This window comes from Amblyomma maculatum, chromosome 1, assembly GCF_055883805.1.
Source record: "Amblyomma maculatum isolate TAMU_Amacu chromosome 1, ASM5588380v1, whole genome shotgun sequence".
Taxonomy (NCBI): Eukaryota; Metazoa; Arthropoda; class Arachnida; order Ixodida; family Ixodidae; genus Amblyomma; species Amblyomma maculatum.
Window position 1 is genome coordinate 444,259,155 of NC_139344.1, and position 72,089 is coordinate 444,331,243.

The following is a 72,089-nucleotide window of genomic DNA, read 5'->3' on the forward strand; positions in this document are numbered from 1 at the left end:
GTCTCCGAGATTGGTGCATGGCAGCGTGTGTTTAGATATTCATAAACCGTAGCGTAGCTCATGTACAAGTGATTTTTATTAATGAAGGAAGTCCACAGAAACACATACTGAGAAATACGCAAAACGTTGCTTTCAGCACAAACTATTTTTAATTTGCTTCATGTATAAGAGATACTCAATGCCGAAATTTAATAAAATTATGTGCAATAATTTAAACAATAGGAATTGTGGATTTGGCCCTTGGCAATATGAAAATCTGTAATTGAACCTTCGCTGACAGAAATGAATTATTTTCAGGTTGGTTTCTAGTGCATTTTTGTGAAAATAATACCTCGATGTGATCATACTGTGAATATAGCTGATGAAGAGATAGAATATTCATTGTCGCACAATTAGCACTGATCTGCGCTAGGTTGAGCAGATAAATGCTTAGTGGGCTTCTGTTTTAAGCAAAGATGTGAGACTCTTTCCTGTTGATAGAAATTAGTTGGAATGTATTTGTTGAAGATCTATTTTATTTCAGTGCACCATTGTTTTGCCGGGAATTGGTAGGTACACATAGAATGCAAAGCGAGAACACAGCGGCAGGTATTGTCGTTTCTTGCCAGTTCCAGCTATTTGCTTATGTTTTTAAATGCAGAACGCTGCAGCCAACACACCTAGCTAAATGCAGTCTTTTATAAGTTTTTTGCTGTCTTATGCACAATTGCGTCGTGTGCTGCAGGGCTGCAGATTTTTGTCTGATCTAAATTTTTTTAGGCTGCCTTTCTTTAAAAGATGAACAAGCATGGCAAGCAGCGACCATAATACTTGAGGCATTTGTCAACAGTGGCAGAATTCATCTCTCTATTCTCTACAGCAATATTGCAGCACGCAGCAGTCGATATCTTGTAAATAGGGTAAGTGCGCTTGGAAACACAGACATCAGAAACAAGTGGACAGGAGGCTTGCAGATTCATAACTGGTTTTTACAAAGTAAAGATGGCGCATATAGTGTGCGCAAATCCATGTGCTCAACACTACAGTTTTGTTTGATGTACATATGTCATTTTTCCGTTGGTAAAATACAGTTGGGAGTCTGTGTGCGTCCTGTCCACTTCTGTCTGTTGTCTGTGTTTTCTAGTAGAGTTACTCTATTTCAATGATGAGCATCACTGCATGCAGAAATGCCATCCGAAGATTTATGCTGTTCATCTGTTAACGCTCATTGCCGCCGAGATTTTTTTACGCAAGATGCAGCAAGATTTATCGCGACTGATTGCAGCAGTGAATGACTACTACCACGGCGTTCGAAAATGTCCTTGTAGCTCTCGGCGCTATGTCATGATGTTTTCTTGCCCGCATTTAGTTAGGCACAGTGGGGAGCCATATGCATTTTATGGCTCGATAACCACTGGGCATGTTTGTTGCTGTGATTTCCTGGCTAGTTGTTGAGTCTTTTGTGGGCGCAACTCCGCCAATAAGCAGTTCATTTGGAAGCTCTTCCAGTCATCTAGCTGATTGCGTACGGCGTGTAGATATTGAATCTTGCGGACGTGCCTTTCGCTCCTTAATATGGTGCAAGCCATACAGACACTGCTTCTGGATTTTGCGGTTCCATCTTCCCTACCTTCCAAGGACTGTCTAACGAAGATGGAGAACACTGTCTTGGCCTTTTTGATTGTTTGAGAATATTTGAGGCAAGTTTACTTCGTACTTCAGGGACTTGCATGTACCTGGTACGAAAATCATGAAGTCTTTTCCAAGGACTGATATGTTTTCAAGAATGTATACTTTGGTAGGCTTTCTTGACTATGATAAGAGAAGAAAGAGTTCAATCTCTCCATCCAAAATTCAACACCTCAACACGCCCTCTCTGTCTTATATCGAAGAGGAAAAGCATCTCTTCTACCATGCTGGTACAGGGATGTCAAGCGAAAGAAATTCCTGATGCACAGCGCCCAAGGGTAACATTTTCCAAGACTTCTACGCAAGCCGCTCAATGCAGTGTTGGAGTTCACCAAATCTGCGGCTACCAACGAGAAGGCCATGGCACCTGGTTCGCCAATTCAACTATCTACTTCAAATACTCTACAAGCCACCACGAGGGCACGCCTACAAGTAGAGATACCTGTTGGGAACCTATTTTGGAGGTACTTCGGGAAGAAATGGGCTGGATGGCTTCTACTGTCGTTCCAACCGCCTCAGGTGGCAATGCTTATAGACGTCCATGAAGAAATCCAGCATGCACTTGCTCCTGGCCATCGTTGGCTGCAGTGGAAGATGTAGCCACAACGTACGCCTCTGTAGTACACAGTCTGGGTCGTTTATCTGCCCTCCAGACCCTCATCGAATTGAACCAGTAGTTGAAGTGACGCCGCTTCCCAGCTTGTCCATTAAGTCACTTGGCAGCACTTGCTCCTTCCAGGGCCAATCATTAAACTTGGCACTCCTCCTTCAGTACATGGTCCAGGAGCAGGTGTCTAAGGCCATGCCGTCGGTTTTCAACCCGCCTCCCGTTTTTGCGCTGCTTATCGTACACTGGAGTTGCCTGACAGGCACTGGCAGCATTTGTCAGTTTCCGAAGTCCTTTCGGGCAACCGCTGTTCCTGCTGCTCTGCCACCTCTCCAACGTTTTAAACCATGGTGGTCTCTTGACAATGTGCCTATTTGCTACGCCTTCAGCCTCGCTGGACACGTAAAGCATCACTGCCAGTGCCGTGTCTTTCCCGCTACTAACAAAGGCAACCATTGAGTATACTCGATCTTATGACCCTGATCGTAACTTTACCTGAACCTCTGCTCCTGAGCACCTGGACTACAACAGCCGCCGTCTGTTTGCCACTGCTCCCTATTTCCGCATCACTACTCGGTTTCTTCCATGATTTGTCATCCGATACCGCTACAGGAAATGTAGTGATTGCAGTTCCGAATACAATTGCCTTTTCATTGACCAAGTTGAGACTTGGCTTTACCGCCAAATGTAATGAATGTTCCCGAGGAGGGCACTGATGCTCTTGCCGTTTTTTTATACTGGTATTGCTAGGTACATCTAGAGTGAGAACCTGTAGTGCCAGATTCAAAGTCATAATGACGTTATGTGGGTTTTGAATTGGTGCTGCTAATTGACAGCACAAGACTTTAGCTTTATTTAATGCTAGAGTCATTATTTGGGACTTTCTGTACACTACTAAATTTATCCTACTTTCATTGAGCTGTCATCACCTCATCGACTCCACTCAAGTTCAGTACCTTCCTTTGGCAACACGTTGATCGATACCTCGGCCACGTGCGCCAAACTCTGCCTTATGATGGTGCAATGCCGCCATGTTATGCTATTCTGCTATAATCTTGTTATCTGCGACTCTTTTTAGTGGGCCTGTGATGTGGTAGTGGCACTGTTACAGCGGTAGACATGGCGAACACAACGACGTGATGTATTCGTGATGATGTGCGCGTGGTGGCGTTTAGGATGACGTGTTATAGTGTTCGTGTTCGAACTTAGTGGTTTTTTCTGAGTGTTGTATGTAGCGATATGACAGCTTCGGTCCACCATCTCGCTAGTTGGCGGGCTGCAATGGCGCGGCGACTTCAGTTCGCCGTCGTCTTGTATGCTCCTTCGACTGCGTGACCATCTGTTGGTCGATACCCGACAGCTGTGCTCCTGATCAGCGGCTTAAAGTGTTCCCAACGCTGACTTCGAACCGTTAGTGGCACGAGACGCTTGTAACCGCAGATATGCACTAGCAGTAGCGTCGCTATGGTCACCGCATACGGTGCGGAGGCGCGGCACGGCACCGCCGCCCCCTTCCCGTGCCCGCATTTTAAGCACCGAATCGTCGTAACTTCCTTTCTGCCTCCTCTGTCCTGCAGGTTTGCTTTGAAGTCAAATTCGCTCTGCACTCAACCACGCAGTGCGAGTGAAGTAGCATTTGTTTAACACTATGACGCAAAGACCGCGCCCAACGACTGGTAGCAAAACATCACATCAAAAGCACATATTTCCAAATAATGTGGTGGGCGTCTCCAGCCTCATATTTTTAACCCTTTCTAATTTTAACCATGAGTTTGCCTTTTCCGAGAAAAAGTGAAGGTAACAGCCGCATAATGCACTATGTGAGCACCTTTGGGTGCATTCGCTCTCAATTCCTCTTTTAAAGCGGCTGGCCTTGCTAAAGGCATCCGTCTAATTATTAATATATTTGTTCTAGTCGGCGCATGGTGTTCAGACCAATTACCATTCCATTAAGCAGCAGGCATCCCGTGCTTTCCGGCGTTTTGAAAGTACCAGGCATGCGTGATTGGACCGAGGAGCGAGAGAGGCAGAGGAGATAAATGAAAAAAGCAAAAGACTGCCGGAGAGTCCTCGCTTGGGTAAGGAGAGTGAACTGCATACACACAGAGGCGATATGGCCACGCGGCCGTTGACGGGTGTCGTCTAACAGCCTCCCGCGCAGGTGTTTGCGAAGGGGTATCGGGTTAATGCTGGTGTGCCCAGGGTACACGTACGTACACAGGCCAGGTCCATCGTCACAATTGTCTGGAGTCCCTGGCCTAAACTGAGGCATGCGTTTTCAACCACTCACAACAGAATAATTCCTTCTACGAGAAGATCACACCGGTCAGTGGCACCGATGCGCGCCTTTTAGCGTCTTTCCACAATAATTCATTTCGCCCCCCACCCCTTCATCCCTCTCACTGCCAAGCTGCACCCGGTGCGGACCGCACCCCCCGCTCCCCCCTCGCGACGCCACTGTGCACTAGATCACCAGTCAGAACGCTCTGCTTGAGTTGTGCCGCGTGGACCACCTCTCATGTTTAACCCGAATGGTTGTGTGTGCGTTTGAATATTGTCTTCAATCACTTAATCAATGGATTTTATTTGCCATAAATACCTGGATGGTCACCCTGGGCTAAAGGCTGTGAACACAGGTTGACAAAGGCCCAGGGGACCAATACATAGCGGTAGCGAATATAAGAAAAACAAGTCATTTTAGCATAACATGAAATGTACATAAGGTAGCATAACATACACATTACAATCGCTTGCAATGAAGAAATAGAAAGGAACTACAAACTTGCAGCACATTTACAGTGTCAATGTCACAATGTAATACATACTAAAATGGAAACACTAGCCCTTAAAGATCCTATTCAACATTAGGATACAGAATATAAAAACACAAAACAAGGTGAGAAAAGAAAAAAAACGCAAATTACAGTGGTACAAGCAGATTAGGCGGTTACAATTAACATTTCGACAAAATGGGCTCTCAGCTCCTTATAACTTAAATTGGTAATGTGCTTATATTTGTTTAGTATATATGGTAGATTATGAGCCAGCGACTGCAGTTTATAATTTGTTCTGAAATGCAGTATTTCCCATACATCAGTGCTACGGGTGTTAACATTTGTATTTCTGTAGCCCAAGGATTCGAGATTTTCTTGGATGTTTTTAGCACTAGATTTAAAGGAATGTATAATCAGTAGTAAGCGAAATTCATACATATGATCGGCACTTACCATGTTAGAGTACGAATAGCATGCCTAACTCTGTGCGTTGCATACATATTCGCAACGTGGCGGATAGCTTTCTTTTGTAGAAGTAAAAGTTTATTTATGTTTGTCTTAGTTGTCGTAGCCCAAAGTAACGTGCAATAATTTAAGTGTGAAAGAAACAAAGCATGATATATTTGGAGTTTAGCAGATTTAGGAAGCATCGTTAGGCAACGCGACATTGTTCCAGTAATAGCTGAAGGCTTTTTGCGGATGTATTCTATATGGTTGTCTCTCTGTAGATGGCAGGAAAAGCAAACGCCAAGGGTTTTATTTGTGTTCACTATTTCTACATGTTGATTTTCATATCTCAGAAAGACGCCTGGCAGAACGATTTTATTTTTTGCTCGAAAAAAAAAAATAGCTTTTTTGTTGGGTTAATCCTTATCCTCTTTACTTTGAACCAAGATGAAAGCTTTGAGAGGACGCCTTCGCTCCTTAGTATGAGCTGGTCCATACTACTGCCAGAAAGCAGCAGGGTGCTGTCGTCAGTATATATTGTCACGACTGAAGTCACAGGGAGCCATGAAAGTACACGTAGCCGAGGACCAGAGAATAAGGTCGGCTTGTCGTTCCGATCACAGAGTCCAGCACCAGCGTGCCGCTCGTGCCAACAACAACCGCTTCGTCGTGGTCGGCACCAAACACGGCTGTCGCGCGACGCTAGGCACGTGTCATTATTCCCCCCAGTGAAAGAAAACATCGTCCCGATGACAAGGTGAGAGGAGAAAAAAAAATTAGGCGTGAGGTGAACTGTACAATAACGCAAGGTTTCACTTGCAGGAAGCGCTGAGTCACGCGAAAAGCACGGCTTTAAGCGCACCACATGCACAATTTCAGGCTGCTGGCGTCGAACACTGACGGTCACAGTTCCATCTGGAATGACTTCGCAATTTTTTTAAGTCGATATTTATTGCCTCAGGGCATCAGTAGGTTATGAGATGAAGGATGAATAAATGATTAAATGAATGAAAAAAGGTTGGCTGATTTTATGAAGTCTAAAAGTGAGCGATGATGAGGTCCCTGCGTCCAAGTGACGTATGAGGCAGGATTGGTTGCTGAAAGGCCAGCTATGCTCAGGTGCCGGATTCGTGTTGGCTTGAGTGCTTGGCAGTCCCACAGTAAGCGGTGGATGTCGGCCTCGACAACTTCGTTGTTACAGATCGGGCATCCTGGGCGAGGATATAAGGGTTGGAAACATGACCACGTCCTAGTTACAGCTGGTGTAAGCCGACCCGGATCCTCCTAAGCGCAACCTCCTCTGCTCGGGTGAGACCACGGGGAAGGAATATCGAACACGGAGGGATAACTGCACGTGTGCGGCGCCGGAGGTGCTCCTTTCTTGACAAAAGGAGGGTAGCGTCGTCGACTTCGAGAAGCCGTGGGATTGATGCGTCTTGGTTCACGAGGCGGGTTGCAAAATCAGCTTGACTTTGGGAAGGCAGCAGATCCCGTGGGGCCCACTCAATGCATATTGTTTGTGGGATGCGCGCTGCAAGCTGGTGGATGTCCTGGCAAATTTTAGGGCAGCGGCTGACACGACGGAGCAGACGTACTGCTTGAAGTGCGTCAGTGCGGATGACAACGTGGGCTGTAGGGAGCATGGTTATAGAAGTCACGGAGCAGAGTGCCTCCTGAACTGCCACAAGCTCAGCGCAGAAAGATGTAAGTGGTTCCGAAAGCTGAAACATAGTTGTCTGATTCAGGCTAGGTCTCCGTGGACAGTAGATTGCCGTTTTGGATTCACAGCCTTGCAGGCTTCCATCTACGTACACTACTACGGAATCTTGAGGCAGGTGAGTATCTTGTTCTTAAAATTTCTGGCGTAGCAACGATGCAGAGTTGGCAGACGTCGGTCTGCGGATGTCAGTTGGCTTGTTGTCTCCTAACTGTATAAATTTTCAGGGAGGGAGAACTGGCGCAGGTGGCCGAAGGATAATGTGTGACGTTGCATACGCCCTCAGTGCTTGCGTGGAATGTGACAAAGTGGCCTTGAGTCTGCGAGCATCACGGCGCTGCTGCACCAGTTCATCGATGGTGTTGAGCTGTGCATTCTCCTGTAACGCTACGATCGGTGTGATTCGTGGAAGGCATGTTATGGTCCTCATAGCTTCTCGATTTACGCTTCAAGGCGATCCCATTGTGCCCTTGTAAGATGCTGGAACTGGGCCTGATAAACAATACGGGGCTGCAGAACCGCCCTCACTAACTGGTGTGCAACAGACGAGCCAGTGCCATCCGTTTTAGGTGCAATTCTTCTTATTAAACTTATAGTTTGAAGTGTTTGTTTTTTTTTGCCTGAGAAAGCCAAGCAGTCGCTGATCGTGATTGGTGAATTGTTAAGCCCAGAATTTTCAGGCTCGAACTTTCTTGTATTGGGGTGCCTGACAGAGAGAGACGAATTGGATTTGAGGCAAGTTTACGGCGTCCCCAGCGGTTGGCGACTGACGTGTATGAAGTTTTACACACAGAAAGTTGAAGGCCAATGGAGGATGCGTAATCAGAGGTTACGTCTAATGCTGACTGAAGGGCGGCCTCGAATGAGAAGATCATGGTTAGTGCTCCATACCGTGATATCATCTGCGTACTGCAAAAACTTGATTCAGGGATATCATGTAAGCGCCACGCCAATGGGATGAAAGTAATATTGAACTACGTCGGAGACAAAACTGATCCGTGGGGCACACCACTCAGTGAAACGAATGTACCAACAGTGTCACCGCTGAGGCGTATGGCAAAATTTCTTCAGTCCAAAAATGATGCGACAAAAGTGGGTACTCTCGAAGGGAGATGAAGCATGTCAATGGCATTCAGGATTGCAGCATGACTGATGTTGTCATATGGCTTTTCAACGTCCATTGCTAATATGGTACGTACATTGCGGCTACGGGTAGATGATAGAACTGCTGATGCCAAGACAGCCAACCCGTCCTCTGTACCTATGTGGGACGAAATCCAATTTGAGCAGGGCGATAAAAACCGTGCTGTTCAAGCCACCAAGAAAGTCGTGTGGCTAGCATTTTCTCTGCCAGCTTGCAAAGCATTGATGTTAAGGAGACTGGTCGTAAGTTGGCGAGGTCCGTTAGAGGCTTCCCAGGTTTGGGAATAGGGATCACAACAGCGGTTTTCCAGCTCTCGGGTACGACACCATCAAGCCACACTTTGTTTATGGTGTCTAGTAGTTGAGGAAGTGCAGCAGTACTGAGGTTCTTGTAAACCTCATACTGAATTTTGTCCAGGCCGGGCGCTCTTTTCCGTTTCGCATCGTCAATTTCAGCCAGCAGCTCGCACATCGAAAAGGGGCTCGCAATTCCATCTGCGTCAGTAGCAGATGGTAGTTTCCATGCGTCTGCAGGGATACCTGGCAAATTAAGATTTACGGCTGAAGGAGGCAGTATATCGTATTGTGGGGAAAATTTTCGAGCAGCTTCTTTGGAGAAATCGCCAGGCGACAGATTAGCCGCAAAGCATGCTGTTGCTGCTGCGTCCGCTGCGTCAGTAGAACGATGACCGTGTTCCATTGCACGAAACGTTCGCCAGTGTGAAGCATTCGATGATTTATCAGAAAATTGTTCACACCATGCATGCCACTGGCGTCGCGAGAGATCGCGTTCATACCTCCGAGCCTTCGCGGTAAGATAATTCAGTCGTGTACGTGCCTGCCCCGAAGTAGGGTCTCGCGTAGCAGCCAGCTCAGCTTGACGGCTTTACTTCGTAATTAACGCTGTTTAAGCGGCGCAGGACTTTATGGGGTCCGAAATAGCGGTGGAGTAGTTTCTCGCTCAAGCCTTTGTGGCGCACGGGGGTCCACACCCACACTTGGTCCCCTGGTTCGTAGTGGACTTCCCTGTGCCGGAGGTTATAGTGTCGAGCGTCGGTGGCATGCTGCTCCTTGATGTGCAAGCGGGCCAGCTGTCGGGCTTGCTCGGCCTGTTCTGCGAAATGGGCGGCATCGGGTTCGACCGCTTCTTCCCCGCACGGGAGCATCGCGTCCAACATCGTGCGGGCCTCTCTGCCATATACGAGAAGGAACGGCGTAAACATCGTGGTTTCCTGCGGCACCGTATTGTAGGCGAAGGTGACATACGGCAGGGTCTCGTCCCACATATTATGTTCGACGTCGATGTACATTGAGATCATGTCCGCCAAAGTTTTGTTTAGTCGTTCCGTTAATCCATTTGTCTGAGGGTGATACGCTGTTGTTGTGCGATGCTCGGTATGGCTGAGCGTTAAGGTGTCCCGCAGTAGCCGAGCTGTAAACGCCTTTCCTCGGTCAGTAATGATGGTCGACGGTGCACCTTGTCTGAGCACAATGTCGTTCATTAAGAATCGAGCAACTTCGCCGGCAGTACCTCGGGCAAGGGCCTTCGTTTCAGCGTAGCGTGTTAAGTAGTCTGTGGCGACTACGATCCACTTGTGTCCGTTCGAGGATAAAGGAAATGGGCCTAAAAGGTCCATGCCCACTTGCTAGAAGAGTGTGAGGGGTGGTTCAGCAGATTGTGACATACCGGATGGCTTGAGCGTGGGTTTTTTCGCCGCTGGCATTGTCGACAAGTCTCTACATAACGTCTAACGCTCGGAGAAAGATGTGGCCAGTAATAGTTCAGCCAGACTCGGTTTAGGGTGCGTGTAAAACCAAGATGTCCTGAAGGTGGTTCTTCGTGGCAGGCCAGGAGGATTTCGTGCCTTAGATCAGCAGGTATGACTAGCAGGTATGTTTTTGCACTCGACGTAGATTCTTCTTATAAAGCACCCCATTGCGGAGGCAATACGACGACAACCCCCGAGCAAGATACCGGGGTATTGTAGGATGCCCACCTTCAAGATGGTCAATAATCAGTCGCAGCTCATCGTCGGCACGCTGTTTGGAGGCGAGATCGGACGTAGTGACTGCTCCGAGGAAGCTATCGTCGTCGGTGGCATCTGAAGAAGAAGGGCCGACGGGCGCGCGGGACAGGCTATCAGTACCGGTGTGCTTCCTGCCAGACTTATAAATAACATCGAAATCGAACTCCTGCAGGCGCAATGCCCAACGTGCTAAGCGGCCACAAGGATCCTTTAAGTCTTTCAGCCAACACAACGAGTGATGGTCAGTGATGACACGAAACGGTCGACCATAAAGGTACGGGCGGAACTTGGCAGCGGCCCATACTACCGCCAAACATTATTTTTCAGTGGTGGAATAGTTACACTCAGCACGGGAAAGTGCACGGCTGGCGTAGGCAATTACTTTCTCGACCCCGTCTTGGTGCTGAACTAGAACGACACCAAGGCCGACGCTGCTCGCATCCGTGTGTAACTGTGTCGGCATCATCGTCGGAGTGTGCCAGGATCGGGGGTGATTGGAGCCGGCGTCGTAACTCGTCGAGAGCCATCTGCTGCTCGGCGCCCCAGGAAAATGATGCGTCATCTCGAGTCAGGAGAGTCAGAGGGCTGGCCATCTGTGCAAAGTTTTTGATAAAGAGACGATAATAGGAGCACAGCCCCAAAAACCGTCGGACTGCTTTTTTGTGGGCGGGGACGGGAAAGGCAGCAATGGCAGCAAGTTTCTCAGGGTCAGCTCGGATGCCATCAGCGCTCATGATGTGCCCAAGAAAGTTCAATTCAGTGAACCCGAAGTGGCACTTTTGAGGCTTGAGAGAAAGGTTGGAAGATCGAAAGGCTTCGAGAACAGTTCTCAGGCGGCGCAGGTGTTCTGTGAACCTCGGTGAAAAAATTATCACGTCGTCGAGATAAACAAGGCATGTCTGCCACTTAAGACCTGTGAGTACAGTGTCCATCATCTGCTGGAAGGTGGCAGGAGCACAACAGAGCCCGAATGGGAGGACGCGGAATTCATAGAGCCCATCTGGTGTTACGAAGGCAGTTTTTTCACGGTCCCTCTCATCAACTTCAATTTGCCAATAACCACTCCTGAGGTCAATGGAGGAGAAGTACTTGGCTCGGCGAAGTCGGTCGAGAGAGTCGTCAATCCGTGGCAGCGGATAGACGTCCTTCTTTGTTGTACTGTTAAAGGTCAACTCCAGTGGTTTTTCCAACATTTTCTGTTTTTGGTTAAATTACATTCCTCGGCACGTCCTGACTCCAACACAAAAACCGTTTTTCGAAATTTCAATTAAAAGTGTTTTTAAAAAGGAAAAACAGCAAATTGAAACCGAAACTGCTTTCACGGCCAGAAACGACGTCCCACTTGACGAAATGGTGACGTCACACTCAGTATTAGAAAAACATTCGTACGTGTGTTGGATAGTGAAAATAACGTATGGAAATCATGAAGCATTGCATAAAATGTCTGAGGTAGTTCAATATAAGCCTCACAATTTCATAATCATGCGGGAAGTGGACAGTAACGCCGGTATACTGTTTGCGAAGTCAGAAACTCAGTGTTGCTGGCAGAAATAGTCTCAACTTAGGCCATGAAAACAGCATATCTTAAAATCGTGTTGCGCGCGAGCCGATTATCGTACGGCGCCCAAATTTTGTAAAATGCGTCAGGATGGAGAGCAAAATCTACAGTAAAATTTTTATTAGAATATTCGAATGTCAAAAAACCTCCGGAGTTGCCCTTTAAGTCTCCGATAGTCAACGCAGAAACGAAGTGTTCCGTCTTTCTTTTTAACGAGGACTACAGGCGACGACCATGGGCTGCTTGAAGATTGAATGACGCAATCGGCGAGCATCTCCTTGACTTGCTGTTGGAGAGCGTCTCTCTCCCGAGGAGACACACGATAGGGCTGCTGATGGATGGGTCGAGTGCCTTCATGCGTGATAATCCGGTGTTTAATGACCGACGTTTGCTGCACTTTAGATGAAGACATAAAGCACACACGAAACTCCAGCAATAGATATTGGAGTTGCCTCTTTTCAATGGAGGACAGGCTAGAATTGATGTCGACAGCGTGTACGGCATCATCCGGTTCAGTGCAAGGCGTAGCTTCCTCTGAAGCAAAACATTCGGCGACTTCGTGCAGAAGGTCGATGTAAGAAATGACAGTGTCACGGAACAGATGTCGATGTTCATTGGAGAAATTGGTGACAAGGACCTGCGTCTCTCTTCCACGAAGGAAACAAAGACCTCTTGCCACAGAAACTCCCAAGGCGAGTGAGAGGGAGACATTAGGCTCAACAACTCGGAGGCCGTGATGTGGCTCGTCACAAGTAACTCTGGCGAGGATGCTGGCTCGTGGTGGCACTGTGAGGCTATCATCGGCGACTCGCAGCGTGGAGTGGGACCCGCGGTACTCATGCTTTTCTGTACCCAGTTTGGCGTCAAATGACACCAAGCGGTTCGGTAGATCTATAGTGGCACCGTGCTCACGAAGGAAGTCAATGCCAAGAATAACATCACGAGAGCATTCGCGTAGAACAAGAAAAGACGCAACAAATGTGCAGCCTCGCACCGTAACCCGGGCTGTACACATACCCAGTAGTGCAACCACATGTCCGCCTGCTGTCCGTATGTCTGGTCCGTTCCATGGCGTCATCACCTTTTTCAGTGTCCTTGTAAGCCGCCAGCTAAGGATAGAATAATCGGCTCCCATATCAACTAAAGCGCTGACCTCCTTCGTGTCGACGATAACAGGGATGTCCAGGGAGACCCGGCCAAGACCAGGGCCTGTCAACGTCGGTTCGGAGTGAAGTGAGCGGTGTGGCGGCGGAAGCTGGACGACAGTTGTGTGGACGGCGTCGGGACAATTCAATGTCGACGGCAGGTCGGCGTGAAGCAAGCGGTGCGGCGGCGGAACATGGGCGGCAGTTGTGTGGTCTGCGTCGGGGCGATTTAAGCGACACGGCGGTGATAACTGGTCGGCGATGCCGACGACGTCGAGGCGATCTGGTCTGTGCGGCGAAAACTAGATAGGAATTCGGCGTTCGACGTCGGGGCGAATCGAGCGGTGCGGCGGTGGAAGCTTTACGGCGAATCGGTGTGCGGCGGCCTCGCCCCCAAAGGTCGCCGGAGCTAGTTTTCCCGATGAGGGCTCGAGAAACCATGGCGTCCAGCGGTATACCGTGGCCCAGAGGGCGAAGAGCGACGAGGCGAAGGCGAGCGCGATTCGCGACGAGGAGAATGTGGCAGACTACGCTGGCGGGTGACGTACTCGGCGATGTCCTGAGACCGCTGACCAGGCCGTGGACGAGGGCTGTCGCGGGAAAGTCCTCTAAGGCCCATCTGACAATAAGGGCACTGCCGGTAGAGGTGACCTGCCTCACCACAGTGGTAGCAGAGAGGGCGGTTATCTGGAGCGCGCCAGAGATCAGTCTTCCGGGGCGCCTGGTGCCGATCTGCCCAAAGGGGCAGCGGTTCCGCAGCGTGCACAGCGACCTGTGGCGGCGTATAAGGCGTAAGGGTTGGTGGCAGGGCTAGGCGGCGTGTGACATCAGCATACGTCATCCGCTGGGTGAGTCCCGGGGGTGGTGGTGGAACGACTGTACTTGTCGGTGGCGTGAGTGCGTTCTGGACCTCCTCACGGATTATGCTGGCCAGGGAAGCCGCGCCAGGAGTAAATGACCCATAAAGTTGCTGGAGCTCCTCGCGAACCACGGTGCGAATGAGGTCGCGAAGGGAGCTCATATCTGCCCCGGGATTGTAGTCGGTTCGATCAGACGGCGGTAGTGTGGAGATAGAATTCAGCGCCGAGCGTACTGGCTGCATCGCTGCTGCAGCAGTTTCTCCATGATCACAGCTTCAGCCAGAAACGCCGCGACGGGGGTGGGCGGGTTCCGCACGAGGCCGGAAAAAAGCTGTTCTTTGACGCCATGCATCAGGTGCCGCACCTTCTCCTCACTCATGGACGGGTCGGCGCGATGGCAAAGGCGCATGACGTCTTCAACATACATTGCGACCCCTTCGTTCTGACGCTTAACTCGAGAGGTCAGGGCACGCTCGGCATTCAATCGGCGGTCACTGTTGGCGCACGTACCGAGGAGCTGGCTTCGGAAGGCCAGCCACGTAGAGAATGTGGCCTCGCGGTTCTCAAACTATGTCCGAGCAGCGTCTTCAAGGCTGAAGTAGACGTTCCGCATTTTCGCAGCGTCGTCCCAGCCGTTAAACGTCGCGACCCTTTCGTAGTGAGCTAGCCAGTCCTCGGCGTCTTCTAACTGCTCACCGTGAAATGGTTTAGGGGTACGTGGGGTCTGAAGGATGAGACAGGACGAAGGGGTGGAAGGGACAGTCATGGTACGGGCGGGCGGTCTCGTTGCCACAGCTAGGGTCTTTTCGCCAAGAGCGAAGGTCTCGGGGGGCATGCCTCGGAGCCGTCGGCTGGCACGATGAACAGGAGTGGTCACGAGAGGCGACCGCGTAGGATCGTCCGCAGGAGAAGGGATCATCGATGGCACCTCCACCAGTGCCACGACTGAAGTGACAGGGAGCCGTGAAGGTACACGTAGCCGAGGACCAGAGAATAAGGTCGGCTTGTCGTTCCGACCACAGAGTCCAGCACCAGCGCGCTGCTCGTGCCAACAACAACCGCTTCGTCGTCGTCGGTACCAAACACGGCTGTCGCGCGGCGCTAGGTACGTGGCAATATCACAAACTGAAGAGTTGGGTCTGTATTTACAATATCATTTATGTAGGTATTGAATACGAGGTGACCTAAAATACTCACCTCTGGTACACTACGTGTTATCGGTAAAAGCGCCGAGCTTTGGTCTCTATGATAAGACACTGATTTCGGTTCTTGAGATAAGTTTGAAATAAATCTATTGGAGTTTAGTTTATTTACAAGGATATCAGGATCTATGCAATTGAACGCTTTGCTGAAGTCGATAAAGATGTCGATTGTTAGCAGGTTGTGTTCAATGTTTTGTAAATTCGTTTCCTTAAGCAAAGGCAGAGCTGCTTCAGTCGATCGAGCTTTCCTAAAACCAAACTGAGAGTCGATTAAAATAGCTTTCTTGTCAAAGAACTTTCTAATACGAACAGACATAAGCTTTTCTGAACCCTTAGAAAACACAGGAAGCACAGAATTCGGCCGATAATTCGATGGAAGGTTACGATCGCCCTCTTATATAACACTGTCACCCGCGCTTTTCATGCCATCCGGGAAGTAACCAGATACAAGTGATAAATTAAATATGTGAACCAGAGGCGAAGCTATTAATGGTAAGACGTACTTTACTGGCTTCATTATTATGTTATCAATATCAAGTGATCTGCTATTACCTAGGCCCGTAAACGTGCTGACTACTTCATATTCGTCAGTTGGCGCAAAAACACTGTCAGCGCAGGTAGAATTGAGAATGGCTGGGTGCAGAGCACGGGTTTCTGGGGAATTAACGTTACCAAAGTGATTATTAAAGTAATTTGATAATGCTCAGTCCCTCAGTTCACAACCATTGACAGAAATTGTTTTCGGAATACAAGAATTACGTTCGCGACCGAGCACAGTATTTAAAAGTTTCCATGCTGTGCCAGGTCTGTTTTTGTTAATACGGGCAAAAAGGTTTTGATAGTAGCTAATTTTTGCCCCCCTAAGCTCAGCGTTTATTTGATTTCTCAGCGTTTTAAAGGCTTTGAAGGTCTCTTCAGAGCGCGTCTGGAGAAAAGAATGATACAAGTGGTTTTTGTTTCTTATTTTCTTGAGGTGTTCCTTGTTAATCCACGGTTTCCTTATTTTCTTTGACGGTATGAGACTCTTGAATTGAAAATGTTTTGGGTATATAAGCACAAACATTTGAATAAATTCACTGTGCGCATCATTCACACTTGTGATATTGAAAACTGTGGCCCAGTTACACGAGATTATATCCTTTTTAAACGATTCCAGTCTTGCATCTGTTACACATTGTACAATAACCGCCCCCTGTCGCTAGCAAGGATGATCACGGTAAATTATGAATACAGGACAGTGGTCACTTATATCATATGAGAGCGTACCGGCTCTAACGACTGCAGTTTCAACATTTGTCAGAATAAGGCCACGAGCACTCGAAGTATCAGCAGTAATTCGGGTAGGTGTAGTGATTAAGTTCACAAAGCCATTAAATTGAATAAGGGTGCTAAATTCGCGAACTGCATGCGTTGCATCTAGAGTATTGAAGTTGAAATCTCCCCCACAGATAAGTTGAAAATGCTTAGCACAAGTGTATTCTATCAATGATTCGAAAAACCTGCTTAAAGCTAGCAATGTTTCCGGGAGGCGGACGATATATCACGGCAATGGCTTCATTATTGCTTTGTAATGTTGCTTTGTTGCTTTGTTTGTAAAGTCACTAGTTATTCTGCTGAATTCCTTCACAATTTCACATGCCTTACGCGCGGCAACGTGTACTGCGACACCACCCCCTCGTTTGCCCGAGCGGTTTAAGAAAACGTTTTCATATCCTTTCAGTTTTAACATATTACAGCTATCGACATACTAAGTTAGAAACCACCCTCGGTTAGAGCTGCATATCTATTTCGTAGCGAGATCCTGAACACCTCTGCGCTCCCCCTCACCTCTAATTTGTTGTTGGACTTCTTCCTTAATAATCCGTCGCGCTCCTTCCTCAGATTTAGACTAATTCGGGACATTATCATCCTGTGGTCACAGCATCGCGCTTTCCCGGTTACCTCTACATCTTGTTCAGTGACGGGGGTGGAACACAGTATGAAGTGAATTTCATTTTTAGTCTCCCCGTTAGGACTTTTACATGTTCATTTCCGGTTGTTCCGTTTGCTGAAGAAGATATTCATGATTCGTAAGTTATTGCGCTCTCCAAACTCAACTATAACTCCCCCTGCTATTCCTAGAACCAATGCCATAGTGACCTAGTGCCTGGTCTTCTGCCTACTTTTTCTCCACTTTGGCATCGAAGTCTCCCATTAGTACAGTATACTGTGTCTTCACTTGTCGCATTGCCGATTGATTCTACAGCTGCGTAGAAGCTTGCAACTGCCTGGTCATCATAACTACATGTAGGTGCATAGGCCTGTACAACCTTCAGTTCATACCGCTTATTAAGCCTAATTGCGATGCCTGCCACCCTCTCATTAATACTGTAGAATTCATCTATATTACCCGCTATACACTTATGGACAAGGAAACCTACTCCTAGTTGTCGTCCCTCTGGTAAACCTCGATAACACGGTACATGCCAATCCTTCAGTAGAGTATATGCCTCATTCGGCCTCCTAAGCTCACTAAGCCCTATGACATCCCATTTCATACCCCCAAGTTCCTCTAACAGCACTGCTAAATTAGCTTCACTAGCTAGGGTCTAGCATTAAACGTTGCCAGGGTCAGTTTCCAATGGAGGCCTGTCCAGCGGAGCCATGTATTCTTAGCACCCCTGCCGTGTCAGAGGTCTGACCGCCGCCGTGGTCAGTTGTTCCGCAGCCGCTGGTGACTGAGGGCCGGGGTTTTTTGGAGCTTATCATGAGAGGTCGCGGCCAAGTACTGCACCAGGGGGGCCAACTCCTGTTCTGGTGAAGGAGTGCGTTGCCAGAGGTGTTCACCGGCATCAGGTCGCACCCCAAACCTGTTTATGCAATTCCATCGACACGCGGATTTTTTTTTTTAATCCGGCGGAGAATTGCGCGGCACCGGGATTTGAACCCCGGTCCTCTTGCATGCGAGGCGGATGTTTTACCGCTGCGCCACCGCTGCACCGCTGAAGGCTTTACGTGGCGAAAAAACATTGCGAATAATTTCTGAAAAGTGGTCCTGAAGACCACTCGGAGCCAATTTGGGCGACACATCGCCGCACACAAACTTCCCCACTGACGTCAGGAGGCTACTGCTCGCGTCCGCTCATTGGATGGTGCTAGGCTACGCGGACGGGACGAAGCGCGGTGGAGCGCCTTCGCGATTTACTTTCCTTTCTTTTCTTGCGCTCCGGCGTACGTTGAGTTGAAGGGGGAAAGAAGGAGCATCTTTTTTGACCACCCATATTGCGGTGATAATGAAGCTAGCTTAAAAAATTTTTTTTTCGTTGCAGAGAAGATTGACGGTACACCTATTGCTAGCGCACGTTTTATAATTCTAAGCAGCTTCTCATGAACCCTTTAATTTAAAATTGCGCAGCTGCAGGAGCTCCGTTTCGTCACCCTGCGCTAGTCTTGGTCCTAGTGCATACTCAGAGTACTTTCTTGACGGGTGGCAGGCTGACCGTCAGGCGTCCCCTCCAGAGACGCCGCAAATTCAGAGACAGATTGGGTGGATCGTCTCACCTACAGGAATGTGCACGCACCCTAGGCGCATGAAGTTGTCATAGCCACCGCAATGCTATTGGTTGAACTGAAAATAGCACGAACCCGCATGGAGCACTGGCTTTGTTATCGCGCTTGTTCTTTGAACTTATTTATTGTTTCCTTTAAACTAAAGCTAGCTTTATTTGCCTTACTTCTTTATCCTTAGAGTCACAGAGCAGGTCAAATATGTTTGGGGATAGATAAAAACAATACTAATAATATAAATCATAATAGTTTATTGTCACAACATATCAACATATGTGATAAGCATACTGTATAATTGCAATAAACAAAAAAGAGCGAGCAGACTGCATTAACTGCAAGCACTGATGCATAAGGAATATATTGAGGCGAAAGCCTTTCATGGCTCATGAACGAGACAGGTTCATAGCCAATCGAACGGCAGCCACATAACAAGCCAATATTGGTTAAAGTATCTGAGTAAACATTGGCTAAACCAAAGCCAGAGGCCATACGACAATGAGTTGGAAATAAATCGAGTTGAAATAATACAACAAAGTAGGAAAATATACACTACAAAATAAAATTATCAAACTAAAAATAAAAATAAAAGAAAATACAAACAATAATAAAACAAATACACAACTGAAAAATAGAAAAAATAAAACTAACAAATAAAAATTCTTAGGGCACTTTGGACACTAAATTGTTGATGAGACGAAACCCTTTATAGCGCGGTGGTCTGTAGCCCTCTGCTACGGCGCTTCTTTCTTTTCACTTCCATTCTTTAAGTTCATGCCCAAGGATTTCATAAAAGGCAATCATACAGAAATAGTAGATTTGGCTTTCAGAACAAACTGTGATATCTTGTGTCTTCACCAAACAAATTTTACTACCCTTTCTGATGTATTGGCTTTTAAGCGCGATTTTCATTTGGAGTGCTTCTTTTTGTTCGTTACTTCGCGCTTGAGTGGTGTTGGAATTGTGGTAAACAGATCCATTTCGCCCGATCATCATTTCATATATGCCGAGTTTGGGCGTGCGCTAGCGTTAGATTGCTTATTTTCGGCGTCAAGTTGCACATCTTGAGCTTTTATGCTACGGCGGACTCGAGCCTTGTAATAACTTCTTTGAAAGGTTGGTTGTTTACTTTTTAGACAGCCGCCATGAAATAACAGTGGGAGACTTTGTGGTATAGACTCATACGTAGATGTTCAAGGCCCTTGTCGAGGGTGGCCCACTTGGCACACACGTGAACTGCAGCATCTGGTGAAGCATTTCGCGCTTCTTTATGCGCACGAGCTCATGCATGGATTGCATTTCTGCGGGACATGGCGTCGTGGTTCATCTGCGAGCAGGCTAGACCACACATATATTCCACAGTCCCTTTCAACGTATGTGTCGGCTATGGATATTGTGACCTTGCCTTAGATGCCAGTTTATATTTCTGACCAACGACCAGTCATGCTCAGCCTTTCCATTGTTAGCGCTGGCTCATTTTGTCAGTGGCGTTTTGATGTGCGCGCACTACACGATTCACGTCAGCGTGAGAGCTTGTCGAGACCTTGAGAGTGCTGAAAATGAATGGGTCACGCACAAATCAATTTGGCGTATGCACAGTTCTGTAGAGGGTCGTTCACTACGTAGTCGCGTGTCTCAGGAGCTGGTAGACACGGCTGCGAAGATCCGCATAGCACACAGAGCGGGTTGGCGTTCCCATCTGATGCGCGCCTGGTATGACGAGTTACATAGCCGGTATCAATGCCTTATTGGAGCCTCGTCGCTTTCGGCAGCGGCTTGGAGTGGTAGACGTAGTCCACCTGTTCATCCCGAGGTGCTTCGATTTGCGCGGATAACTTACATTCTTAGCTCAGCGTTGAGCCGAGCGCAACATTCTGCGTCCCATCAAACTAGGAATTGTAGGCATTTCTTGACGCACTTCAAAGTCAAGGCATGTTAAGATACTAAGATTGATGTAGGAGCTGCAGAGACGCATCCAATGTTAGCAGGGTTGCAGCTGGTCAACCCAGAGATGCATGATGTGCTTTGTGCACTTCCCTCTTTAGAAGAGGTAAAGACAGCTTTAGAGTCAATGAAGCACGGGTATGCGCCTGGGCCTGATGGGCTCCCTGTGGAATTTTATTCGGGTTTCTGGGAATTTGTCGATCCAGCACTGAGCAATGTTCTTTGACAGTGTTTTGAGCATTTAGACTTTCCGGCCAGTTTTCGAAGAGGGCGAATAATTTTGATCCCAAAACGTGATCCTGGGTCATCTTGTCCAGAAAAGTGGAGGCCCATCACCCTTCATAACGTAGACTACAAGGTTCTCGCAGCCATCGTGGTTCGGCGTTTGAGGGGTGTGATGGCCTCCCTCATTGGTTGCCATCAGGTGTGCTCTGTTCCTGGCAGGGAAATGCATAGCTTGTTGTATGCCACTCGATATATTATTGATTACACAGAGACGCTTAGCTAGTGACATCCTTGTTTAAGATCATAAAAAAGCTTTTGGTGGGCTAGAACATGGCTGCATATTCAACGTTCTGGATACTTTTCAGATTCGGCGAAATTTCATACGTTTAATTAAAAACATGTATGATGGCATTCAAAGCCCACTGACAATGTATAGGTGGGAAAGTGATCCTTTCCCAGTGACCCGGGTTGTCCGGCAAGTTTGTCCCCTCTCGCCTATTTTGTTTGCTCTCAGCTTAGAGCCATATTTGAGGACGATACTTACGGACCAAAGTATCCGTAGCCTCCCCCTCCCAGGGAGTCAGATGCTGCGTGTGACTGCTTACGCGGATGACCTTACATTGCATCTGCGTGATTAAGCGAGTCTACTGCGTTGCCTTCATTGTTTTGACAGATACGGCGATGTGTCTTGGGCTGCTCTCAATTTTGAAAAAAAGTAAATATCTCTTAACTGGTAGGCCAGAAGCGCGGCTTAATGGTTCCCTACAAATGACGCTCAGCGACACCGTCCGCATTCTCGGAATTGACTATAAGGCACGTGGGATAGCAGGTTCGGTGTGGACTTTCGTCTTAAACGAGGTGCGCAGCAAAGTGACAAAGACGGTGCCTTATAACTACCGATGTTGAAGAAACGCTACCTTATCCGCACTATTTTCTGCGGGCGAATATGCTACCTGGCACATGTACCGCACCCACCTCTCAGAATTTTGCGTTCCGTTCAGTTCCTTTTAAGTTCATTTTTTGGGGCAGATCGCATGGAGCTAGTATGCCGTGCGGCATTCGGCCAGTCACGTTCGAATGGTGGGTTCACCTTCCCTTCTTTGTGTGTCTGCTGTCGACTGCTGGCTCTGCGCTACCTTATTCTTTTGCTGCAGGATGATAAGCGCCCCGCGCGCGTGCTTGTCTTCTATTTTTTTAGGCAAAAGCGTGGAGGAGCTTGTCTCTGACATATGACTGAACAAGGAACCTCAGGCTTTCCGGATACCTGTTTTTTATTCGTGTATGGTGGCATTTCGTCGCCAAGCCCGCCATGTGAGCCCGGGCTTAGACATGTCGGCGAACCGAGTAGTACAGTAAATACGAACGTTACTACTTCCGCTGGTGCCTGCGGAACGCTGGCGAAGGCGGATTCCGTTTGTTGGTTACTGTGTCGTTTCTGCCAGGGTATTTACATGACTTGATGTGGCTTTTGCAGCGAGGGGTTTTGCCTACACGAGATCGCTGGAACAATGGGGAATTGTGCGGACAGCGCAGTAGTTCATCTTCGCGGGTTTCAGACCACACCCGCTCGGTCGCAGTCAAATAAAAGATAATATTCTTGAGCTTGAGTGTGGGATCTCACTTGTTATGCTTGCTTACGCGTCCGTATAGGGCTAGCCAATCGTCCACATCAACGTCGTCGGTCCTGCAGAAGGTTCCGGGGTCACGGGGGTGGGCCATGACGACGGCTGGTGCGGCGGCTGTTGAGTTACCGGCATCTGTATTCATTGTAGTGGTACCGACGTGACGGCCGCTGCGGAGATCCAGCTTGTCACAGGAGATAGAATGAATTCACCTCCAGCAAGAGAGGTTACGGGGAAGATCTACAGTCCGAAAGCTGTCCCCACAACCAACGTTTATGACAGTATCGATTTCACAACCCTCAGCGTCGTCTTCTTCTGGGAGCCTTTTGCACTTCATCTTCCTCAGCACGACCAGAGAATACTGATCAGTAACAATATTTTGAATTGGTCTATTGATAGCACGTGAAATTTCAAGAAAGCAACTATCAGGTGGAAGTAACGCAGTGGCATCTGTAGCTGCTTACCTGAAACATAGGGAACAAACAACTAACTTAACGTAACAAACAGCTTTAAACTCGGCTCTCTGCCGCTGCAACATTTCCCCGCTCCAACATTTCCGCGGCACCAGCGAGGCGGGCAATCGCTGGTGGCGCCACTATTACGTCATGAACAAATGCGCGCCTGAACCCTACTGGTTGGCACACCTACTCATCTAGCCACCGTAGCTTCAGTAAAGCTTGATGAGCGTGGATATCGGATGTTTCCGATGCACGCTGGCGTCAGATAAACCTGTCTGGCATTAATGGGCCGCGACGATTATGTACGGGTTGAATTTTGAAACGAGAGCTTCTTGGCCCGTGTCAGACCGCAGCTTCGCGTGGCGCCACTTAACTTAGTTCTGCGCATGCGCGTGACGTCACAACCAGGACCAGCTGCGAAGCCCTCTCGCCAAGCTCTGCCAGCGTTGCCTATACTCGGGGACACTTTGTCTTGGCATGGGAGCCAAAGATACGGAGCCAAAACCCATCATCTTTCTACGCAGCTGAATATAGCCCCTAGTTACATGAGCAGTTTCTGCAAAAACAAATTGAAGTCATAGTGCTAGTTATTTGCAGTGTACTTTTTTACCACGGAACTAAATTTTCAAAATGAAGCCGTCATGCCTAAAACGCATTTCTTGGTTCCATCGGGATTGTCGTCTGATGTCTCTTGCAGGTTTTCGAGGCGCCCCGACTTTGCAGACAGGATGGCGATACGGTTGTTCTGGTTCGTCCAATCCACAAGGGTTGGAAGCGTTTTCACCAGACAAGATTCGATTCAAGTTCAAGAGATACGGTCCGTTGAAGCAAATGAAGGAAATTAACTGCAACGTCGATGCAAACTGAAAGCCGTGCGGTCGAACTACATGGCTGAGTGACGCGTTTAAAGGCGCCCCGCATCACTAAAATCCGTCGCCAAGAAAAAGTGTCCTAAACTCCGCCGCATTAGAAAACATCGCTCCACCACGAATCGAACCTCCATTCCATGCACCCCCAGCCGAGCGCTTTACTACAGTGCCACGGCCCGAATTCTTTTTTTTCTTTATTGTACGGAAGTATTTTGAGCAATTTAACAAGGTCGCATTCCGCAACTTGTCAATACACAGTTACACCAGCATCGAGCTCTCACCTTGATCACACATCAAACTTTTGGGAGACATATACATGCATCAAGTAAAGGTAACTAGGCAGGAGGTCGATCCTGCACAGCATATACCCCCTCACCATAGCACGTTCTCAAAACAGACTTCGATGAACGTTCTGGCTCTGCGTGGCGATCGGTCCTACGGCTATTCCACGGGCTAAAAAGTCTCATGAGCACAAAAAGTTCACATGGTGGCTCAGAAGCTTCTTTTGTAGGCAAAACCCTTATCGTATGGGGCGTAATATCAATGTCCCTTATGAGAGTTCATTGAAGAATGCGCCAAAAAAACACTGCATCACGGCAATACAAAAAGTAATGATCTATAGTTTCTGGCTGCTGACACAAGCGACCGTCTATTGACCACTGCACAAAAATTCCTTTTACACGAAGCCATGCTTTGCTTCAAAACCTCAACCACGACGCTGTTAACACACTGCATACATTATGTCAAAAGATTTGGACAACCCTGCAGTGGCCACAGGATTGGAGGAGGTCAGTTTACATCCCATTCCGAAGAAAGGCAGTGCCAAAGATTGTTCCAACTACCGCACGATCGCGCTTATTTCGCATGCTAGCAAGGTGATGTTAAAAATCCTGCAAGGTAGGATGCAGCAGTATGTGGATCGGGAGCTTCCGGACGTGCAAGCTGGGTTTCGCAAGGGCAGAGGAACTAGAGACCAAATTGCCAACCTTCGCTGGATCATGGAAACAGCAAGAGAGTTCCAGAAACCCATTTACTTCTGCTTTATTGATTATGCGAAAGCGTTTGACTGCGTAGATCACAGCAGATTGTGGCAAGCTCTCCAAGAGATGGGAGTTCCAATTCACCTCATCTGTCTCCTCAGGAACCTTTATGAAGGGCAAGAGGCCACAGTCAGAACTGAGCATGGTCTTACTGATTGGTTTCCGATTAAGAAAGGGGTGATGCAAGACTGCATACTGTCGCCCTGCCTATTTAACCTATATGCAGAGTGCATCATGAGAAAGGCCGGTCTGGACGAGTCTTCAGCTGGAGTGAAGATTGCTGGAAAACGTATCAACAACCGTAGATATGCGGATGATACCACTTTAATGGCAGAAAGTGAAGTGGAACTCAAGAGACTTCTGCTGCGCGTACAAGAAGAGAGTGAGAAGTTTGGGCTTAAACTGAACATTAAAAAGACGAAGATCATGGCGTCTTGCCCTATCAAGTCCTGGAGCATCAATGAACAAGAAGTGGAAGCTGTGACAGATTTTCTGTTCTTGGGCGCCAAGATTACCTCGGAAGGAGATTGCAGCCATGAAATTTGGAGACGCCTGCTTCTGGGAAAGAGAGCAATGGTTAGCCTTGACCGCCTAGTAAAGAGCAGAGACATTAGTCTGCCAACCAAGATCCATATAACCCGTGCTTTGGTCTTTCCAGTTGTGATGTATGGATGCGAGAGTTGGACTGTGAAAAAGGCTGACCGCCGAAGAATTGACGCGTTTGAATTGTGGTGCTGGCGAAGACTCTTAAGAGTTCCTTGGACTGCCAGAAGATCAAATCAGTCGATATTGTCGACCATAAACCCTGACTGCTCATTGGAGGGTCAAATTCTAAAGTTAAAGCTCAGCTACTTTAGTCATCTGATGAGAAGAGAGGAGTCGCTGGAGAAAGATTTGATGTTGGGAAAGGTTGAGGGTCGCCGGAGAAGGGGTAGGCAGCGAGCGCGATGGCTAGATGGCATTCTCGAGGCATTGCAGATGAAGCTATGTGATGTTAAGAAGATAGTGAGAGACCGGAAAGCGTGGCGTGACATGGTTCATAGGGTCACGAAGAGCCGGTCACGACTGAACGCCTGAACTGAACTGAATGCTTTCACAGGTACGGCTGATGCGTGAAGTTTAAAAAAAAGTCTTTGCGGCTGATTGTATATACATTCGTTGAACCCACTATAATACATTGTCTAGAGAGGCGAGGTCTGCCAATAGATCGGTATAAGAAATATTGTCTAAATTAGAACTTTTGTCATCTGTCTTCTGGTTAGACTCTATAGGTGTTCCAAGAAAACCCGTACAGTGAGAGAATGGAATGTTTCGCCAACTTCCTAAAGAAAACCCCACAAAGGACCCTCACTGCTATGACCAGTGGGCGCAAACAAATTAGGCAAGTGGGCACTTAATCGTCTATTAAACACAGTTAGGAGGAAGGGATACCTTGCTTTTTTTTAAAGAAAAACCTTGAAACAAGTTGATCAACAAACAAGTGGGGAAGACCAACTCCACCAGCCTCCAGAGGGAGAACAAATTATCTCAAAGCATAGGATCCCATTGAAAGCACCACAAAAAGTAGCAAAAATTCTATGCATGAACTGCACTTTGTTTCTTGCACAATGCAACAGCTGCAATACATCGATGAGGTTAGAAATCAGGAAGACATTAAATGTTGTGCTCGTGCAAATAGAGACAGCTCCTTGCCCAACGAATTCTGGGTTTGTCTCCTAGCTGATGAGCTCTGCGAATTCCAGCGAGGACCACTATTGCGATATTTATGCCAAGGAACCCCCAAATACTGTAAGTTGTCGGAGTCCCACCTAATTCCAGCAGAAAATTTAGGCTTTGTACTCCAGCGACCTAACCTGAATCGCTTTGATTTATCTAGGTTAGGAGACGCCCTGAAACTATAACAAAAACTCTCAGTTACATGTAAAACCTCGGCACACTCTTTTTATCAGAACAAAAGAGGGAAATGTCATCATAAGCCAAAAGCCTAATATCACATTGCGATGGTGACAGGGCACGAACTGCTTTGTTTTTGATGATACTAGGGGCGCAAGATATAACACGAATAAAAAAGGCGATAGAAGGCAGCCCTGTCGAACACACGATTTGAGAGGGATCGGTTTGGTTAAGTTTTGATTAACAATCAGTCTTGTCATGGCCACTTTATACCATAGTTCGAAGCCTTTATGCAAGACATCACCAATGTCTGCACTCTCCAAAACAGCAAACAATCATGGCGCACCTTATCAAAAGCTTTTGCCCAATCAATCTGAAGACACTTGACTGACCTCATCTGACACTGCTTCTATCACAGAATGTGTAATATGTATATGATTTTGAATACTATGGCCTTTGATTCCAAACACTTGGTGTGGCCATAATAAATCTAATGCCACTAGCTGCAGACGAGATGAAAGAACTTTACCAAATACTTTATGATTCACGTTGCATAAGCATATCCAACGGTACCCTTCAACAGTTTCCAACCGACATGCGTTTGTGGTTTTCGGGATTAGTATGGTGTGACCAGTATAGAACATGGGAGACAAATAGCGTTTGTCATAAGCTGCACTAAACACTTCCAATAAGGCAGGCGCTAAGGTGGGCATAAACGTTTTTTAGAATTCGCTATTTAGACCATCTGGGCCAGAAGACTTTTGGCCCCGCAATGAAAAAATGGCCTACTTGACCTCATCTAAAGTGGTGGATCCCTCAATGGTTGTACGCTGCTCGTCCTCAAGACGAAGAAAATCTTATTTGAAATTAGAATCAGACCCACTGTTCGAGTTATTACTACCACTAAATAGCCACGCATAATAATTAAAGACGGCATTCTGAATACTAGGCGTGTCAGTGTACGTATCACTTCCGCAACGAATTTCTAAAACATGCTTAGAAAGAGCAGCTTGCTTTCATCACTAAAGGCACGGCGAGATGGTTGTTTGTTAGCGAATCTCCGTGTTCGCGACCTAATCAAGACACCCTGATATTCTTCTGCCTTAAACTGTTATAGCTGTCCTTGAATATTGTGGACGTACATCATCAAACTACCACCTCGGAGAAATTCTTTCCAACTCATATAGTTTGTTCAAGGTGCGCTTCAATACATGAATAGGCGCTTCAAAAATGTGATCCTTGATGATGCTTTAATTGCAAGACTCTTAACCTCCCGCTTAAAAAAATCACACTTTTGAAACACTTATAGATCGGCACGAGCCCACGTGTTCTTGAGGCACGCCACTACAGACCGCTGAAAAATTTCATCCGAAAGAAGGGAATTGTTCCGCTTCCATAGCTCCCACTGCTCTTGGAGTAGACGTCTAGTAGGCTTTCCTATGTGAACAGATATCGTGCAGTGATCGCTGAAAAAATATCGGTCGCACCGAGTATCTATGCACAGTAGGTAATGTGCCAGCCGAAACGTAGATGCTGTGAAGTCGTGCATTCGAAGACGATTGGAAGTGCGTGAAATGTATACTATCGCTTTTTAGTCGACCAATGTGAACAAGGTTATGCTCACAAACTAAGTCAGTGAGAACAGCAGCACTGGGGTGATAACGTTTGCGATATACTGATCGATCCCCATTGTTACATACACAAATGAAACCTCCCAGCAATAAAATGTCCCGATCTGTACGCAGATTTACCAAGGACAAGAAAAACACTTTTCTTTCCTGCTGCTTAACAGGCAGATAGAAACAGCAATTCGCCACTGCTCACCCGAAAGGGCGAGGCCACAAAACATAAGTCGCCCGTCATCATCAACACAATATGGCAAGTCAGTCATGTCTAGTGTATTGTTCAGAAACAGCATGCACCCTTCGGGCAATCCTTTCGAATGGCTCACGATATTATTAAAATAAGATAAAAACATCTCGAGAGCAGTGCCAGTATCCCCATCCATAGCCTAGTTTCCTGAATTGCAGCTAAACCCACACGACTGCTTTCAAAGAGTTGCCCTAACTTGCACTGGCGCCGTCGATTCCGCAAGCCTCTAACGCTAAGGGTAGCGATCTCAAAAGCTGAGATCACCGCCATTTTTTTTTCTGCTTGCATTATTCAACTCCATCCGCTGAAGCGGGGAGAGCGCTGGCAAGCTGGCGACCTTTTGAGCTGTAACAGCACGTTTTTGTTGAAGCCAATTCTCCTCTTTGCCTCCTCCTCTGATACCTGCTTGGATCTTCGTTGACACCAAGCTCCTCCTCCGTGGGACGCTTCAAAGACGCGGTGCTGTCCATGCATATAGTGCCTAGAATATCTACCATGGAGACCACTGATGTTGGTGAGGCTTCCACCTATGATGTCGGAAGCATTGCGTCACTCGCAGCTCAAAAATCGGTCGGCAGCTCCTTGCAGACGCAGATAGTTAACTCCAGACGCGGAGCACTGCACTCTTACGACACACCACCGACGGAGCAGCGTAGACGCACATCCGCTGGCTTCTCGGCAACCCCCAGTGGCAGATCTAGAGATGCATCTGCAGCAGAACGCTAATTTCTAAACAGCTCAAGATCAGATGCACCATGCTCAAACTGGGCAAAGACTGGAGGCTTGGGGTCGGGAGGTTCACTAGGTGGCGGCTTGATGTCCTCTGGACTATTAATGGTCATTGCTTCATGCAGAACCGCGGTATTGAGCTCTCCAGAAGCGTCCAAAGCATCCGAAATGTTCATGATGTGCTCTGACACTCCATTATCTTCTTTAGACATAGAGCCCTGATACAACCTATCGGCATAGTTCAGGACGCAGGCATCCACTGTGTGACCCAAACGATGACACTGGGTGCATCGAGGCGTTCGGCACTGCCGCAGGACATGCCCAACTCTGCTGCACCGAAGACAGAGTGGAGGCCTGCCAGGAATGATTACCAACGCCTGAATCCCGAACACACTTAGGGCATGGGGAATGCTGGGAGATGAAACGCCATCTGTATGATAGACACTTCCTGGATTGCTGTTTCCATGTGTTTCATATCTGGGCAGCGCCACTTTTCTCGCTCCACGCTCTGAACAGTGCTATACGTCTCTAAAGCTTCCATAATCCGGCGATGTTCCATATGACGTGGGAGCCAAAGCAGCTTCAACTCAATATTTCTTGCTTCCGGGTGAAATATCATGCATTTCAGCCCTTTTACGCGTATCTTCGCCAAGTCCACAAGTTTCTCTTTTGAAACGCGTTTCTCACAGGTAGCCATCCAAACGTGGCTCATTTGATATTGTACAATGCTGACGATATTCCGAAGGTCCATGACACAAGCAAGGGCATCCCTGAAGTCAGGCGCTCTCGGTACGAACGGCCATTTAAGTCACCATGCAAAAATACAGTATTGAGTTCGGCATTACCGGATGGCAGACGAGGCAGCACAATTTTGTAGTTGTCCATGTCTTCAAAAGACGCAAAACCTCGGCCAACTGCCGATGCGCTGTTTACAGCCGAGAGCATTGTGAAACGTGGCCTTCCTGAACGAACGCCACTCGTGAACTCGCAGTGCCGCGCCCCGCACCGTGAAGCGCCCTTCATAATTCCGCTTCTCTACTGTGAGCCAATGGCTTCGCGTCACATTTGAATTCGTCAAATGCTGGAATAGTTAAGTCAGCCAATTAGGGTGACATCGAGATGTATATATAAATAAATCAGCAATTAGGCTTACGTTGCGGAACCTGAAGTCGAGCTAAGAAAGGGCATAGGAGGGATTCGCACGCAAATTGAAAGTACCAGAGAGTACGATAGTTAATTAAGCCAGTTAGGGTGACGTCAAGAATATGACGTCACGCAACTGGAAGTAGAGTTTTAAACCGGCATAGGAAGGGACTGGCGCGCAATTTAAATGTACCAAAGAATACAATGAAAAACAAGAAGAGAATTATTGTGACATCATGCAACCGGCAGTAAGCCAAAAAAAGGCACAGGAAGGGATTGGCGCCCAATTTGTAAGTACCAAAGATTAAAATGGGTAAACAAGAAGTGAATTAGGTAGAAGAAGAAAAAGAACGCCCGGCAACTTACCGTAACGCTTTCGCTCAATTTTCGGTTCAGCAGCGTTGAACCCCTCTAATTTTTATTTATGGTTTCAAAGAAAAGGTCAATTGTTTCCTCCATTGACCCAATGTGTTCAAGATCTGTATGTGCATATATTTGCTATTTGGCAGTTGAATAGTGTTTATCTTGTTTTGAAACAATGAGACAGCGCAAATACCGTGGATAGCTAGGGAGATTAAATACACACATGGTCCCTCTATGGAGCCAACTAGTTCATTTACTTCATGTTGGTTGCTGCATAGGAAAAGGCTAATAGCTCCTAGGTCCCGAGCGTGTGATTCAGCTCAGCACCAAGCGGACGCCCTCAAGCAGCTGCAGCCGTTATCGGTATGTGGATTGAGGAATGGGCAAAATTTCACCGGCACTCACAACAGAATTGACACACCCTCGAACCGTGACATGCTGCTGAACGTGACATGCAGTGGGCGTACAGCGCGCAAAAGCTCTTTTATCAGTACTACTCGCACATTCAAGCCATCGCGTGACCTGGCCGCAGTTACGTCTTATCCACGCGACGCTGTGATGTGACGCACGGGCTGGCAGAGCTGCCAATTTGGGTCTCTCGTTTCACATAACACGGTTATGTCAGGATCCCTTACAAAAATGTCTATGATCACTTTATGCGATGTCTTTAGACAATATGATCATAGAAGCTATCGACCATCAAAAGAAAGTCTTTAGAACACGTATGATCTATGTGTGACCTCCCTTCCGACAATTGGCCACCGTGATTGAATAGAATGTATTTACATAGAACGTATTTATACCTCCCATGATTAGCCTATTGATAGCATATATGGACACTGTAACGACTGTGTTCCGATAATTGGCCACCGTTATTTTAAAGAATCGTATTCATACAAAGTATTAATATCTTGTGTTATGCTAACTATATTTCAAGTGTCCAATAATAATATGTATTTTACTCACTGTTCACATGCGTGTAATATTTCGTGAAAAGTGAGAGTAGTGAAAGAAACAGATGCAAATTCATACCTTCATTTATTGCACAAACCCTTGACACAAACACTTGGTTTCCGATGGCAACGACATTGTGTGTTTGATGTAGCGGCCATATCAAATTTATTATGGTGTCACCTAGAAAAGAAATATACATGCTCAAAATTTCTCTGCCAATTTCACACGCTTTGTGCTAGCATCACACACATCTCTCTTCACTCAGATGCCTCTTTTACCTCAAGATATGCTAACAGGTTTCCAACCACTTTCTGTACAAACTATACTGCAAAACACCCTCAGGAGATAGAGACTATTGCTGTATTTAGTTGTATTCCTTTTGATCCTCTAATCATTCGACATTAGTTTATCACAATAGGGGCCCAGGAAACAAAGGAGTGAAATTTACACGCCAGTATGCTTGGTCATCAGATGAACTCTCTCCTCTACCATTTGCTACATCAAGCAAATACACATGTTGAACAAAACGTGAAGTTGGGCTAGATGGTGCATTGTAACTTGACTGAAGATAAAGCGCACGAGAAGACACACACAAGAGAAGACACAGGACACGCGCTAACTCACATCTGGTTTATTTGCAGCAATAACAGCAAATATATACTGAAAAGGGGTCATGCGCAGTACATAACAATCACATAAAGACAGAGGAAAAATATAAGGAATATTACAAAACATGATCAAGGAATATCACAAAACCCGATCAAGAACACTGATCTCTGCCTTCCAGAGCCGCTCCGACGTATCGCTGACACACCTATCTCCCCTTTTCCCGATATGGAATGCCTCCAAAAGCTCACGCGCTGTCTTATCACGGCCTCTGCCCAGAATCTTAATGTCAGCCAGTCGCGGCTCGCACGCAGTGCAGTTCGCGCAATGCGCTGCCAAATTTGTCCCTCCACTCCTTAAAGCCCGCAAATGATCCCCTGCTCGATCATTAATACAGCGCCCGGTCTCGCCAATGTAGGCCTTCCCACAGGTCAGCGGGATCTCATATACGACCGCCATGCAGCAGTCGACAAACCGCTTAGAATGTTTTTTCTCACAACCGCTCGATTTTCCAACCCGCGAAATGCGTGAGCAAAGCTCCGCCATCTTCTTCGGAGCGGAGAACACCACCGGCACGCCATGCCTGTTCGCCACTTTCTTCACGTGGTGCGCAACCTTATGCATATACGGTACAACAACAGGTTTGGCCGTATTTCTCACCGGAGCAGTTTTCTTCCCAAAACCAAGCGAGCCACGTTTGGGAAGAAAACTGCTCCGGTGAGAAATACGGCCAAACCTGTTGTGGTACCGTATATGCATAAGATTGCGCACCACGTGAAGAAAGTGGCGAACAGACATGGCATGCCGGTGGTGTGCTCCGCTCCGAAGAAGATGGCGGAGCTTTGCTCACGCATTTCGCGTGTTGGAAAACCGAGTGGTTGTGAGAAAAAACATTCTAAGCGGTTTGTCGACTGCTGCATGGGGGTCGTATATGAGATCCCGCTGACCTGTGGGAAGGCCTACATTGGCCAGACCGGGCGCTGTATTAATGATCGAGCACGGGATCATTTGCGGGCTTTAAGGAGTGGAGGGACAAATTTGGCAACGCATTGCGCGAACTGCACTGCGTGCGAGCCGCGACTGGCTGACATTAAGATTCTGGGCAGAGGCCGTGATAAGACAGCGCGTGAGCTTTTGGAGGCATTCCATATCGGAAAAAGGGGAGATAGGTGTGTCAGCGATACGTCGGTGCGGCTCTGGAAGGCAGAGATCAGTTTTCTTGATGGGGTTTCGTGATATTCCTTGATCATGTTTTGTAATATTCCTTATATTTTTTCTCTGTCTTTATGTGATTGTTATGTACTGTGCATTGTTATGTACTGTGCAAATAAACCAGATGTGAGTTAGCGCGTGTCCTGTGTCTTCTTCTCTTGTGTGTGTCTTCCCGTGTGCTTTATCTTCAGTCAAGTTACACATGTTGAGCGGCAACGTATCAGTATGTATACATACATTTTGGTGCATGCTACCAGCAAGTGATGCCTCTATGCCTGTTTGCTCCCATTTTTCCTGAGTGATGCCTATGTTAGCCATAGCAGATAACACACACACCTAAGTAATTACTGAAGGAGACCAGCTACACCAAGCACCTAGGTGAATACAATAGCAATAATAGGGAATGATGAAGTATATTATAGTTACCCTACAATATGCAGTCACACATACTTTTTGCTACATATGCAGGTAACAAGTCTCAATTGTGTATTCCCAGACAGTAAGAAAATAAGAAAGTGCCACTCATGCCCATCTTTTCCTTTCAAGAGCTTGTCACCAAGGTAAAATCTTTATCACATATGAAAGCCAAATTTAGAATACCTTTCTTTTATAAGAAGTCCACATGGATGCCGAAGAAACTACGCTGCTATGTCCCACTGCTACTTGTCCCGGAAGTCAGGTTGCCTTGTTACTTGTCGGCACAGACCACGGCAACAGGGTGTCTCCAGATATGGTCGAATGAAGCAACAAGAGGACTGCGTATACATATGAGAACACTAGTCAGAACAGCACGAAGGAAGATTTTTTGAATAATAAAGGAAAAGTCAAATGCACAAGTAAAGGAAACATAGGAGGAGTATTTCATATGGTTGCTGAGTGACAGTATGAAAAGCCCAGAATTGAAAACGCAATGCTCCACTGAGGAAAATTACATAATCATAAAATACATAAATACATAATAATCTAGGTAATCTCGGGAATAGTGGCAAGTCTTATGTAGGCACTATCTTTTGGAGATACGTGGAAAGACAAGTCAGATGGGGTGGTAAAAAATGACTGGTTTGGTTTATGTGGTTTAACATCCCAAAGCAAACCAGACTATGAGAGATGCTGTAGGGGAGGACTTCAAAGCGTTCGACGAGCTGGGGCTCTTTAACGTGCACTGACATCGCACAGGACATGAATGCCATTTTGCTTCAATTTTGGGCTTACTGCTGAACTGGTCGTACTCAAAATAGGTTGGCGCTACTTTTATTTAAATTTAGACAACGTCCTTTTGAGGATACAAGACTTGCATGTGTCCCAGATACATTCAGGGAGACATGCTAGCTCTCTACAAAGGCTTAAAACGTGGAGAGCTTGTCTCATTAAAACCCACCCGGCCCCGCATTATCACCTTTTAGTACCTAGTATTGCCTGCTTTGGCTCGTCAGTAGTAGGCTACCGACAATAGGAGCTAAATTATTTCATCCTTAAAAAATCATGCAGCTTACTGCTGGAATATGCAGTCACACATAATTTTTGCTACATATGCAGTTAACAAGTCGTAATAGTGTATTCCCGAGAGTAAGAAATCAAGAAAGTGCCATTCATGTCCATCCTTTCCTTAAAGAGCTTGTCACCAAGGTAAAATCTTGATCATATATGAAAGTCAAATATAGAAGAAATACCTTTCTTTTATAAGAAATCCACATGGATGCTGAAGAAACCATGCAGCTACGTCCCACTGCTACTTGTCCCGGAAGTCAGGTTGCCTAGTTTTTACTTGTCGGCACAGACCACGGCAACAGGGAGTCTCCAGATATGGCTCAATGAAGCATCAAGAGGACTGATATGCATACGAGAACACTAGTCAGAACAGCAGGAAGAAAGTTATTTTGAATAATAAAAAAAGGAAAAGTCAAATGCACAAGTAACAGAAACAAGGAATACTTCATATGTTGCTAAGTAACAGCATAAAAACAGCACAGAGTTAGAAATACAATGCTCCACTAGGCAAAATACAGTAAAATGCTGTGCACAAAATTCTCTTCTAGAGTGGAAGATTCAGTGATATATGAAAGGGGTTACGTGTATCTATAGTGCATGCATACGGTACTATAGGAATACATTACTGTCTGGGAAGTCAACCTCCACAACCACCAGGTATCAAACTATTTCAGAAGTTTCTGAAAGATTTCTATGCAATAACAGGAAGATCTTTCACTATCAAACACAGTTGCAAACAACACTAAAATCTAATGAGCCCATGTATGTTTCTCTTAAAAATGTGCGGACGAAGGAAATGTAGTTGCTGCTCCTTTTATTTATTTATTTGTAACTAATACTGCATCATTTCCAGTATAGCATGCGTGAACATAATGCAAACAAACAATAGAGGTGAGCAAGCTTATCTAAAGATTTAGAATGACTTTTTGTAATAAAATGAACAGAAATCATTTAACTAGCCATGTACAGGAGACAATGCATGTACTAAAGCAGAGCTGCACAGATTTAAGAGCTTTAAAAGCTCTAGCAAAACACCCCTCTTGTCACTGTTGCCTTTTCACAAACACTACAGGCTGGCCGAGAGCTAGTTTTGATACAATACCTCTAATTATCGCATTCAAACTGATCACTTTTTCAAATACATTGATAAATACAGGTACACATGGCTGAGCTTTCAAAACATCATCTGTTGGACAAAACCCTCATTATACTCTTGGATAGGTCTGATAATAAAGATCAGCATGGCGAACAGCCATTCAGCGCTTCCATGCGCTATGCAAGCTTAATAGCCTTATCATATCTTACAGAACACTGTTGTAATTTTCAACACCTGAGAACCAAATTCCATGCGGGTTTAAAAGGACATCTTTGAGCAAAGTTCACTGTAGGATATTGCCCCCCAAAAAACCCAATCACAACAATTTATAAACACATGTTCGACAGCCTCAGACTTTCTGCACAAAATACAGTTCACACCCGATGGCAGAAAGATCTCTCTCTGCCATCTATGTTTATCCAGGCAGAACCCAAACATGCAATTTAAAAAAATTTTTAACAGGCTGTAAAGGCATTCGTTTTACATGTTAGGATGCATTATTATTTGATAAACACAAAAGGGCCGCCACACTGATACTTCCCTTCGTCTTGCAGCCCACCCGTTCTGTAACAAGCCCCCTCATGTTTGCAGAACTCAAAAACATAGAAAACAATTAAACAAAAAATGTTCTCCAACAGATAAATATCAACGTATTACTTTTGTTATTGCTAGTAACTATTTGGCTCTAGGGTTAACGATGCATTTATTTAGGTTGTGAATAAAATGAGCTCGGAAGTTAATTGCAAATCTTGGTGACTAGCAAGAAAGTAAATATTTGTGTATATGTTGCTTTGAGCAAAGTAAATGTTCTCATTTAGTCACAGAAAAACAGAATACCACTTGAACGAACGTCACTTCGACGATGTATTCAGTTGTACGAACTTTATTAAATCCCCCCACTGAAGCTCTATTGAACACTATGCAAACACACTTCATTTTAACAAACTTCAGTTATTGCTCATTTCAGTTCAACGAACATTTTCTGCGGTGCTATCCTGTGTCTTCAAAGTCATACTGAGCACTTAAAAAAGCACAGTCCGCACTCTTTGTAGCATATTTTTATGTTAGGAACCACTCTTCATTATCGCATGAAGAAAAGTGGCCGTTATTTAGCTTTAAAGTGAATTGGCTGTCTAAACTAGCTTGTGACCAGATGAATCCATAGCTGTCTTTGCACGCTTAATTAGCTGTACAGTCATAGCCAGTCAAAGCCAGATCTTCAGCCCTACTAGGCCCTTTAGCTCCAAGAATTGCGAATGTGTGCATTTTGGCTAACCATGATCTGCTTGGAGAAAATGAGCCTTTTCTCCTCAGCAGGCCGTTGTGATAGGCAAGATTCTCAGGAGCTTGCTCAGTAATCGAGTTCAAAACCACTGTAGTCCTTTCAAAAGTGCTGCAAAAGGTTACGCATTCTTCACTTGCAAATCAGCGCAATGACAAATAAATGGGGCCAGATAAGATTTGAACAACCTAAAAATCTGTGACAGATTTTCTCTTCTTGGGCTCCAAGATTACCTCTGAAGGAGACTGCAGCCATGAAATTAGGAGACGCCTGCTTCTGGGAAAGAGAGCAATGGTTAGCCTTGACCGCCTAGTAAACAGCAGAGACATTAGTCTGCCAACCAAGATCCGTATAACCCGTGCTATGGTCTTTCCAGTTGTGATGTATGGATGCGAGAGTTGGACTGTGAAAAAGGCTGACCGCCGAAGAATTGACGCGTTTGAATTGTGATGCTGGCGAAGACTCTTGAGAATTCCTTGGACTGCCAGAAGATCAGATCAGTCGATATTATCGACCATAAACCCTTACTGCTCATTGGAGGGTCAAATTCTAAAGTCAGCTACTTTGGTCATCTGATGAGAAGAGAGGAGTCGCTGGAAAAAGATCTGATGTTGGGAAAGGTTGAGGGTCGCCGGAGAAGGGGTAGGCAGCGAACGCAATGGTTAGATGGCATCCTCGAGGCACTGCAGATGAAGTTATGTGATGTTAGGAAGATAGTGAGAGACCGGAAAGCGTGGCGTGACATTGTCCATAGGGTCATGAAGAGTCGGACACGACTGAACGACTGAATTGAATATTTCTTGAAGCTAATGGAAACAATCTTCCACGCATTTATTTCAGTCCAATAAACTTTCATTTCAACAAACTTTTTCCTAAGGTCCCTTGAACTTTGTTCAAGTGAAGCATCACTGTATGTGTACATATGCTGAGGCAGTCTAAATAAACAGTAACTGAATGTCAGCATGAATATGCACACATATGCACAGTGCAGTCAGCTATATTATGAAACTATGTCAATGAGCTATTAAAACACAGGTTTACTCAATTTTGCCTCAACTAGAAATAGTAGGTACTACTGCAATAAAACAGCTAAGTATATATCCTGTTTTAAAGCTCTGAAGAGGTCATGAAAAATTTTCTTTAGTGCAGACTATGAGCAAGATTCACCAACACGCCAGTCTTGCGCTAAATACACAGCAAGAATCATATAACAATACCGAGCTGGATTCAAGCTTTGCTTTAATGAAGCCTGTTACACATCCGCCCTTTATACACTCTCAAAAGAAAACAATAAATGCAAGAAAGCATGAACCAGTAAAAATTTTACAGTTATAAAGCAAACACATGAATGCAAAAAACATCAGCATGTGATACCTACCATTTTAATGTCTCCTTTACAGGAAGGATGCTTTAGGGCAGGGCATCCATGGCTGATAGAATAAACTGCCTCAACAGATTCATGACGCTGTCTGCTTCATATTCAGGCAGCACTCCCTCGATGGCAGATGAAATCTGCTGCAAAAGCAGTTTGACAATACAGCTGCATCAGCTGGACTGCAAGCATTATTGCCAAACAAGCCGTAAACGCAGTAAAAGAAACACTTCATTAAATCCATGCTTCGCAAATCCATAACATACCATTACTTTCCCTATACTACTAAAGAAAAGCTGTCTCAGAAAATGAATTCCTAAAAGCTCTATCAAGTCCTGGAGCATCTATGGACAAGAAGTGGAAGCTGTGACAGATTTTCTGTTCTTGGGCGCCAAGATTACCTCGGAAGGAGACTGCAGCCATGAAATTAGGAGACGCCTGCTTCTGGGAAAGAGAGCAATGGTTAGCCTTGACCGCCTAGTAAAGAGCAGAGACATTAGTCTGCCAACCAAGATCCGTATAACCCGTGCTATGGTCTTTCCAGTTGTGATGTATGGATGCGAGAGTTGGACTGTGAAAAAGGCTGACCGCCGAAGAATTGACGCGTTTGAAGTGTGGTGCTGGCGAAGACTCTTAAGAGTTCCTTGGACTGCCAGAAGATCAAATCAGTCGATATTGTCAACCATAAACCCTGACTGCTCATTGGAGGGTCAAATTCTAAAGTTAAAGCTCAGCTACTTTGGTCATCTGATGAGAAGAGAGGAGTCGCTGGAGAAAGATTTGATGTTGGGAAAGGTTGAGGGTCGCCGGAGAAGGGGTAGGCAGCGAACGCGATGGTTAGATGGCATTCTCGAGGCATTGCAGATGAAGCTATGTGATGTTAAGAAGATAGTGAGAGACCGGAAAGCGTGGCGTGACATGGTCCATAGGGTCACGAAGAGTCGGACACGACTGAACGCCTGAACTGAACTGAACTGAACTAGGTCACATGCCATAAGTTACCAAAAAACTCGATCCTATCACCTGTTTCAATTCTGACCCTTGTCAGCAATGTCAAACATTAATAAACGAAGAACTTCCATAGTTGAAATTCACTTTTCAAAATATGCTGTTTCTCTGTGAAGCTTAAAGGTTCTTAGAAATTAAACAAAACAGAAGACTAAGTTTGAAAGCTCTAACCACTTACTTCCCAGCCAATTGTTAGTTTGACCCACATAACTTGCCACGCCTCCGTAAAAAAAAAACAAAAACCGTTAGGACTTAAATAAACAATGCGTACTGACCTACTGAGGATACAAATATAACTATTACTGTGTTGGAGTCTGCGAATTGTTATGAATAAAACGATATATCAACCCCCCCCCCCCAATCTGTGCCTACTCGAAAGGAAAGCTTGAAATACAGTATAATTTTACGCGCAAAAGTCGTTGCTTATGGACTATTCCTATCAACCTCGAATTACCGGCTCTATGTGCAAATAGCTCAGCAAAGAAACCATATAAATAAAAAAGATAGGTAGCGAGCGATCGCACACATCTGATGGAAGATAAAAATAGCGTCTACATCGCTTTCACGCAGTACAAGGCCTCTCTCAATATTTGAAGCTGACAGTTATGGCTGCGAGGCAAAGCGGTTGTTTACGTTTGAATAATTGGTAGTAACTCCGCAAAAACAAACGCCTTAACTATCGAACTTTGTTGCAAAATGATCGGAAAGAGGCCGCGGACCATCGAGGATCATTTTAGAACTTAACTAGGTGCTAAAAAGGCTAAACGATGAAAAATCTTCCTAGCAAATTGGTAGTGCTGTGTGCAGCAAATTAAAAAATGGGTAAACGCGTGTAAGTTAAAAACTGCTCAGTTCAGAAACAAAATTTTCCGTGAGTATGCGCAAAGGGTTTATAAAAAAGGAATGAAAACGTTTGGCAACTTACATTGAAGATTTCTGGCAGAAAGAAGTATTTTTTTCCGTGCTCGACGTCGCCAAACGCAGCCTCCCCGAGAAGTTTTTTTGCAGGTCGTGTGGGTCTTCGGTGCACGATCACGTGACACAATCACGTGACGCATGCCTCTATTTTTGCAGGAATTCTGAGAGCAATCACGTGACACATGGGTGCCGTAGCCAAGCCGTAGTCTCGGCGTTCGCTCACGCGTGTATCGTGGAGTTCGCTTTTTTTTTTTTTTTTTTTTTTAGTCGCGCTGCCGCGCCAAGGTCGCCGCGCTGCTCAGACGAAAGGCTGGAAGCGTGGAATGCCGAGCGAGCCCCGGTTCTGTGCGTTCGCAATCTTTTGCTTTCGTTCTTTTTTTCCGGTGGTTTTGTGGGGTGGCTGGTATTCGAGGCGACGCAGAGACTCGGAGTGGCGAGCCCGCTTCTTCACAGCGCGCTGTATGGATCGTGTGTTTGCTTTCCTCATTGTAATGAAAACTTGAGTTCTGACCGTATGCGGGGCCACACATATTGAGTACCTGCGCATAAGTTATTTGCACACACGCCCGTTCACACACATGCAGATTTACAGTGGCGGAAAAGATATAGCTCTCAAGACTGAGAGCATTATCCATTTATGCTAATTAAACACGAAAAACTGATTGCTGATTTGGTTACTTTTAGTCGGAGACAGCTTCGTGAATATTTTGGGAAACTTTGAAGCCATCCTTTTCGCTGTATTGATGACATCACTGCGGTATTACCATGAAATTGCGCTGTTATTCGGTAAACACATATCTATTTTCATTTTTTTTACTTTTGATGCTGTTCATCTCTGTAATGCCTGCAATGTTTATGCCTGTAATGTGTTCCATGTAAACTCTCAAGCAGTGTGCAACTGCTTTCTCGCTGAGGAGCCCCCCCCCTCCCCCGTCCTCGGATTTGAAAATAAGGTTGATTGATTGAGTGATAATTTGATTGATTGATTGATTGATTGATTGAAGGGCGCGTAAATGTTAATGTAGCAGTCAAATCGCCAGCGCTACCTAGCTGCCGATCCTTGGTTCGATCGGCAGCTACCAAACTTTAAAAAAATAAACTAAAGGAAGAAAGCGTGCAACGTCTGCTCTGTGATTTGCCGAGGGCAGCTCCAAGCCGTCACAGGTTTGATACCATGCTGTCTACGTTGGCAAGCCTGCCCGCTTCTCCTTTCACACCTTCCGCACTTCAAGGGGGAGGGGGGGGGGGATGAAGAATGCGTGCTTGGGTGCGTGCGTGCTGCTGTGTGCTTTGCTCGCAGGACGGCTAGACGCTCCCCCTCCTCCAGTTCGAAGGCGCGCGCTCCGATGGTCAAGCGCCTCCTTGCATCCTCCCCGCGCATTGGATTTGAGACACCTTGCAATCTCGAGAGGGTGGCTGCAGCTAGAACTAGCATAACGTTTTTAATGGATCACAACACACGGAAGGATGAATATGTTCAGCTACAGCTGGTTCATATTCCGTGGTTCTGCATGTTAATTGCTGTTAATTGTGCCGTAAGGGCGCTTAATTTATGCACAGAGCAAGGTCAGTGCTACTGACCGCAGGTTGCGCGGTGAAATAGTCCACCAGGCTGAATGAGCGCGATGCGAAGGCAGAGAGCGAATATGCGTGTTTCTGCGGGCGCATTCTATGCTGTTATGTGTCTTAGTTCGCCCGCACCGCCCCCTTCCCTGCGCCTTCCCTCTTCCGCTCTCTTTTCTTACCATTAGCGCGCCTCCCTTCTCTACCCTTGCCCTTTGCACGCACCTCACCCAGACACCACCTCCAGCAAAAACATAGCAAACAAAAGTAGAACCTGTAGAGCATTCGCTCGGTTGACGCACATGCCCAAAGGCTGCTGTGTGGTCTCGGATAACCTCCGCGAGCGAAACATACGATGCGCACGGTCAGGAACAGTATGGCCGCTGCCTTGCCGGGAGCTGTGGCGCAGAAGTGAATAAGACAATTGCTAACATATTGAGCGCGGCGCTAGAAAATGTCGGAGACGCGGACGCCGATTTGTTTCCATAAGTGGTCGGCAGGGGCGTAGCGTGAACAGTGGGGTGGCTCGACGGCGTCTGGGAGCACAGTTCTAATCCCGATCGTGTCGTTATAAAAGAAAAAAAAAGGAGAAGTTCATTTTTTTTTCTGGTGAAAGTTTTGTCCTCGTCAGGGAAAAGCACTCTCCATTTTCCAGTAATTTCCGCGCGTGTAAAGGGCAGGGGGCGGAGGGGGGGGGAGCTAGTTCGGTATTTTAATGAACATGTGCATACTCAATAGTTGTGTGTATACCATCAAATAATGCTAAAGTCCCGCCCATACAGCTTCTGGGCTACGTGGATCCGAGCGTCCAGGGCGTGCGCCTCTTGGAGAGCATCGCGCGATGTAACCCAACACCACACAGCGCACATTCGCCATCGTAAAGTTGGCGGCGCGGTGGCTGACGCCGTGCTGTTCGCGTTTACCTTCCGTTTGTGATGTTTTAGTCTTTAATGGTGCGAGCGAGCTCGATAACAGGACTCAGTGCGTCCTCAACAAGAGCGGACGCTTGACGAAGAAATGCGCGATGAAGAAAGAGTGAAATTGTAACCAGTTAAATTTTTCAAAATATAAACTTATACGTTTTTATCAATGATTCTTGCAAATTGGTCGTATCAATTGTCTTTTTCCATTTCTTTTTTTAACAGATGTTACTCATAATAAAAATAAAAAAAGTAATTCAAATATGATTTGCAATGAGCAGCATGCACTTGGTCAGTTAATTGGGACTATATACTTTCGATCTGAACATTTTTTCTGACATGCCAAATTGCTTCAATATATTGCAATAGCTGTGTATGAGTGGTATAACCAGACGTAATTGTCGAGGGCGTTATACGGCATCGATAAAAAAAAATCGCAAAAAAGGCCAAAAAAAAGGAGTTCAAAAACTTTAGGAAGGTGTTTTGACCTCGAAACATAGCCCTGGTTACGCCCCTGCTGTACATTGACAGGCGTATATACAGAGAAGTATATTCGCCTAACAACTTGCTATGTACTAACTTTATATGAACTGATCGAAATACACAAAAGTAACCGTGTATGAACTTCGTATTTACACATCTCCATAGAGATTAAAAGTACGTACAATATTGATAGAGTCAATAAGGTGTTAATACAAATTCTAAAGTCTGTTGACGACCATTTTTGTAAAGGATTAGCCTGTTAGGAACCTGGAATTCACGTTACCCCTATAGACCTCTAAGGCACGTTCATATGGCTTAGTTAAAGCGGGGCTTTACATGTGGGCTGAGGTAGAAAAAAAAAGAGAAGAGGAAGAACGCTCGGTGACCCGCAGCTAATGCCTTCGCTCAATATTTGATTCAGCAGCGTTGAACCCTTGTAATTTTTTAATCTACCTCATATAGTTGCGCTTGGCGCAACGTAAGTTCTGGGTGCAGCGGTAAGGTAAGTCAGGTCTTACAAGAAGCAAAAAAATATCTGGTGGTGTTCTTATGGCTAGGAGAGGCCAAAAAAGATATATCAAGCATTTATCCTACTTGAAGACATGAATGGGCGTTTATAAACTGTCCTGCCAGATGTTGCGAACACGTCTGTTTGATTTGTTCTCAAACTCAATAAAGTGTATTGAAATCCGTAGTATAGAAATGGCACGAGGTTTGATTATTGACTAACACAAAGCAAAATGAACAACGACTGATGTTGCCTAGCCAAACCTTACGCCAAGGAAACCGGCCTTTGCCTAGGTCTAGATAAAGACAAGTTCCCTTTTTGCAACATTGCTTCGCGGAGTTAGGCTCTTTGTCTACCATTGTTCGTCTTGATTGCCATTACATTGCAAATGTGAAAAGATTATGTTTAAAAGGGCTTACAAAGAACTCAGTCTCGGCTTTTAATGCAGTGCTCAAATTAAAAGCTTTTAAACTTCAGATTGCTATCTAAGAAATTTTTAATTTCCTATGATTTGCCATATTTTCCTGTTGCATTTCTCCCAGGAATACCCAATGGCAAAGAAACAATTCTTGCCCGGATCTCTAGATACGGAAATCGGTCATTGATTAAACAAGATAGCAATATTTTTAAAGCCGTGAGGTTTCTCGCAGTCACACATCTGTAGCGACAATTATGGCAGCATAAGTCACAAGCATAGTTGGTGTTAGCCTCATACGTTAGCCCTATAAAGGGGCATGCGCCAAATTGCTCACCACAAAATAAGCCACCATCACAGTCGTTGCCTGGGAAAAGGCGACGATATTTTTAGTGTAGTGCATGAATTTTGTTTACATTAGTCACGCATTTATAATAACAAATTCAAAGCAGGCTAAGCAACCAACGTAACACTCTGTCATCTTAGGATCCAGAAACGGTGTGCGGTGAGCTCTGTCCGAGATCTTGACAACCCTCACTTGGCCAGAACCAGACAGCTCAATTTGTTTTAATTTATTACAGACCAGTGTGCGCACATTAATACGTCTTTTGCAGAATGCTTAGCTTTACCCTCAAAACGGAATCTATAATTTCCTTCCGAAGCTACAGGGTCGCTGAAGATGGTTGTCGAACATGGTATTGAATATAATAATAATAATAATAATAATAATAATAATAATAATAATAATAATAATAATAATAATAATAATAATAATAATAATAATAATAATAATAATAATAATAATAATAATAATAATAATAATAACTGGTACACAGGAAAGGAAAAGCACAGAATCTACCACACTTGTTATGTGGACACCTGAACCACGCCGTAGGAAAAACTAGGAAGGTGGGAGTGAAAGCCGAAATTGAGAATGGGTAAGTAAGTAGCAGTAATTGGTTCACAGGAAGGGAAAGGCGCAGTATCTGTCACACTTGCTCTGTGGACACCTGAACCGCGCAGATTAAGGAAGGTGGGAGTGAAACTAGAAAGAGAGAAATTGGAGCCGTAGTAGAGGTTGCAGATGACATTTTCCAGAAAACAGGCACCACAAACAGTACTTTTATGAAATCTCTTAAGGCGCGTATATTTTGCAGTGCGAAAGAAATATACGGATTGTCTGCTGCTTCATACTTTACGTTTAGGTAACTAGTACGTGCCCCAATGCCCGAGTCCAATCGAGCATTTGCGGATATGCCATATTTGTTTTACTATATGCACTTATGACTTTGTGAATAATCGACTGCTATTGTGCCCAACCTAAGAGCAGCCCGAGAGAGTACGAGGCAATCAAAGTCAAGACCAGAGAGGGAAACGCGATCCCAAGAGTCAACAAGATCAGAGTGTTGGGGATGACGATCGAGACGCACGGCAGAAACGGCGAAACCGTCACCCGGCTCATTGCGAAAGCGGCGAACGCCGCGAGACTACTCAAACGAGTCACGAACAAGAAAAGTGGAATGAGGGAAGAGAGCCTGATCAGACTGATCCACTCGTTCGTCATATGTCACGTAGCGTACGTGGCGGCCTACCATAAGTGGAACAAGAGCGAGAGAAACAAGATAGATATACTCATCCGCAGAGCCTACAAGACGGCACTGGGACTGTTCGAAACAACGCACACCAAACGCCTCCTGCCGCTAGGGGTGCACAACACGCTGGAGGAGATAGCGGAGGCCCAACGTGCCGCACAGCTCTAAAGACTGTCTACGATCAAGACCGGCCGGAAAATCCTGGACAACCTGGGAATTGGTTATCAAGGCAGGGAGAAGACGCAGCTCTCCGTCCCCTATGAGATCAGGCGCAACATCAGAATGGACTCGGTACCGAAGAACATGCACCCGGACTCTAACAAAGGGAGGAGAGCAGCGAGAGTCAAGGCGCTGATAGACCAGCACGCGGCCGACACACACGCACGCTACGTTGACGCGGCTGAGTATGCCAAGATACACGGGTTCACGACGGTCGTCGTCGACGCGACAGGCACCATTCGCACGACCGCCAGCACGAGATGCACCAAGGCAGAGCAAGCGGAGGAGGTGGCCATCGTCCTGGCCATCGCCGACCGCGACTGCCACACAGTGCTTTGCGACTCGAGGCAGGCGGTGAGAAATTACGCCAAAGGCAGGATAGCGAAAGAAGCTGTGCGCATACTGCAGGCAACCAAAAACGACAATGGCAGCAGACAAGTGAGAATCAAGTGGTTCCCGGCGCACGCGGGCGAGGCGTCAGACCGCAACGCCAACCACAACGAGACGGCATACGCCGAGGCGCGCGCGCTAACGGACAGCGCCTCGGTCGACTGGCCGCTGTGGTTCAGCACCAAAGACCGAATGACCGACTACAACGAAATAACCAAGGCGTTCCGCCTAGCTCGCAGAACTCTTCCACCCCCTTGCTCGGGGCTCAGTCGAGAGCAAGCCGTTTTATTCAGACAGCTACAGACGGGCTCTCCCCAGTCCGCCGCTGATGCATAGAATGTATCCCGAGACGCACCCGACAGACAAATGCAGAGTCTGCCGAACGAAGACGGCCGGCTTCGCACACATGCTGTGGAATTGTACCAAGTACCAAGAAGAAGCTAAGTCTGGGAGGATCCCGCCGCGACTGGAAGCAGCCGCAGGGAGCGACAATCAAGAGGAGCAACTCTGGGCCGTCCAGCAGGTCATCAAGGCGCTGGCCCGGCAGGGAACCAGCGAGCCGGCCACGGCGAGCGGGGACCCAGGCCGCGCGGCCGGTGCCCAGAGGACGCCGTAGGCCCCGTCCGGAGCGCGCTCGCTTGAGCGCGCGTTCTACTGCAGGCCCCGAATCAACGTTTTACCAATCCGATCCAATCAATGGAAACATGGTTTGAAACATGATCTACTGTACTGAGATGTGTATATTTTGTTGTAAGGGTGTCCTTAGTGTTTGAGCATTTTCAAGATGGGTTAGGAAATACGGAAAGTAATGCCTGTCTCTGCAGTTATCTAAAACGTAGCCCTCGGCAGTTATTCTCCTCTTTGGAAAGCATCACCTTAATAATCTGAGATATATGCTCCACGCGGGATCTGAGGTCTTAAGACCATGTGCGTCTTAAGACATAGCTACTGCTCACCGCTTCATCGCCCTGCACAACACTCTAAGGCTTGCTGGCTTGGATCGATGCGAGCAATGTTGCGTGTGTCTTGTTGTTTTTGGTGTTTCTTGTTTGAGCTAAACTTTGCTTATTCCCTACTCGCAAGGGACGCTCAGCATCAAAATTTCTTTACTTTCAGCATTCTCTTCCTTAGGAATATGAAACGTCTTAGATACAAGTGACGATTAATGCAAGTAGAGCGTGATATAGGTGTCACCACTGAGCACCACCAGATAAAGGAGCACTGAACCCAAGGACCTTTGAGGGTTCTTAACGGCCATGCACTATGAAAGTGATGGAGGAAGATAGAGAAAGAAAAATTTTTTTGTTGCACAGTTACTGCTGAAAGTCTTGATTGGCTGACCAGGTTAGCTAGAAGCTTGTTGTGATACGTTTTATCAATTTTTGTAAAAGTAAATTCTTGGCTGTAAAATTATTTCAACAAGTATTCTTACGTCCGTATAAAAGAGAAGGCATTACTCACTTAGTAATGGGTATTGTTATAAGTGTCTTTATACATAATTCTTTAAAGATATATGTTGTCTGCAGTCTAACGTCATTTAAGGGCTAAGAATAGGCTAGGATACATGGACTTTAAGTTGAGCTAATGTTTAAAGTAAACGGAAATGTTGTCACGTACAGGAAGTGCAATGCATGTCACGTACAGGAAGTGAAGTCACGCAACCGGAAGTAGAGCCAAAAAAAAGGGAATAGTAATTTTTTGGCGCGCAACGAAACTTACAAAAAAAAAGGCAAAGAAAAACGAACTAAATTCAAGAACAGCACATAGGAAAAAGACATACAAAAAAGCATCCGTGCTTTCGCACTACTCCAAAGCAGGTTCTGCAGTACTGTTTTAATTTTTTTTCCTATCTAGCAACACGGAAAAATATAAAATTTTAAAGACTTTTCTAGCAACCATAAAAATGTCGTCTGCATTGATGTAATTGACATGAGTGCCAATTACTGCTTAGAAAATTTCATGGTTAGGAATAATGTCATTTAAACTAGCAGCTCCAATCATTTTCAAATGGACATATGTGATCTCAGATGAAAACGTTAGAAAACGGAGGAAAGTTTTATGCAGCCAAATTGCCCAGCCTCATCAAAGCATTGATATGCGTTCAAGATGGTTTACATAATGATGTCCAGAATATAAAGTACATTACTTTTATAATTAGGCTGAGTGCGGTAAACACGGCTTTCGTTCCCAACTGAACGTAAGCGGAAATATAAACTCCCCCCCCCCCCCCCTCATATTTCCTTCTATAGGAGTAAATGACTTACATAACAACTCTCTAAATATATGAAGAACTAACTTTCACGGCAGCTGTATGGTATATTGTGCTATTGCAGGTCCTGCAGATGTGCCCAAGAAGACAATCATTCATTTTCGTATATGCGCCCGAATATAATTTTCGCTTCGTTATCAATATTCTTCTCGTTCCTCCTTCAAGCGGTCTCTACTTTACGAAGGCACTGGAAGATTCGAAGAAATATTTTTTTCTTTGTTTAGAGTACGGCTGCTCACTTATCGTTGTAGCTCTTACAATTGTGTATGTAGCACCAATAATGCAAGGACGAAAAAGAAACGTATCCTAAAAACGCTGCGACCTACTTTGAGAGAGCCTGTCAGCGTGGCCACCCAGTGAGCAGCCAGCCATCGTGGGGCATAAATCACCTGAGAACGCTCGCGCCGGCACAAGCCATAGTAGGAGCGCGTGCCAGCAACGATAAGGGCAGACTATTCGCCGGAGCCGGAACTGCCGAAGACACCCGCCGTAAACGGCTATTTCCTTTATTTTGTGAATATCCGGCGCTGGAAATGGCAGGCAGAAATCACGCTCAAAACGAAGCGCCAACTTCAAAGGAGGTAAGTTTTAACTCATCGGAAGTGCCAAGCTCCTAGGCTGTTGTTATTGTTATTATATTGCTCTGGTAAGTATAGTGACCTGCTTGTTTTCTGTCGAACCTCTGAAGGGACTTAAGACAGAAAACTCTGGTGCACAATTGATATGACAGGGAACGAAACAACGTGCCTTTTTTTATATCAAAAGCATCGCGTCCGTGATCGCACTACAGCGAGACAATGCTTTATATATTTGCTTTGCTTTATATATATATATATATATATATATATATATATATATATATATGTGTGTGTGTGTGTGTGTGTGTGTGTGTGTGTGTGTGTGTGTGTGTGTGTGTGTGTGTGTGTGTGTGTGTGTGTGTGTGTGTGTGTGTGTGTGTGTGTGTGTGTGTGTGTGTGTGTGTGTGTGTGTGTGTGTGTGTGTGTGTGTGTGTGTGTGTCTTCAAAAGTCTATTATAGCGTCGTGAGAAGAGAGAAGCGCTAGGCGTAAGAAACAGCACTAAGGCACAAACACTAGCGTAATTTCAAGCATCCCACCACGGCCTTGCGCCTGTAGAAGCCGAAGGCACCGTTTTCTCCAGCCCGGTAATGAACTCACAAGCCACATCATGAACGGGAAAAGAGGAAGTCACTTGCTGAAGAAAGCAGGTAAAACGGTGACGCTGGAAATGATTCTGTTAGCACTATCCGAGGAGCTCACGCCTGCTGATGCTATACGCCTAACGCCGGCCCATTGAAATCATTTGGATTGCTACCCTAATCTAAACTGCAATTCACAATGGTAGGAAGTCCGAGAATATAATCACCATTCTACAACGCTGGTGTCCTGCAGCTAGATTTATTGTTTGTTTGTTTTTTTTGATAAAAAGTAAGGTTGCTCGTAGTAGGGGAAGCCAGATGCACCTATTCATTATTGCTTCCTTTTCTCCTAGGACAAGTGATAGAGGGGTAGTTTGCAGAGAAGGCTTCTTGCCTAGATGGATCCGCACCGCTTTCTATTTCGAGAAGATTGTGTTAGATACCCTGTAGAATCGCAGTAATACGTCAAAAATCCACAAAGGTGCTCTGTAAACAACGCATTATTATCCAATATATATGATTCAGGGATGTTAAATTTCACAAGCAACATTCATTGCAGTGTGCAGCCACTAGTGCCGTCACCTAAGGGCGAATTGCAATAACGGTGACGCAGTAAAAATTTTGATTCTTTTAGCGCTGAAGAAGCACCCCAGGAAGAAAGACACAAAAGGACAGAAGCGCAACTTCCAACTCAAGTTGGAAGTTGCGCTTCTGTCCTTTTGTTTGTTTCTTTCTATGGTAGCGCTGAAGAAACACCACAAACACCACAGAAACACCAACTTCCAACTCAAGTTGGAAGTTGCGCTTCTGTCCTTTTGTGTCTTTCTTCCTGTGGTGTTTCTTCAGCGCTATAAGAATCAAGATCATGTACCAACTAACCCATCAAAAAGTTCTGCTGCAGTAAAAATTTCTTCCCTTTTATTTTGACAGGAGGTTTTCATGGGCTAGTTGGTGAATGTTCACCGTAGGTTTAAGGAGGGAATATTTATTTTCCTTAAAATGGAACTTTTGTATCAAATCTGCCTTAACTGACCATTATTAATTGGTGTTTCGGGCTTAAATGGCACCTAGGATGTCGCGGCTTTAAAGAGCGCCGTAGCGAAAGCAACCAGATAATTTCTACATATGAAGTGTTCATATAGAGGCATGTTTTATCATGCGGGTGCTCCTGCTTAATAGACTCCAGTGTCGCTTAGTACAACCAGGAGACGGGAAACCCCTGTCCGGAGAGATTAGAACATCACCCGATGTTAATGGTATTAAACTTGCGTTTTAAGCAAATGATGCAATGACGCAAAATGCTTGTGCCGCTCATTGTGTCTATTAAGTTGATGCAAAGTCACGAGAAGGTAGTGATCATAGAAAGACAATCGTGAGAAAGGACAAAGCGAAACGAGTACTCGTCCCGTTCTGTCCTCGTTAGTGCTTGTGTTTTTATCTGTAGTACAAGCTTCCCATCACAATAAACTAACTTTCCCAAAAACGTATACTGTGGTAGCACAGGGTTTGATCGGCCTTGTGTTTATACACACACGTGCGCATGACTGATATGGAAATGTGCCTTTCTAGAAGTTTCCGAACGCGCAAATTCAGTAATTATTTATGGAATGCAAGGGTGGGAGTTACAGCGCCAGAGAGGTTTCCGTCAATAATCTGATTCATCCGTCTCGCCCCCCTCACTTTACCAATTTCGATTTTTAAAGACGCCACTATTCTGTCTTTCGTCATTACCCAGTTTCCTAAAACAAACGATGTGTAATGAAAGGTGTCTGCCTTGCCCTTTATTATTTGTCTCAACGCTTTATGGCGGCACTTGTTATTTATACCCCTGTATAACGTAAGTGCATATAATCTCCAAGCAATTTACTTTATTTGATGGTTTAACGTTCATATGCAGATCAGGTGATGAGGAGCGCCGTAGCGGAAGCAACCGGATAATTTCTACTTATGAAATGTTCATATAGGCATGTTTTATCATACCCGATATTGCCACAATAAAGGTGCACTGCTGCATTGTAACATAACGGCTGATGTCATTATCGACATAGTCATCTATCCCCTTTACCCTATTCTGTGGCGGAATTATAGCAGCCATGGGATAGAGAGGGATGAATGTGGAGATAGGAATCCCTTTTCAATATTTGAAAGTGAAGATAAATATGAGAGCGTAGGAGATAAGTGACATTGGGAACTGCCTTTGGGTGTGGCTGCAGGTGAAATTGAGAAGGCGGCAAAGGCTATCCCCCATGACACTTTTACCAAAGAAAACAGAGGTAATGCGGCAGAGCTGTGAGCTGCGATGGCAGCGATTGTTGCACTGCGCTGCTTAAATCGAAAAAAGAAGCAGTACCCAGCAGCAGGCATCGAATCAGATAAAGCGCTGGCGGCTATAAGGCATCCTATGTCTTCAGAGTGCAAGTAGACAAAACAGTTGGCACATCAAGGCGCCGAGATACTTAGCCGTTGCACATTCAAAGATTGTCGGTAGTTACATATGGGAGCTTTAAGACAATTCGCTATGCTGGTTCAAGCTCTTGCATTCTTACTACTACTACTTACTACAGTACTAAGAGACTAGGCAGACTCTAATTTATCCCTTACGTTAAAGACGAGCCAAAACGAGCAACAATTACAGCACCGCGCATGAGAAGGCGAAAACGAGCTTGCAGAACTGTTTTCACTAACTGCATAGTCACTGTCATCCCTAATATCACCATAATTATCATCACTGTGGCTACTATATCATCATTATAATTTTCACTGCCTGCATAGCTGTTGTCATCACTATTATCCTCCATCTGGGCAAGAATTGCGATAGACTTCTAACAAGGCCGGCGTGACCTTTAGTAATAAAACAAATGCTCCTTATTCTTAGCGGCTGGAGTTTTTTTGAGCTCTGTCTAAGACATCTTTGCCTGGGTATCCACTGCATAAGGCCCTGTACAAAGGTTCTCGGAAATCTCTATCACAGATAGCGTGATTGAAGTTTCGCCGCTTTACATCGACCAAATATTCCATAGAGAAACGCACTGAAAGGAATGTAACACTTGAGGTAACATCCGTCTAATATTCAAAAATCCCACACGCTACCTCTTCGGTAGAGGAAACAAATCCGGCAACAGGCGCCGGCTAACTGAATAAAGACGTTTTTGGAAAAAGCGACGTTTTTCTTTTCTTTTTTTTACGGCGGCGAACGCAGTCTTTAATCTGCAGGTAACCGTAAACAATAGCCCATGTTATTTAACAATGTTGCGAAGGAGGTTATTGCGGGGATATATATCCATAGATAATAACAAATGATTTTTCGCTACACTGTCTCGGCGTTTGGTATATAAGCCCAGATAATGATGATGGCGTTCCATTTGATGGTATGATGCTTCTGGGCATCCACTCTGTACGATGTTCTAGAATGGCTGACTATCACTGTGACAGCAATTTACGGCCTTCCCCAATTCATGTTCGACAGATTATTCATTGGTTTGTTGCCATACAAAAAAGCGACTGCAGAATCTCCCGACTGCTTTCACGCTGCGAGTCTTTGCTGTCCTTGAGGGAGGTTTAATTTTTCGATGCAACTCCAACACTGTATGACCATGATGCCCCTATTTTACATATTTACAGCCCCTCGTTTTGCAATTGGGGTTCTTTTTGGCAAATATTGTGTGACAAAGCCAAGCTGTAAACTACAACTTCTTGCGCGGCGTAGTGGCTTGCGTTCTCGAGGAGGAATCGGAGGTGTGGTGGTTAGATTCCCGATGGAGACAATTTTTTCCTTTCCTGCGGACAGGCCAGAAGGACAAACTCTGCGCTCCCTCAACAAATGTTAGTAGTTAGTCAAGGTGCTTTATCTGTCTCTGGCACTTTCTCTCTCTCTCTCTCTCTTTCTCTCTCAATATATATATATATATATATATATATATATATATATATATATATATAGGCAGATCAATCAAGGGGAAATGAGGGTGCTCGTTATAATGCATGAAGGAAAGAAGCCAACAGTCGGCGAGGCCAAGGAAAGCGTTGGGGATGGTATGTTTATGTCATTTTTTTTATTTTTTTTTAATCTTTACTTCGATAACCACAGAAATTAGTAATGTAATCTGTTTAGGGGAAAGATAATTAGACACAAAGTATATATATATATATATATATATATATATATATATATATATATATAACCTGTAAAGAAGACAAAGAACAGACAACGCTGCGGCATTGCCATCGCCATAGCTTGTCTCTGGCACCCATCTCTCGCCCTGAAGCAGTGCCCTGCGGCTGGCGATTCGGTCCTCAATTTAAGATTCTTTTTCTTGTACGTTTCCGATTTACAGTATGGTCCCGTTAAAATTATTACCCCTGTAGCCCTGTGCTTCACAAATGCGAGCTCCCGTGTCCGTGCAACGGTTTATTCAAGGCGCCGCAACGCTTAGAATTCCAGCATCGTCCTTGAAGACGCGAGAAAAAAAATCTGACGTTAAAACGTGTGCTTTTAACGACTCGCGGGCACATTTTCTTGTGTCACTTTGTTGAAATAAAAATATTACTGCAAGCGCGTGTCGTTTACTGCACTTTCTGTAGTTCAGCTAAATTTCGATTTACAAAAAAAGTTTGTACTTTAAATTACATTTATTTATTCGCCAGCAAATTTGAGCTCTGTTTTTATTATACTTCGGCATGGGGTTTCGATGCCGCAGGATGTTTCGAGACGAAAATATAAAGTACGAGACAGCAACGCAGTGGCTTACAATGTGGCATACCTGAAAAATAGGAACCAGAATAATCGAGCTGAATGTACCAAACTGCTTTAAAATCGGCTGTCCTGCCACTGTAACGTTTCCACGCCCCCTTTCAATTCCTGGAATACGGCGTCACTCCCGTCTCGAGGCGTCCTTATTTTCTCCATCGCACCACCGCTCTCTCGCGCGTCCGTTCGAAGTGTGGGATTAGCGGTACAGCGTAGCGCATGTTGTCGTCGCGCCCAGTAGGTTGCCATAAAGATGGCAGGAACACTAGACAACAACACATCGCGAAGAATCTCGCGAGCAATTCAATTGATTTATTTCACCGAGTGATGCAATTGTTACATGCATGAGAAATCATCTAGGACTTTATTGGGCCCATGCAATGAGTACTATAATAAATGTAGCAAGACAAACAGAATTACTTGTTTTCACCAGAAAGCATATATATATATATATATATATATATATATGATTAAGATATATAAAGATATAAGATATCTTCCCCGTAATGCAAAATTGCTTATATATAAATCTCTCTTTATGATTCACCTTAATTACTGCTGTCTTGTCTGGGGTACCACGTCTGCCACCAATGTAGGTCGGTTACTTGTCCTTCAGAAAAAGTTTCTGCGCGCGATATGCAATGGGAACTGGGATTTCCCAAGTGAACCTTGGTTCCAAGAGCTTAATATATTGAAAGTGCATAATTTATACAACTACATGATAGTACACGCATACATTAAAGAATGCAAATTGAATAAGTTCGCCATCCGTTCAACAGCCAATCTTAAACAAAATCTACTTCACTACCAAACGCGATGTCCGGAATACTGGTATGTAACACACACGCGAACTAATTACGGTAAGCAAATGATTGCTCACACCCTACCTGCCTTACTCAATGCACTAATCTCGGAAAATATTGATGTTTTACATGTTTCATTATCTACTCTACACAATTATTTTTGCCGCTAATATTGAGTGTGCATTTATATTGTCAACCATTGGGTTAGTCATTCTAAATCAGCACTATATATGTTCCTTGCCAATTGTACTTCTTTTGTGACTGATTGAGATTATTTTCATGCTGCTGCTGTTTTTTTTTTTATTAACCTATGTAGCTTTGCAGATTCACCTTTTTTGTTTGTTATTTTTGTTTCTTTCTTCATGCTTGTGCTTTATTGTGTTGAAAGCATTGCCATTCCGCACGGCTGCTGCTGCCAACAAACGGGTTTTAGGACCTGTCAAGCTGTTTCCGCAGCTTTTTTCCTCGAACCTGTCCGTTTACAACTGTACTTTTGCAAACGGAAAAATAAAGCACTTGCTTACTTACTTACTATATAAGATATATAAAAGCAGGGCTCCTGCCCAAACGTCGACTATAAATAAACAATAAACTTGGAAACAGTATGAAGCAATTTTTCACTATATATATATATAACTTCCCTTTTGAAAACATATCAACCAGAAACAGCACTCATTCGACTCAGTCAAACTAACAGTTCTTCAGGGGGGATTCAATAATACACGGGAGCGGGAGCAGCGGGAGTCATACTTTATTTATAAGTTTAGGACAATTAATACTGGGATAAATGAAAACATTGGGGCAATGTCGTCCTTACGAGCCCTGCAAGTTTAATGCTAAGCACATATATCAATCATTATCCCTTTACAGTTTTCCTCGTTTTTGTTTTTCTCTTCTTTTTTTTTTCTTGCCCCTCTTCCCCCTTTTTTTTCCGCTTCTTTGGTACCCTCCACATCCCACTTCTCGTAAAAACCTTCTGCATGCTTGGCGCTCACATCTTTTAGCGAAAACCAAAGTATTTCACCATTCTATTGTCCCACTTATTTTTTTTCTTCTTATTCTTTCTTTGAGGTTCTTCTCTCGTCGCGAGTTGCTCGAACTTTACTCGCCGCTGTCAGGTTCTTCTAACCAGCAATGTCCACCTGGTTGTGGAGCCTTTTTTTTTTTTTCATCACGCTTGGCGCTTCCATTTTTTAGTGAGAACAAGAAAAATAATTTTCTCACCATCTGCAGCAAACACGTTCCCCCACCTGTTTTGTTCTTCTTCTTCTTTTTTTTTTCAAGGTTGTTCCGCGGCTGCCTCTATTGTGTATTGTATACAGATGACTCCCGGCGGCCGGTGCCTTGGGTTGATGACCCTTTGGGCCTAGCCTGCTCTCCGCACCTGTGTGTCTATGTGTATGTTGTGCGTGTCCAGCGGGTTCACCTGTATGTGCCCATATTCTGTTTGTATCACCTCTTGCCAACGCTATAAGAAGGCGAACAAGAATCATGTACCCTTGTTCTTGAGAAAGGCAGGGCTCCTGCCCAAACGTCGACTACAAATAAACTTGGAAACAGTATGAAGCAATTTTTCACTTGCATATATATATATATATATATATATATATATATATATATATATATATATATATATATATATATATATATATATATATATATATATATATATATATATATATATATATATACATATATATATATATATATATATATAGCAAACACATGTACAGTAGATGCATATACAATAAAGACAGTTAAATTAAAATACACTTAAAATAAGGTTTATTTATATTGGTGTCTTATAATGATCACTTTGGAAGAAATTTTTTTGCACGCCGATATAAACATGTCCTGTTTTTAATCAAGTGGAGGCGGGTTTCAAGTCTATAGTAGTGGCTTTTTATCGCAAATGTTAGGAATGATCGGAAGGTTAAAGCAATGGTGGAAATGATTCCTTGTTTAACGGGACGGATCTATGAAGTCAGAGCAGTGTATTGGAATGCTGTGGTTTACAATGTGTATGACAACACAGGCTAGTTTTATTCCCGGACAGCAAAGAGCGGCATGATATTTAAGTCACAGAACAGTGGAGTGGATCTGTGAAAATGTTTGCTCTGTGTTATAATACGAATAGCGCTTTTCCGTAATGTGTGCCTTTGAATTAAGTGCGTTGTGTAAGTGAGCCCGCAAGGGTCAACACAATAAGTGATTTGACTGTCCAAAAGGCAATAGTGCAGAATTATTAGTGTGCGAAGGGAAAATAATTTTTTGCTTTTGGTAGGACAAACCAGACACATTTCAGCATACTAGATACTTTATTATGTGCAGATTGAAGTTTTATTTATTTTTGTTTATTTTTGTACAAACTTCAGACCATTGGTGAGGTCCTAGGAGGAAAGGCAACAGCAGTGAACAATACAATAATGTAAGAAATGACATACAGCATGAGCAGGCATGATTTAGCAATGCAATATCACTAGTAAAAATACAATACAGTGATTTCAAGCGTCGCTACAAAAATCACAGGCTACAATGTTTTAAGGCTTCGATGGTTCGGGTGGTGAGCTCCAGTCGTTGATGGTGGGGGGATAAAGGAAAATTTTAATAAAGTGGTTCTTAAAAAATAAGGTGTTAGTAGAGCTTTGTGATAGTGTCGTGCATTTCTTGCTGTGATCGGGGAAAATAAAGCGAAGTGTTAACATAAGTTTATTGTTTAGAAGTAAGAAAACAAAGTTGAACGAAAATGTGTCCTGCTTAGCTGTAATTGTTCAATACAATGGGCTGGCATTAGTTTGGTTGGCGAGTCAGTGCAGATAAATTTTGAGTACGTGAACCTAACCACTTTTCTTCACAAAAATGTTGAATGTGTATACCTATACTCCGTTTCATACATCAGGTGCAACTTAGCAATAGCTACGCAAATATTCCGCAAGAAAAAAAAAAGGAGGCTGTCACTACGCGCTCGTTTTGTGGCCGAGTGGTTTCTGCGGAAACGTGCTCTATTTCGAGCATACACGTTTGCAATAACTTGCTTCGCATGCCTAGACATCTTTGCAGTGTGGATATTGTAGAAAAAATGCGCATCGAAGAACCATTTTCTCGAAAAGAGATGCGCAGAGCGGAGGGCACAGCGAGCACCATCTAGTGGCACAGCTGGTAAGGTTGCGGGGCAGCGAAAATGCGACACGAACGGAAACGACATAAAAAACATACAAATTCACGGAATCCGATCTTTTTTCCCTAAAAAAGGTGCTTTTCATGAAGTTGCTGGCAAATGTAAGATGTATTAAGCTTGAAAACAAATCAACTTTCATTTCTTCTCGTCAAGAGCAGGCACTATTTTTCATCGCGGATGCGGGGAGCACAAACAAGAGCTGTAGCTTTGGCAGTGTTGCACTTGATGTATGAAACGAAGTATATATATATATATATATATATATATATATATATATATATATATATATATATATATATATATAAGCAGATAAATGAAGGGCAAATGAGGCCACTCGTTATAATACATGAAGGAAAGAAGCCAACAGTCAGCGAGGCCAAGGAAAGCATTGGGGATTGTACTTTGTCTTTTTTTTTCATTTTTCTTCGGTAATCACATAAACTAGTAATGTAATCTGTTTGGTGGAAAGATAAACACAAAGTGGAAGGAAAAACAACGCGCCGATGGCGGGAACCGAACCCACGACATCCGACCATATGGCGAAGAACAGATATACTTTACAAGCACTTCGGTCAGACAACGCGGGAAAATATGGAAGCCTTTATGGCGAAGAACAGATATACTTTACAAGCACTTCAGTGAGACAACGCGGGAAAATATGGAAGCCTTCCATATCAGTCAAGACTCAAAATGTATAAGCAAACCATCTGTCACTCTAAATGACAAAGAGAGAGCTTTTATTGGCGACCTTTGTGTGTCGCACGTCTCTCTGCCTTTTGTTTTTGTTTTATCGGCTTCAGTGTGACGTAGAATGTACTGTCTTTCCTTTAAAGGCGGCAAGTTTTGGCAATAAAAACTTAGTTGAGAGTCAGCGCTCGTCCCGTGTCTTTCTCGTTCTTGTCTACCGTTGTCCGCGCTGTTTTACAATTATGAACAAATGCGATGTTTTCCGGTTTTCAATGCTCTCACAGAATTTAATTAGTACTGAAATGTATCAGGCTGAACAAGAAACGTGTGCAGCACCAAGGCATGCCTATCCCAGAGCGAGCTTTATCTTCCAAAGGACCAAAAGATAAACCATGGTTTAAAAAGCAGGTGCACGCCCTCACGAGGCGAATAAAACAAGTGTACCTTAAACGTTGGTAAAAACATGTAAAGAAAACTTGGCTCAAGTAAGAATGTTGACGGCCGATTTTAAATCCCTAGTCTGTAATCCTTGCATTTTTACTTTTGTACTCTTGAAATCAGGTTTGTTCAAGATACAAAGTAGGTCGCGACTTTCGCAGTCGCGATAAGGCCGCCAGTTCAGTACCAGCGATAACAATGGGTGATATATTGATTATTGATGATGCAGGCAACTCTTAGTATACATTTCTCGCGTTGTGGCTGGCATAAGTCGCGCCAATACATAAATATTGGCGAACATATTTCGTAATTTACGGACGAGCATCTCTAACAACTATTTGGTTCGGTGATGTGATATCTTCTAAAACATGCAACCGGCAGTGTTTTTTCATGGTATGTCCTTCTCAACTTAGTTGCATGGGGTTACGTACGACTTTATAGTTGCTACCAATAAATTGAATATTACTGTTTTTATGTTCCTGGACTTAAAATGTATAAAGTTTAAAGTAACGATTTCATTTGGCGCCTCTATTATTTCGTGTCTACGTTAGACGTGCGTAGTCTCTAATGATTCTGCCCCTGGCCGCTTCTGGCGTGCTCTTTAGTTCTGCTAAGGTGATGCGATATTTGTAGTTTATAAATGATAGTGATATTACTATTATTCGCTCACAAAGAATGTTAGTAGATGGCTGGGTGATTTATAGGTCTTTAGACCATGTCCTCGAAGTCCACAATGACATAAACAATATGTCGCTTCAGTGTGATGATCGGGACTATGATATGAAATTCAATAAAATTGTATACACGCTCCCTTTACGAGGATGCGCTGCGGATGCGAGGAAGGGTTATTAGGCAAGCACCTTTGTTGACATGCAGCGGTGCAAGCGTGGTAAACTATATTGGGAGAATGCTAAGGATTCGTGATTTTAAGATAACTTTCAGATATTTTCCGGAACGCCTAGAGAAAGAGCTGCATTTTACTTTGGTCCGAAAGGTGCTCAATATAAAAGAGTTTATTCAGAATATGCATGGCAAAGATCGAAATAATCTAGTAGAATATTGTCAGATTTGTTCCAAGATATTACGATAAGGCACTTAAGCTCTAAGGAAAAATAGCTTCAATGGCTAGATTTCAAAGCTGGAAAGAAGAAATACTGAAATAAAATGTTTAAATAATATTTAACCCTGCATACCTACCGGATACCAATTCATTTATTTAGGTCACTGATCTAAAGTTAAAAAAAAAGTAACCACGCTTTAATTTCCTGAACTTGTTTTTAACGGTGACGTTCTTTGTTAACACGTTTTTAAGATTGTTCATGTGCAAAACGCTTTGTAGGGTCATGTTAATATTATAACACGCTTTAAGTGCATGGTTGCATGAACTTAATTACGCATTCTAATTACGATCATGCTCTGATAACTATGAAGCTGATGGAAGTACCAAACATAAGGTAAATAAACCTTTTGCATTTTCCTCCATGTTACCTCCTACTTGGCCACATTTTTCGTCCATTTACACAATACGTGCGAAATATCAAAATGTGCCACGTGACTGCGCTTAGGCCTTACCGTATTACAGCTGTCCAAAACATGTTTTGAAAGACCTTAACGTGCGCGCTAAAAGAGCCTAAATTGAGCGGTCGAAGCTCATTTCAACGTGCAATACAAGAGAAAAAAAAAACGGATTTTTTTGATAATTGAAAATACCAATATAGCCTACAATGGGTGCAACAAATGACAAAGAGCTGTTCACTCACTTTCCGGCTGTTAAAACATTCTGAATTCTGCTGGCACTGAACAAGAGAGCTTTACCTCTCTAATTAATTGTGTAGAAATAGGTGAAGGCTGTAAATGCTGTATTTTCTAAATTTAGTGGGGGAAAGGATATGAATAACTAGTATGCGTCTGGGGATGAACAAAGATGTTTATTCTTACAGTCCCTTCACGACTGAAATAGGAATAAAACCCGCATATCATTCAATGCAGTTTTCATTTATTTTAACTGAGAAAGAACACCTGCGGGACGAAGTAGATGCTGTCTTATTGTAGCTAAAATGAACAAATGTCTACTTGGCCAGCGGCGCTTGGTAACAAACACAGAGCTCAAAATTACAAGGGAACTTATATCAAATTCTAGACTATATTGAGCGGGCCCTACTCGCCCTAGCCAACACCGTTTCTTAAGTGTCAACGATGATCAATGTAAGTTAAAGAGTTGGTATATTTTTACATTCCTTTGTTGAATCATCAGCCCAATTTCAAATACAAGGAGAGCAACGCCAATGTCACCCCTAGATACTTTTTTTGGCGATAGGGATAGTAAAGGTTCCGCCTAAACATTCCCTCAGATGCTTATTACTTGAAGTTAACGGTCTTATGGAATTCCTTCTAGTCGGGATGGTGCATGACGATTGGGGAAAGCACCGACCAAATACATACACAGCTTTAATTGCGGCAGCGTTAAAGGCGTCGTTATTTAGAAATTCCGTGGTCTTCGTTATTGGTGTTGTGCGCGAACATTCTTATGGCATACCGTTGGAAGATGGCAGTTGGCTGGTGATGTGGTTGTACACTGAGCCGTTGTCGTGTTAAGTGACGTCAACGGATCACGTGATGTGGCTGATTTGGCAGGAGTAGCCAAATCGGGGTTCTCTTCGCAGATAGGCTGCGGTAAGAATAGAGGTCTCGTGACCAGTGCAATCCGTGTCCGAGGCCACCGACCAGTTCAAACGGCTTGGTAAGGCGAGGTTATCTGTTTCCGCATCGAAGACAGCTACGATCGGTCACTCGAAATGTATGAAGGTGAAATACTTTCTAGGCCCATGCGTGTGCGCAGAAGTTTGCTGTCACAAATCCTGGCCACTCCTTCGGGCGCTGTAAATAATAAAGATAGAAGGAAAACAGATTGATTGGATCAGATAGATGAGGAAAGGCTAATCATTGAACTCAGGTTTGACGACTAGAGAGCAATAATATATTCATTACAGCCAAAACATTGAATTTGCGTCTAAATAGCGCGGACATCGATATAGCCACGGGGGTGAGCAAACCGCGCAGAAATAAAAAATCACAGAAAACCTCAATATCTGGTTAGAACTGCCACCTTTTTGTCGAATTAGATTAAGAACGCGTAATTAAGATTCGTTAATACCTAACATGGCCGACAAATATATGATTTGGATCCAAAGGCGCAAAACGTATGGGATGACGCCACATCTGCCTCAAATCATGGAAGCAGTCCAAAATATCACAGAATGAACATATAAACGCCGGGTTTGCCTAAAATTAGATTATAGAGTTTTAATTAAACGTAATTATAACTTATAAACAAATAAAAATTATATTGGATCAAAATTTCTAAAGAATGCGGAATTGTGGACAATTACCTCGCAGCAAACGGAAGATGTCAGAGCAGTTTGATTCTTCACAAAATGGTTACACAAATTAAAGTATATTTAACGTATGCATAATTATAATAAGTAACTAATTTTATACAGGAAACTGATATTCACTAAAAGAATTTCACACAGGCGTGCAAAGTTTCGCACACGGCTTTCGCCTTAGTGCACATAAGAGTTATGTACGTACCTCCAAAAAGTGTTTTTGAAAGATGACACTGTGACAGGTATTTAAAACGGTAGCGCATATTTCATTCATAGTACCCGAGGAAAGCGTGCTGAAGCATTGAGCATTGTATTGCTGTCTTGGCAAAGATATCAAGGAAAAAACTTTACCGTCGTGCACTATTCGAACCACACTCGGCGAAAAATGAGTACTTCGGGATGATGCCACCTCAGATATTACTCAGCCACTGCAGCACATACTCGTGCTGCAAGCGCGCTTGGGAGTCAGCTTTTTAAATATAATTGTCATTTAATAGGTAGGCTTAACAGTAAAACCAAAACTAGCGAATTTTTTACCCCTGGCTGTTATGCAGGATGGTTCGCGGTCGATCTTAAAAGTCATCGCCCTTTGGCTCCCCTACGATGCAGCGAGAGGCGAAGTTGGTGGAGACTATTGGGTATACATAGTACCCCCTCCGGCAGCCCCCAGCGAGTCGCGAGTGACGACACTACTTTTTATTGTGCTAGCCGCTCCATTGCGAGCACGCTGGGCATGCATAGAACCCCTCCAATTAGCCCAAAGTGGATATAACGTGCCGACGCTCCTGATGATCGTGCTAGGCGCGGCCGCCGGAATCTAGCCAAAAAGAAAGTTCAACTACCGTACTCCTCAAGAGCTCAAGCTCATTAAGTCCTAAGCCATGACACTTGTCACATCTGCTCTGTTTATCCACAGCAGCAAAGTTCCGCAGTGCTTCCACGGGGATGCATTCAATAATGTGAAAAACGGCTCAACGAGTTCAAACAGGGCGCCGAGTACAAGTATTGGAGCCAAGACCGGAAGCTCTTCAACAATCACGTTTCGCTTCAAGCCAGCACTAGAATCTGATTCTACGATTACAAGGTCACTTGTAATCATCAGCCTGAAGCTCGTAGAGCCCTTCGTATGTTCTAGGTGTGGAGGCCCCACCTTGCGCCTGGTTGAAAAACGTGTACAGAGGCCGTTTGAGAACGTGAAACATCATCATCATCAACCGGACTATATTCAGTGCAAGGCTAAGGCACCTGAATATTACCGCAATTAACCGGATGCTGGGGCTACAAGCATCCACTTGATACCTGAGAATTTCTTAACCTCTTCGCCCACCTAACTTTTTGCCACCCCCAGCTGCTTCGATTTCCTTCCCTTTTAAGGCAATTTATTATCTTTAACGATCATCGGTTATCCTTTGTTCGCACTTCATGTCCTGCTAATGACCATTACTTCTTGAATTCCACTAGAATGTCATTCTAGTTGTTTCCCTGATCCACTTTACAGGCTTGCTATTTGTTGTGTTACATCTGCCATTTTCCGCTCCATATCTATGCTTTGTCCTCAACTTAAGCACAACCCTTTTCGTCAGTATTCGCATTTAAACCCAATAGGGTAGTGCTGGTAAGATGCAACTATTATATACTTTTTGCTTGAGCGATAGCGGTAAGCTGATATACATACTCTGCGCGTACTTGACAAAGTACTCCTAGAGTATGAGTATGAGTCACTTTGAAAACGTGGATATGCTCGCAGATAACCAGGCCTTTTTGAACGTCTCGAACTTGACATAAGTAATGCGTCGTGCGCGCCCTCAAAAAAAAAAAAAAACTTGTTAGCTTGCTTTCTGCACAGCCTGCCTAATAATTGTAATCAGATGAGCATGACCTGCCATTAAACAGCATTCCTACGAGCACGGCTGAGCCGCCGGCAACTAACGGGCACGCTTTCCGGTTAGCTATCTGAGAAATTTTTCATGGGTGGGTGCGAACAACTACTGCTCCCAGGGATGAGGTGGCAGTGCCTCAGCATGCTGATGACACGCCCTGCTCCTTTCTGTCACGCACTACGAGTCACACGCCTGCCACAGCAGAATCAAACCTATGAGTCACAATTCGTAAATTAGAGCGATGCCGTCCCTGAATCGTACCACAATCCATTGTCAAAGCCCGTATCCTTCACAGACGCGCCACATTACCGTACCGCGCCGACTACACAGAAGCGTTAGAACGCGAGTATTTCTGTGGTATCAGTGCGAACATTCCGCGCAGAACCGACGTGCGTCGAAGAATGTGCTTTTGCAGCAGAGCCTGGCCACATACATCGGTACCGCTGCTACCAAAATTACGGGTGCGCCTTGCCGTTCGCCACTTCTCGCCGTCGTTTGGACGCTTACTCCGCCCAAGTTCAAAACACACCGCCTTACACGTAATATGACTCCTAAGGTTTTCACTGGCTCTCTCCATCCTTTTCGCATTCAGTAAATGTCGAGCTTTTGTCGACGTCATTAAATGCTGATCCTCGAGCTTTCGTTCGGAGAAATAATTGCACCAGAACCTTCCCAGTTGTGGTTGCAAACACTGGCCATAACTCCATGCACTCGCTAACGCACAAAATGCCGACTGCAACCTTTAGCTCTAAAAACAGTGATAGCACCGACTTCCCCGTTTCCATTCGTGGGATGGGGGGTCACGCTATGCTAGACAATGGAAACATTTTTCAGCTATCAGCCAAGAACCGGCTCGTACCTTACGAAAGAGTAAATCTCAACCAAGTGGCCAGAAAAGACCCTTACCTCTACCTTTCGTCGGTTACTCTCTGGATAGGCTACGCAATGAAAGTCATTTCTTTTTAGTGACCTTAAAAAGCGGCTATTAAGAACTAGAAGGGCATCGGTGGAAACCGCGTTGCTTACTCCGGGCGAGATTTTTATGTTTAAGGTGGCGGTCCCAATCTAGCGGTGAAGAGACGACATTTTTAGTGATATTAATACGTTTACGGTGCCTCGCTAGTAAAGTTTAGAAATGTGGTTTTAATATCTTTGTAAAGATAATTTTCTCTGCTTTCGAATGGTGCATTTGATTTATAAAAAGCTGCAAAGATGTTTAGCTAGCAGGGCAAACACAAAGGTAAGAAACGACTTTTCAACTCTACTTTTATCAGGAAATGCAGAATTGTGAAATACCTTTTGCACCTAGAGAACAACCGTTCGAGATTCTTTGAGATTGTATGCTAAAGAACAAAGCTAAGCATTATTATTATCATGTATAGCTGAGTTTATTAGCTACGCGTCTAATGAAATGTGTAAGAAACGGGAAACTATATTATACATAACTTTCAAGATATGCATTGTGCTGCAGAGATTTTTTTGCACAGTTTGCAGAGCGTACGGGGTTTGCCTTTTCCTGAAAATATTATCTGTCTGCTCGATTTTTTGTAAACGTTATTTGCGATCAAAGTAAGCGTTTTTTGTAAAATTGCTAAAAGAAAATGCTAAACTGTTGAAGTAACAAGCTTTTAGCGGTGCTGCAGTTTCGAATGGAAAATCTTTCCATTCCGCTGTTAGAGGATAAGCATCAGATCTCCTCTAAGACTCTCGAGGAATGTGCACGGTGAGGGTGATTTCAGTTAGATTTTTCGTGGTTCGCTTGAAGCGAGCGAGCACACTTAAGCACAAATGAATTGCCCCATGACTTGTTTTTTCTGGGGAATATACCTTAAGCTTCGGGCTTTCGTTTTTTTATTCAATTGGTAATAATTATCAACTACAAAGTGCACGAAAAACGAATAATAGTGGAATAGAGGAGCCACGTACGATAAATGTAGTGGTAGCGCCATCTAAAAACCTTATTCCAATAGCACATGTCTTTGCGGGAGTCAGGGGAACTATTATTGACAGGACTGGTTGCCATGAATTTCTGCTGAAATCACAATATATATGCAGCACTGCAAAAGGCAGAGGAGCCCTTCTAATTTTGCTCCTAATCACTTCTCGCCCCTAGGCACTATAATAGAAAATTGCGCTCCTACTGTCACCAACGCCAATTTGGTTGGCAACAGGCGTGCAGGAGCACGATTGCCTTTCGTAGTGCCATTGATCCTGATTAACCGGGGTGCCTGTGCCTTTCCAAGTGCTGCAAACATCATGTGAAGATAAGTATAGTAGTGGGGTGAGCTTATCTTCCAAACAGTAGTTAAGTGGAGGGCTGGTCTCGTCTAGACTGTGCGGAGACGCGTGAGTCCTCTATGAACATACGCTAAGCCCCCCCCCCCCCCCCTCTCTCTCCGCACTCTTAAACCTTGACACTGACAACAGTAATCTGGCGAACCTCTGGGAGGCGGGGACAATACAATGCGTACATTTCGAAGGTCTAGAAGATGCTAGGACTGCAAGCAATTATTGTGCAGTGGGTCGTCGCATTGGTTCGTCGCGTTGGGGAAGTGAGGGACATCGTTCCTGGCAAAGGACGTGCAGCGAAGTCTGCCCCCTATTGTCGCGTGGCATCTCGGCGAAAATGGCCTGCGAGGAGGCTGCGCGCATGCGCAGCAGCATTACTTGAAAAAGGTCTTTTGCCAGTGTACACTTGCTTGCTTTGTGATTTATTTATCGCCTACCATTCAGTGTGTCATACTGTTTGTGTGCTGAGTCCGTCTTCGAACGAAACGCCATCAGCTAAATCTCTCGCGCACAGTGCAGCTGAGGTGCGCCCCAGCTGCACCCAACACTGTGCCCCGGCGAACGAAACATGTTTCTGATCCAGTACAAGTAGTGGCTTTCGTTACCCGTTTTTAGCTTTCTTAGTAACATGCATGATGTATGCTTGTGTTTGGCAAAAAAAGGTATCTCGCTGCTCATGGGGCTGCCTCGCACAAGAAGCGAATAACCGCTAGCACACTCAACATGGTGATACCGACGAAAAGAGAGGCCTGTTTCCTTTCACAGAAATACGAAGCGGATCCAGCCATTCAAAGAACATGGCTATCATAATTTCAACCTACCAGCTACAGATACGTCCAGACAACGCAGAATCTCTCTGCATTCTTATTATCGAGTCAGCTTTACACTGAAAGTGAGGCGTTGAAATATTGTGCATTAGAGGGTCAGTATCATGCAAACCCTCGAAGGAAAGATAAAACTTTATGCTATAGAAATTATGGAATGAGAAAAAGATTTTTACGTGCCGCATAAATTCGTTGCATGATATAAATATTTTACGAGTTCACTACAAAGATAAAAGTGGTAAAAGAAGTACTATTACTAAAATTCTGCCTAGCTCTGAAAACACATGATAAAAAATGCATGGGAGGATAAACCATCATTTTTTTGCCGGTGCGTTTATCAGCCCAAGTGCATTGCAGTTTTTTTTCCCCACCTTAGTCAGGACCGGAAAACATGTGTTATAGAAGTGTCAATAAACTTTTCTTCGATTTTGCCGCTGCTCTTTCGTTCATTCGTCGTCGACAACTGTTGCAAGCTAGTTCAGTCGAGGGAGCAAATTACCCGCAGACACACACGCAGGCACACGCATGCAAGCACGTAAAAATAAAATGAGGACTCGGTGGAGCATCTAACTTGGAGAACTGAAGAGGACACCACAAGTGCCTGCAAAAGTGGCCTAGTTCGGATCTTTCTTCTGGCAACGTTCCTGTACAACCCCTCACACCGTTTCACCAAATACCATAGTTCAGTGTGAATTCGCTTCTTTAGTGCCGAAGAGAACATGAATACATGCCGACATCCTGCGCGGTACATAGCTATCATATCCTCTCGGCGGATTTCATGTCTTTTTCGCAATATCGATTTTTATGAAAATGACAAAAGGAACTGGAAATCACCCACTTATTTGCACTTTGTAACTTACCAACTCTAGCTTCTAAGGTTGGACAATCATGAACTAAAAACAAACAAGATGACTGTTGACTGAAGTTCAGCTAATTATAGCTGAACAAATAGCTACGTTATGTCTAAGTTATTTGCACGTGGGCTGTCTCAGTTATAGACCTGCAATAAAGTTCCTTATAAGGTGATCTTCATGTCCCGAGGAAAAAGTTATGTACTCCTCCAAACTGCATGTGCACAGAAGTCTCACAGCCTGCCATGGCGACCTAACCTCCTGCCACCAAGGTTACATCCACATCTTAGGGTGCATTTGGTTGTGGGATGAGGGCAGAGGCACCGAGCATTGTTGAGTAGTACAGTAGGACGCAGAGCAAGGGTGTAACTGTCCTCCCACAGGAATGCTCTCTGCTTGTCGAAAACAGGGATCCACGACCACGTGACTGCACTTCTCAGCTTTCTTCGCCTGCCCGCAGTGGCGGCAGTCACCCCCCCGAGGAGAGGCCAACGCTCCGTGGAGAATCGCTTGTTTTTTATGCATTTGCTCTCACAGCGCGGCAATTTGCCGCCTTTGGCCAGCAGCGACTCTCAAACATGTATAGAGCACATGAAGAATGATTTCTGCTCCTGAAGCAAATTCGCTTGATTCCGAAGAGCTCGCCGAGCTCCGACGCTTTGCAGCCGTCATTTTTTAGCATCGCCAACACAAGAGAGAAAAAAAAAAGGGTGGCGCGGATATGACGCTTTATGCAATGTAACTGCTCTTTGTGAAGGAAAAGCCCTCCTCCTGTACCATTGGAATCCAGTGATTCTACTGCCGCTCTCCCACTGGAGGGCGCCCGCTTGTCTTTGAGCATTTTCGAGGTGCTCTGGCGAGTGCACCTGTTCTCCCACTCGAATTCTCCATTAGATAGTTTACAGCATGGGCACTACGAGCAACACTGGCGGCGATGGCGAAGCGCTATTATATGTGTAGACGGGCGTAGACTGTAAGCCCCGTAAATCACTGCTTGTATAAGTTGCTGGCTTGCTTCAATCTCCGTCAGTGTCAGAAACAGCTTTTAAGAAAATCTGAATTAGTATCTTAAGCATTTCTGATGTCTCAGCCCCGAAGAATCGGATCACTGTAGCAACCGATTATCTCACCCGCTACACTGAGGCTTTGCTCTGCAGTGTCCAGGCGCAACACCACCAAATCACCTCGCAGCTTCGTAAAAACATGGGCCCCAGGCATGACGCTGTATCACTCATTGTAACCGAGAAGACTGCGTTTACTACGGCACTTTCGGAGACAGTTATCCAACTTAGCGGTATCAGTCACTCCAAAACAACAACCTATCACCCTCAAAATATCCGACTGATGCAACGCTTATGACACTTACTGCTAGGTTTTCCATGTAGTACTGCGAAGCCGAGGGCACGAATCGGGATGAATTCTTGCCCTACATGACACTAGTGTATAATGCCATACAAGAGTATAGCTCTCGCATATCATTGAGGCTTCTTCACGTGCGGCCAGTGACCGTGATCCCGAAAGCAATGTTTCTGCCGAGCGCCAACGTTGTAGATTGTGAGATTGACGAATTCGCTCAACGCGTAAAGCAAGCTTGGCAACTAGCATCTCTGCGAGTCAAAAAGAATAAGAGTTAGCACGAAGGTACAGGTTTCGGCCAGAACAAGTTATCGACCACACGCGAAGCTAATTGTAGATCCATATCCGCATCTGTAGACTCTCCAAACAACTGTTAAGAGGTATAACATTGATTCCCAATGCAGTTCTGTGATGTTTAAGCTAAGTAAAGTATATGAGGTGCTGCAGATGGGTTTTTAGCACAAGCTAGATAAGCAAAATCCGACATTATTCATATCTCAAGCATGATGCCACACCATTCAAATTTAAAGTAATCCCAACTTATTCTCATTTTCATCGAATCGATGCTCTCTGAGGATTGTGAAAATTTTCGAATCTAAAAGGTGGCGACGGCGAGCAGGGATTCAAGTGGTATGTTGGAAGAGAATAGAGCTCCAACGCAGCACTGTATGTGGTCGCTCGTTGAAACTCCTTGTCCGTAAGCAGCCCTTGGCAAGGAACTTATTTTCTTCAATATTTTAGGGAGAGAAATGTATATACGGGGTAATTGTGAGTATTCGAGCCAAATTTAAACGAGCTTTATTGTAGGCGAGCTCGTTTGCTAGGGCTAGGTCAAAAGAACCGCTCGCAGGTCCTGCTCGTCCAGTTGGTGCTCGCCTGTCATGCCGAAGTGCTGGCGCCAGATCATCTTCTTTATAATCGTCCCCCGGTAGACGAGGAGCCAACCTTGGTCACTTTAGGGGAGGCGTACTTAAGAGTGCGTTTTCTAGTCGTAGTAAATATCTTCTCATAGGCCTTTTAGGCTCTTGTTGAGGTCCATCGGGAGGCTGCAATATATAATTGCTGGGAGGTCGTTCACATTACAAGGCCAATTACGATAGCATGCAAATGAGTATGTGTAGTCTACAAGAGGCCGAAAACAAAATATTGATTAATAGCCGAGTTGCAAATTTCGTGTACGCAAACTAGAAACAAGGGGGGCACGAGCGAGAGCAATTAAGCCTTCTCGTGTCACAGCCTTAAAGCCGGAGATTAAGGGTCGTCCTGACTTTGTTTCTTTATAGAAAGCCTCAAGAGTAGCCATTCGAAACAGGGCGACTGTGGTGTTGATAATCATTGTGGCGTTTGTG

The 72,089-nt window shown here is 44.9% G+C and overlaps 1 long non-coding RNA gene and 1 pseudogene across 1 annotated transcript; both read right to left on the reverse strand.

The window, feature by feature from the left end:
* Positions 1 to 29,336: 29,336 nt before the first annotated feature.
* Positions 29,337 to 30,288, reverse strand: LOC146209597 (uncharacterized; annotated as a pseudogene).
* Positions 30,289 to 31,870: 1,582 nt separating this feature from the next.
* LOC146209598 (uncharacterized) lies at positions 31,871 to 40,885 on the reverse strand. The gene is made up of 5 exons (XR_014703460.1): positions 40,793 to 40,885; positions 38,866 to 39,002; positions 35,292 to 35,449; positions 34,222 to 34,376; positions 31,871 to 31,983 (listed from the first exon to the last, which is right to left on the reverse strand). It is a non-coding gene; the product is annotated as an uncharacterized LOC146209598 (long non-coding RNA).
* Between the last annotated feature and the right edge of the window lie 31,204 nt (positions 40,886 to 72,089).